This window comes from Canis aureus, chromosome X (genome assembly GCF_053574225.1).
Source record: "Canis aureus isolate CA01 chromosome X, VMU_Caureus_v.1.0, whole genome shotgun sequence".
NCBI lineage: Eukaryota > Metazoa > Chordata > Mammalia > Carnivora > Canidae > Canis > Canis aureus.
In genome coordinates, this window is record NC_135649.1 from 21,576,371 (window position 1) to 21,648,459 (window position 72,089).

The 72,089-nt window shown below is 42.7% G+C and overlaps 1 protein-coding gene across 4 annotated transcripts; it reads right to left on the minus strand.

The window, feature by feature from the left end:
* Positions 1 to 17,284: 17,284 nt before the first annotated feature.
* Positions 17,285 to 48,474, minus strand: ARHGAP36 (Rho GTPase activating protein 36). 4 transcript variants are annotated; one of them, XM_077887969.1, is made up of 12 exons: positions 48,288 to 48,474; positions 24,955 to 25,113; positions 23,693 to 23,758; positions 22,941 to 23,176; positions 22,495 to 22,687; positions 22,226 to 22,281; positions 21,924 to 22,074; positions 21,320 to 21,468; positions 20,924 to 21,100; positions 20,569 to 20,666; positions 20,335 to 20,441; positions 17,285 to 18,552 (listed from the first exon to the last, which is right to left on the minus strand). In XM_077887969.1, the coding sequence occupies exons 1-12, from the start codon at positions 48,343 to 48,345 to the stop codon at positions 18,395 to 18,397; spliced, it is 1,608 nt and encodes a 535-aa protein (XP_077744095.1). In that variant the 5' UTR covers positions 48,346 to 48,474; the 3' UTR covers positions 17,285 to 18,394. The 4 variants fall into 4 exon arrangements, with proteins under 4 accessions (XP_077744095.1, XP_077744096.1, XP_077744094.1 ...); XM_077887970.1 differs by lacking the exon at positions 48,288 to 48,474 and adding an exon at positions 27,806 to 27,990; XM_077887968.1 differs by lacking the exon at positions 48,288 to 48,474 and having other exon boundaries at positions 24,955 to 25,267.
* Between the last annotated feature and the right edge of the window lie 23,615 nt (positions 48,475 to 72,089).

Here is a 72,089-nt window from a genome sequence, read left to right on the forward strand (position 1 = left end):
TACCCCATTATTTTCTTATACTTTCTTTTTCTGGTTTTGGTATCAAGGTAATATTGGTCTCAAATAATTAGTTGGGAGTGTCCTCTTCTATTTTTTGAAAGAGTTTATAAAGGATAATATTTAAAATGTCCAGTTTTCAATAAAAAATTCCAAGACATATAAAGAAACAAGAAATTACAGCTTACTTAAAAGAAAAAATTAAGAGAAGCTGTCCTTGAGAAAGCACAGACATGAAACTTCCTAGACAAATATTTTAAATCAAATGTATTAAATGTCACATTTTTTAAAATTTTTATTTATTTGTGATAGTCACAGAGAGAGAGAGAGAATGAGGCAGAGACACAGGCAGAGGGAGAAGCAGGCTCCATGCACCGGGAGTCCGATGTGGGATTCGATCCCGGGTCTCCAGGATCGCGCCCTGGGCCAAAGGCAGGCGCCAAACCACTGCGCCACCCAGGGATCCCTAAATGTCACATTTAAAAATGGATAAACACTTAGAAAGAAGATCAATAAGGAAGTAGTGTATTTGCACAACATTATAAACTAACTAGATACGTATAGAACACTGCATCCATCAAAAACAGAAAACACATTCTTTTCAAGTGCACGCAGAACATTTTATATGATAGGTCATATGTTAGGCCATAAAACCAGGCTCAAAAATTTTTGAAGTTTGAAATCTTACAATGTGTCTTCTCTGGAAACAAGTTAATAAAGCTAGAAATCAATAACAGATGAATGACTAGAAAATTCACAAATTCATGGAAATGAAATAAAACACTCTTAGCCAGTTGGTCAAAGGACTAATCAAAACAGGAATTAGAAAACATTTTGAGATAAATGAATATAGCATACCATATACCGTACAAAACATACCAAAACTTCTAGTAAGCAATCTTAGAAGAGAATGTTTAACTGCAAATGCCTACATTTAAAAGAAGTAGCTTATCGAAAGATAAATGGATAAAGAAGATGTGGTCTATGTATACAATGGAATATTACTCAGCCATTAGAAACGACAAATATCCACCATTTGCTTCGACGTGGATGGAACTGGAGGGTATCATGCTGAGTGAAATAAGTCAATCAGAGAAGGACAAACATTATATGGTCTTGTTCATTTGGGGAATATAAAAAATAGTGAAAGGGAATAAAAGGGAAAGGAGAGAAAATGAGTGGGAAATATCAGAGAAGGAGACAGAACATGAGAGACTCCTAACTCTGGGAAACGAACAAGGGGTGGTGGAAAGGGAGGTAGGCGGGGGGTGAGGGTGACTGGGTGATGGGCACTGAGGGGGGCACTTGATGGGATGGCACTGGGTGTTATGCTATATGTTGGAAAATTGAACTCCAATAAAAAAAATAAAAAATAAATAAAAGAAGTAGCTTAAATAATTTAACTTTTCACTTTAAGGGACTAGAAAAATAAGTGAAAATTAAAAAGTTGGTAGGAGATAATAAACATTAAAGAAGAGATAAGTTAAATATAGAATATAAAAAGCAATATGTAACTCAACCAACACCTGGTATTTTGAAAAGATCAACAAAATTAACAAAACTTTAGCTTGACTGAGAAAAAAAGATACAGATGCAATCAGAAATGAAAGTGGGACATTATTAATCATATTATAGAAATAAAAGATTATAAGAAAATATTATGAACAACAGTAAACTAACAAATTAAATAACCTAGATAAAATGAGAAAATTTCTAGAAACACACAAACTACCAAGAGTGATTCAAGAAGTATAGAAAATCTGACCAAAGGAAACAATCAACAAAACTAAAAGGCAACCTTCGGAATGGGAAGAAGATATTTGCAAATTATATGCCTGGTAAAGTATCCAAAGTCTATAAAGAACTTATCAAACTCAACACCCAAAAAAACAAATAATCCAGTTAATAAATGGGCAGAAGACTTAAATAGACATTTTCCAAAGATATCCAGAGGACTAACAGACCATGAAAGGATGCTCAGCATTACTCATCATCAGGGAAATACAAATCAAATATCAAATCAAACGTGTGAGGTATCACCTCACATCTTTCAGAATGGCTAAATTTAACAACACAAGAAATAGGTATTGGTGAGGATGTAGAGAAAGAGGAACATTCTGGCAGTATTGGTGGGAATGCAAACTCATGCAGCCAATGTGGAAAGCAGTATGAAGTTTCCTAGAAAAGTTAAAAATAGAACTACCCTACAATACAGCAATTGCACTACTGGTATTTATCCAAAGGATACAAAAATACAGATTCAAAGGGCTGCATGAACCCTGATGTCTACAGCAGAATTATCAACAATAGCCAAAATATGAAGAGAGCCCAAATGTCCATTGACTGATGAATAGATAAAGAAGATGTTATATATGTTATTGATGTTAACGGAATATTATTTGGCCAACAAAAGAATGAAATCTTGCCATTTGCAATGACATGGGTGGAGCTAGGGTGTATTATGTTGAGCAAACTAAGTCAGATAGAAAAAGACAATTGCCATGTGATTTCAGTCATATGTGGTATTTAACAAACAAAATAGATGAACAGAAGGAAGGGGAATGGGGAAAAGAGAGAGGAAAACAAACCATAAGAGACTCTTAAAGATAGAGAACAAACTGAGGGTTGATAGAAGGAGGTGGGTAGGTGATGGGCTAGATGAATGATGGGTATAAAGGAGGGCACTTGTTGTGATGAGCACTGGGTCCTGTATGTAAGTGATGAATCACTGAATTCTACCCCAGAAACCAATATTGCTTTGTATGTTAACTAACTAGAATTTAAAGAAAACTTTAAAAAGAAAAAAAGTGGGGCACCTGGGTGGCCCAATTGATTAAATGTCTGCCTTCTTTTTTTTTTAAATTTTTATTTATTTATGATAGTCACACAGAGAGAGAGAGAGAGAGGCAGAGACACAGGCAGAGGGAGAAGCAGGCTCCATGCACTGGAAGCTTGACGTGGGATTCCATCCCGGATCTCCAGGATCGCGCCCTGGGCCAAAGGCAGGCACTAAACCGCTGTGCCACCCAGGGATCCCAAATGTCTGCCTTCTGTTCAAGCAATGATCCCAGGGTCCTGGGATCAGACTCCCTCATCGTGCACCCTGCTCAGTGGGGAGTCTGTTTCTCCCTCTGCCTTTCTCCCCACTCATGCACTTTCTCTCTCTCTCCCTCTCTCTCTCCCTCTCTCACTTTCTCTCTCACAAATAAATAAAACCTTTTTGAAAAAGGAAATCTGAACAGACCTACAACAAGTAAAGAGATTGAGTCAATAATCAAATATTTCTCTAAAAAAAGAAAACCCAGGACCAGATGGCTTTACTGATGAACAGTATGGGGGTTCTGCAAATAAAAATAAAAAAAATAAAAATATCACCCAGTAATTCCACTACTGAATATTTACCCAAAGGAAACAAAAACACCAATTCAAAAAGACATATGAACCCTTATGTTTATTGCAGCATTATTTATAATAGCCAAGATACAGAAGGAACGTAAGTGTTCACTGATAGATGAATGATTTTAAAAATATGATATATACACACAATGAGATATTACAAAGTTATATTATTTTTATTTATATTTTATTTATATTATAAAAATGCGATCTTGCCATTTGCAACAACATAGATGGATCTAGAGGGCATTATGCTAAGAAAATAAATCAGGCAAAGACAAACACTATATGATTTCACTTATATGTGGAATCTAAAAAACAAACCAAGTGAACAAACAAACTAATAGAGACAGAATCATAAATACAGAGAACAAACTGGTGGTTGCCAGAGGGGAAGGGACTGGGGAATGATCAAAACAGGTGAAGAGGATTAAGAGGTACCAATGTCCAGTTATAAGATAAATAAGTCACGGGGATTAAAAGTACAGCATAGAGAATATGGTCAATGATATTGTAATAACATTGTATGATGATAGATGGTAACAACACTTACTGTGATGAGCACAGCGTAATGTATAAGATTGTCAAATCACTGTGTCACACACCTGAAACTAATATAACATTGTACATCAAGTACATTTCAATTAGAAAATAATTCATTTGAAAAAATAAAGGAGAATCATTACCAATTTTTCTCAAACTATTCCAAAATATAGAATAATAAGACACCCTCCTAACTTATTTTGTAAGACCAGCATTAGCCTGCTACCAAATGCAGACAAAGACATCACAATAAAATAAAACCACACACCAATACTCCTGATGAATAAATTTAGATGTAAAACTCCCTCAACAAAACACTGGTAAATTGAATCAGCCACATATTACAAAGATTAACACCATGACAAAGCGGGATATATCTGTAATGCAAGGGTGGTTTAACATATGAAAAACAGCCAATGTAATACACTACATTAATAGAATAAAGGAAGAAAATATATTATTTCAATTGATGCAGAAAAGCAGTTGGCAAAATCCAACATAAAGGTCAGTAGACCCTACACTTAGGATTACAATGTAAAAAAATCACAAAAGACCATTGCTCCCACTCTAAGAATGAGACCAAGCTACATGACATTAAAAAGTATGGTGTTTTCTCAATACCATCAGAAAGTTGAGGCTACAAAATAACAAAAATGAACTATTTTCCAGAAAAAGATAAGCCATTCCTGAGAGACCCATGGCTATTTCATCCCTAGAAGAATGTCGTGGATAGAAGTAAGATGAAATCTGCTGAACTTCTTAAGGAAACATTAAATATCTTATATTGATTGATGTGACGTTTCAGATTCCCAAGGAGTTTCATTCAATAAGTTAATTTGTACCCATTCACCAACTACTTCCCAAAGTCTTCCTAAGTGCATGGAGGTAATAGAACAAAATCTGATAACAGGGTTAAAGCTGACAGATATCCCACCCCAAGTTGTGTTGTGCAGGAGAACTGAGCAAAACTGTTACGAGAACTGCAGGTCTTCTATGAGTACAAGTCAGAGGCTGATGAACGCTAATAATAGTTGAAAGACAACTCTCCACAACACTCCAAATCTTGAGCTAGTTAGTACAAGATAGCAGCTAAAGTAGTCCTCTAAAGACTGGGGGCAGAGCATTAATGTGATGTAACATCTTTTGAAGCACAAAGAACTAGAGGCAGGACTGGAGAGCTAAGAAGACATATCAAAGAACTGAGACGTTCTCCAAGCTCTGAAATAAAAAGAAATTCTCCATAGTTTTTAAAGTGGGCAGCACGTTGTAATGCACATAAAAAATATCTTCACAGTTCCATCTGTGCTCAGATCCTCTGCTCTGATATAGGGAAAGCCTGCACACAAATGTTTATAGCAGCTTTGTTCTTAATTGTCAAAACTTGAAAGCAACCAAAATGCCCTTCATGAGGCAAATGAATAAACACACTGTAGTATATCCTTACTATGGAATAATGTTAAACAGTGCTAAAAAGAAATGAGCTGTCAAGCCACAAAAAGACATGGAGGAAACTTAAATGCACATAACTAAGTGAAAGAAGCCAATCTAAAAAAGCTATATACGGTATGATTCCAAGTATGTGATATTCTGAAAGGCAAATTTATGGAGACAATGAAAAGACCAATAGTTGACAGGAGTTCTGTAGGAGGTAGGAAGGGATGAATAAGTGAAGCATTATAATGGGATTTTTAGGGCAATAAAACAATTATGTATGATACTATAATGATGAATACATGTCATTATATATTTGTCAAAATGCACATAATTTATAACAAAGAATAAACTATCATGAATTATGGACTTTATTTAATAATAATGTATCAATATTGGATCATCAATTGTAACAAATGTATCACAGTAATGCAAAATATTAAATATAGGGGAGTGGTGCCTGGGTGGCCCAGTCATTTGGGCCTCCCATTCTTGGTTTCAGCTGGGGTCATGATCTCGAGGTGGTGAGTTCAAGCCCTGAGTCAGGCTCCAAACTCAGCATGGAATTTGCTGAGGTTTCTCTCTCTCTCTCCCTCTGCCCCCCTACCTCATCCTGTGCTCTCTCTCTCTCTCTCTCTCTCTCTCTCATCTATCTCTATCTCTATCTCTATCTCCATCTCTCTCTCTTTCACGAATAAATAAATCTTAAAAAAAACAAATATAGAGGAAATGGGGAGTGGTTTGTGAGGTAAATGGAATGTCTATTTTTTCCTATTTTTTTTTCTTGTAAACTTAAACTGCTAAAAAGAAGTCATAAAGACTATCAATTAAAAACATTTAAAATGCACTGAAAGTAGTTCTTAGAGGGAAAATTGAGAGGTATTAAATGTACAACGAAAAGAAGAAAAATATCAAATGAACAACCTAAGCTTCCACCTTCAGACACTGAAAAAAGAGGCAAATAAAAGGAAAAGATAAAGATTGGGGCAGAAAGTAATTATTAATAGAAAAACAAAACCAAAGTGTTATATTTTTTGTAAAGATCAACAAAATTGACACACATTTAGGTAGAATGACCAAGATAAAAAGCTAGAAGACTCAAATTACTAAAGAATAAGAGATGGGATTTACTACCTACCTTACAGAAATAAAAGGGTTTATAAGAGAATACCATGAACAGTGGTATGCTAACAAACTAGATAAATAAGATGAACAAATATCTGGAAAAATACAAACTATTGAAAATGACACAATAAGAAATAGAAAATATATATAGACACATAAGAGAAAAGAGATTGAATTAGTGATCAATAACTTCTTATAAATAAAAGCCCAAGACCAAATGGTATCACTGGTGAATGCCATCCAACTACTTTAAAGTTAAAAAATATATATATTTTTAAAGAGTCAACAGCAGTCCTTTTCAAACTCTTCCAAAAAATTGAGAAGCATTTCTTTACAACTAATATTAAGACCAGTAGTATTATCATACCAAAATGATAAAAACAGAGCATAAGAAAAGAAACTACAGACCAATATCCTCTATGAATATGGGTAAAAATTCTTCAACAAAGTGCTAGCAAACTGAATCCAGAAACACATAAAAAAAACACACAACATTCGGTATAAGTTGGATTTATCCTAGAAATGCAAGCTTAGTTCAGATTCCAAAATTGAATCTCTGCAATATACCATATTTACAGAATAAAAGACAAAAACCACACAGTCACCTCAATAGATGAGCAAAAAGCATTTGACAAAATTCCACATTCACTCAATGCTAACAGCATTAAGAAAAAACTAGGAACAGAAAGGAACTTCCTCAGCCTGATAAAGGACATCAACGAAAAACGCCAACTAAAACCTCACTTAATGGTAAAAGACTCTAAGTTTCATCCTAAGATCAGGAACAACACAGAATGTCCATTCTTACACATCTATACAACATTGTACTGAGATACAATCTAGGACAATTAGATAAGGAAATGAAATCAAACTCATCCAGATTAGAAAGTAAGAAGTAAAGCTATATATACTTGTAGATGACATAATATTATACAGATGAAGTCCTACAAAATACACAAAAAAACTCTTGAAATGAATAAATTAGTTGTCAGATCACAAGCAAAAGATAAAAAAACTATTTCAATTGCATTTCAATTACAATTTTCAATTGTATTGCACACAAATAATGAAAAATCTAATAATTAAATTAAGAAATAAGTTCCATCCACAGTAGTGCCAAAAGTAAGAAAATATATAGGAATAAATTTTAACAAAATACATGCAAGACATAAGCTTTTTAAACTAGAAAACATTGCTGAAAAAAAGTAAAAGAAATCTAAATAAATGGAAAGATGCTCCATGTTCACAGATATGAATGCATAATTGTTATCAATATACAAATTCAACACAATCCCCATCAAAATTCAACTGGCTACTTTTTACAATTTTACAATCTCATCATAAAATTTAAATAGAAATGCAAGGAGTCCAATACAGCCAAAACAATTTTGACAGAATAGAATTAAGTTGGACAACCCACAATTCCCACTTTCAAAGCATACTACAAAATTACACTAATTAAAAGAATATGGTTCTTATATAAAGATAGACATATAGATCAATGGAAAAAATTAAAAGTCCAGAAATAAACTCTACACATATGGTCAATTGATTTTGATGAGGATTCCAAGACAAAGTAACAGACCTAGATAGTCTCTTCAACAAATGCTACTGAAACAACCAAATATCCATGTGTAAAAGAATGAAATTAGGGGATCCCTGGGTGGCTCAGCGGTTTAGCGCCTGCCTTCAGCCCAGGGCATGATCCTGGAGTCCCAGGATTGAGTCCCACATCAGGCTCCCTGAGCGGAGCCTACTTCTCCCTCTGACTGGGTCTCTGCCTCTCTCTCTCTCTCTCTCTCTCTCTCTGTATCTAATGAATAAATAAATAAAATATTTAGAAAAAAAGAATGAAATTAGACCACTACCTTACACCATACACAAAAATTAACTCAAATAGATCACATACATAAACATAAGTTAAAACTATGAAATTATTAGAAGAAAATTTAAGATTTAATTTTTATGGTTTTGGTGTTGACAAATGGGTTTTTTTCCTGCTCTCTCATTTTATTATTTTTTCATTTTCATTCCAGTACAATTAACATACAGTGTTATATTAGTTTCAGGTGTACAATATAGTGGTTCAACAATTCTATACATTACTCAGTGCTCATCATGATAAATGTACTCTTAATCCCCATCAACAAGTGGTTTCTTTAATATGAAAATAAAGTGCAAGTGACAGAAGATAAAACAGACTTCATCAAAAACTAAAACCTTTTGTAGTGTGAAGTACATTATCATAGAAGTGAGAAGATAATTCACAGGTTGGGAAAAGCATATGAAAATTATATTTTTGATAAATTACCTACATCTAGTATTTATAAAGAATAGTTATATGTCAATAATAAAAAGAGAAATAAAATATAAAAATATTCCATTGTATACATACAACATCTTCTTTATCCATTTACGAGTCAATGAACATTTGGGCTCTTTCTATAATTTAGTTATTGTAGATAATGCCATTATAAACATAGGGGTGCATGTATCCTTTTGAATCTCTATTTTTGTATCCTTTGGGTAAATATCTAGTAGTGCAATTGCTGGATTGTAGTGTAGTTCTAGTTTTAACTTTATGAGGAACCTTCATACTGTTTTCCACAGTGGCTGCATCAGCTTGCATTCCCACTAATAGTGCAAGAGGGTTCCCCTTTCTCTGCATCTTAGCCAACATCTGTTGTTTCTTGTGTTGTTAAATTTAGCCATTCTGACAGGTGTGAGGTAACTTACTGTAGTTTTGATTTGTATTTCCCTGATGATAGCTATGTTGAGCATCTTTTCATGGTCTGTTAGCCACATGGATGTCTTCTTTGGATTAATGTCTATTATGTCTTCTGCCCATTTCTTAACTGAACAATTGATTTTTTGAGTGTTTGGTAAGTTTTTTTAATAGATTTTGGATACTAACCCTTTATCAGGCATGTCATTTGCAAATATCTTCTCCCATTCTGAAGGTTGCTTTTTAGTTTTGTTGATTGTTTCTTTTTCTGTGCAAAAGCTTTTTACTATAACGAGGTCTCAATTGTTCATTTTTACTTTTGTTTCCCTTGCCTCTGGCAATTTGTTTAGTAAGAAGTTGCTATAGCCCCATCAAAGAGGTTGCTGCCTGTGTTCTCTAGGATTTCGACATTTTCCTGTCTCATATTTAGGTTTTTCATCCACTTTGTATTCATTTTTGTGTATGGTGGAAGGTGGTCCAGCTTCATTCTTCTACATGTAACTGTCCAGTTTTCCAACACCATTTGAAAGAAACCTTACTATTTGCAACAATGTGGATGGAGCTAGATTGTATATTACGCTAAATGAAATAAGTCAATCAAAGAAAGACAAATATCATATGATTTCACTCATTTGTGGAATTTAAGAAACAAAACAGATGAACATAGGGAAAAGGGGAAAGAAGAAAGACAAACCGTAAAATAGACTCTTAGCTATAGAGAACAAACTCAGGGTTGCCAGGGAGATAGAGAAGAAGTTGGATGGGAAGGTGGACTAAATGGGTGATGGGAATTAAAGAGGGACTTGTGATGAGCACTGGGTATTGTATGTGATGAATCCATAAATTCTACTCTTGAAACTAATATTGCACTGTATGTTGACTGGTTAGAATTTAAATAAAAACTTGAAATAAAAAATATATTTATATATAAATAGGCAGACTTTAAATAGACATTTCTTTAAAGATTATACATAAATAGCAAATGAACACATGAAAAGATGCTCAGTATTGTGAGTCATTAAGGAATCATAAGTCAAAAGCACAATCAAATGTCATTTTGTACCTACCACGATGGTTGTAATTTAAAAAGACGAAAAACTAACAATATTGGCAAAAATATGAAGAAATTGGAAACTTCATACATTGCAGGTGGAATGGGAAAATGATGCAGCTACTTTGGAAAACAGTGTGACATTTCCTCAAAGGATTAAACATAGAGTTTCTATTTGTTTTTTGTTTTTTGTTTTTTTTTGGTTTTTTTTTTTAGATTTTCTATTTGAATCCCAAATTCCTCTCCTATGTATTTATCCCAGAGAAATAAAAACATATGTGCACGCAAAAATTTGTACTTAAATGTTCATAGTATCATTATTCATAGCAGTCAAAAGTGGAAACAACCCAAATACCTGTTGAAGGGATAGATAAAGTGTGGTATGTTCATGATATAGAATACTTTACTGCCAATAAAAATGAATCTAGTACTTACATATAATCCAATATGGGTCAACCTTGAAAACATTATGTGAAGTAAAAGAATACAGTCACCAAACGACACATATTATGTGGTTCCCTTTATAGAAAATGTTTGCAATATGTAACTTTATAGAGACAGACCTTAAGTTAGTAATTAATTGCCAAGAGCTGAAGGCTAAAGAGAATGGGGAGTGACTGCAAATGTGTATAAGTTTTCTTTGAGCAGGGAGATAAATGTTGCAAATGTGAAGTGCTTACAGATAACTCTGACAGAAAGGCAAGACTATTGAAAACTAAAAATATATCTATAATACATATAAAACTAAAAATATATATAATGCACATAAAACTATAAAATATATTATATGTATATATATATACATAATTCAGCCATAAAAAAGAAGGAAATCCTGCCATTTGCAACAACACGGTTGCACCTTGAAGGCATTAAGCTAAGTGAAATAACTCAGACAGAGAAAGACAAAATACTGTATGATCTCACTTAGACATGGAATCTAAAAACATCAAACTCATAGAAACAGAGTAGAATTGTGGTTGCCAGAGCTGAGGGGTGGGAAATAGAGAAGTATTGGTCAAAGGATACAAACTTTCAATTATAAAATGAGTAATTTCCAGGGATCTAATTCACAGCATGATGATGACAGTTTATAATACTGTATTATGTACTTGAAAGTTGCTATGAGAGTAGAGCTTTAATGTTCTCACCACCACCGCCACATAACAATAAAATGGTAAGTATGTGACATACAGGATATGTGAACTAACCTTATTGCAGTAAACACTTTGCACTATATATGTATCAAATTATCACATTGTAAACCTTAAACTTACACAATGTTATATGTCAATTATATCTCAATAAAGCTGGAGGGAAAATTACAGCAATCAAGAGAGATAGTACTGGGACACCTGGGTGGCTCAGCGGTTAAGCATCTGCCTTCGGTTCAGGGCGATCCTGGAATCCAGGGATCAGATGGAGTCCCTCATCCGGCTCCCTGCATGGAGCCTGCTAATCTCTCTGTCTCTCTGTCTCTGTCTCTGTCTCTCTCTCTCCCTCATGATTAAATAAATAAATCTAAAGAGAGAGAGAGAGAGAGAGAGATGGTACTGACATAAAAGTAAACAAATAGAGCATCAGAAAGAGTAAAAAATGCAGAAATATACACAAAATGAATGATCAATTGATTTTGGACAAAGTCGTATAGGCAATTAAACAGCAAATTATAGTCTTTTCAATAAATGTTGCTAGAAAATGTGGATACATGTGGAAGAAAAAAATGAACTTCAATTCATACTTCACACTATATACAAAATCAACTCAAAATACATTGTAAACAGAAAAAGAAAAACTAAAAATATAACTTTTATTTTTATTTTCTTAATATGTATCACATTGATTAGCATCACTAGACTTTGGAGAAATGCGAATCTAAACCAGAATGAGAAACGATTCATACCACTAGCAAAGCCGTAATCAAAAAGATGTAATAAAAATGGCTGGCAAGGATGTAAAGAAATGGGAACTTTCATGCATCACTGGTAAGAATGTAAAATAGTACACTCACTTAAAAAAAAAAAAAACCTGGCACTTTCTCAAAAATGTTAAAAGTGGAGTTGCCATATGACCCAGAAACTCCATTCCTAGGTACAGTACCTAAGAAATAAAACTGTATCTTCACACAAAAACTTGTACATAAGTTTTATAGCAGCATTATTTATGATAAGAAAAAGGGGAAACAACTCACGTGGCTTTCAACTGATGATTGGATGAATAAAACTAGAAAACTTCTGGAATAAACATACCAGAAAACAGTAGGGGGCCTGGGATGCAAAATTGAAGGACCTCTTTGCTCTCAGGGACCTGCACAACTTTGCAAGTGAGATCCTCCTTAAGTTTTGTGCCCAAGGCTCCTCACCTTCTCACTGTAATGTAGACTTTGGGAGAAATGCTTAGTGATTTGGGGACAGTCAAAAATTCTTACAAAGGACACTAAAAGTAAGATCCTAAGATTTTTTGACATTATGATCAGAACTTTGTTAAAAAAAAAAAAACTTCTGCTCTTTGAAAGATTCTGTTAAGAGAATGAAAGACAAGTCACAGACTGGAAAAAATAATAATCCAGAATGTATAAAGAACTTTCAGCTGTCTTAAAAATCTGAGCTAAAGCGAGGCAGAAGATTTGGACAGATACATAACCAAAGGATGAGGTAAAGTATGAAAAATGCTCAGTATAATTATTGAGTAAGTACATGCAAGTTAAATATGGTACATCCATATAATAAAATGTTATTTGGTATTAAAAAGGAATGAAGTACTGATGCATGTTATCATATAGATGAAACTTGAAAATGATATGCTACATGAAAGAAGCCACTCACAATATATCACACATTCTATGACTCCATTTCCATGAAATGTCTAGAATAGAAAAACCTGCAGAGATAGAAAGTAATTTAGTGGTTGCCTAAGCTTGGGGAAGGGAAGGATAGTGACTGTTAATTGGTATATGGTTGCTTTTTGGAGTGGTGAATATAGGATTAAATTAGGCTATGGCAATGGTTGCACAACTCTGTGAATACAATTAAAAATATTGAATTGTAAACTCTAAATTATGAATTCTATAATATGGAAATTATATCTAAATAATTTTTTTAAATATCCAGGAGACTTGTACTCAGGATAAGATCACATAGATCTTTTTTGCTCAAGCTCCTCCCTACTAAATACAACTATAAACCCTGGAAATAACTGCAGAGCAAACCAAAAGAGAATTCTGAAAGATGAAAGAGGAAGATGCACTGGCTTGAAATCCCAGGACTGGAGAAACAGCACAATATCAAGACATCCTATGACCTCTCACCCAACAGAAAAAAGTGACCCAGGCCTGCCATTCCCTGAATTCCAGCTTCATTTTAGCAACACAAGGTGGTCCAGGTAGGCTCATTGTTCCTCTAGATCTAGGTGCTCAAGTCCCACCTACAACAGGTGAGCCAGACAGCAGTACAAATCAACAGCAGAAAGATAACAGAAAACTTTCAAAACTTGGAAATGAAACTAACCTTCTAAATAATCCATGGGTCAAAGAGGAAGTCTCAAGGGAAATAAAAATATATTGAGCAGAATGAAAATACAACATATCAACACTTGTGGTACCCTGTGAAAGTACTGAGGCTTACATTAGAAAAGAGAAGACAGTCATGTAAGTTCCTACCTAAAGACTCAAGAGAAGAAGAGAAAATAAAACCAGAATAAAGCAGAAGAAAGGATGTATTTGAGGTGAGTTAGACTCAAAGGGCTGTTATTTGATGGGAATGAGGTAGAAATGGAATATAAATGAGCGGAGAATTAGAGAAGGAGATGACCTAGGGCATGTGAAAGGATTGCTGAGTGGCCTGAGGAACCATCTCAGGTTGGAAATTCTACCTACTAGATACATCAATGTGTGGAGTGCTACTCCTTTCTCTCACATGAGCCATTATTTGATTGCAGAGATCAGATTTACAGAGGATCTCAAACCTGAAAATAACTAGCACAGATGTGGTATTTGGAGGGAAATAGGTTGAAGATGTGGTCAGTTCAAAATCAATATTCCTTGGCATCTGGCTGGATAAGGACAGAAATAAAGAGGAAAGGAAGGGCTTGAGCTACTGGCTATCTCAATGAAGCTAAATAGTAGATCATGTATGTCCTAGCCACTGTTAGGAGATTCCAGTCACAGTGGAGTTGAGTCTTCAGAAGTCCAGTCATTCCCAGTGGTGCCAAGTAGCTTGAAGTACTAAGAATTGAAAGGACAGGGTGGTGAAGTAAGGGTGTGTGGGATGGGTCTTCCATGCAGATATTGTTGAGGTCCACCTAGGGTAAGGAAAGCATTTGGAGTATTGGGGAAGAGTGAGGCTAATGCCCACATCTACTCACCACCTTCAGCTCAAACTTCCTGGTTAGCAGTCAGCATTGAGGAGGAACATAAGGAAAACAATAATTTGGGGGAGGGGGACCTGGTTTCAGGGAAGGCCAGGAAGTAAAAGGATTGTTTTGAAACAATCTACTTTCCTGCTTATTATCTGGCTTGTGTGTGGTTTTTTAAACTGAGTGGGGAAAGCACAGGCAAACTCTTCTGGGGACACATTTTACTATTTTGGTCCTGTAAAGTTTTGGGAATGGCAGTCAGAAGGTTTGTCTGAGTATTAATCCAGATCTCTGACCTCAAACATGTTGTTTCCCAATAGAAGCCCTTGTGTGACCACTTATATAAGGTAAGAGTTGGAATGGATGACCTCTACATTTCCCACTGGCTTTAATATCTATGGGCCCTAGATGCAACCTCTAGGGTCCACCTGAGATAGCAGGTGTCTAACACATTGTCCTATCTACACAGAAAGGACCTATGAGGAAGGAACATGAAACCCTCTTGTTGAAAGTGCAAATCCCATCCAAAAAACTTCCCAAAGATATCACCATGCATCTTCTTGTCTAGAGGAAGAATTCTAAAATGGATGGTCTAGCACGATCTAGTGGTTAAACCTCCAGCTTTGGAGACTGGCTGTTTTCCACTTACCAGATATGTCATTTGGGCAGATTATTTGACCTCTCTGTATTTCATTTTTTTCAAGGAAAAAAAATGAGGATTACAGTAACATGTATCTCATAGAGTTGTGAATATTAAAAAAAATAATGCATGTAAAGCTTCAAATCCAGTGGCAGACACTTTGGAAAAACTCAATATGTGTCAACTATCATTATAATAATGATTATAATTTTAAAAAATAAAAAATAATGATTATAATTATTATAAGAGGGACCCGATATTACATTTCTGCTCTCTGTAAAACTCGATGTGAGGAAATACCCTAAAGCAAAGTGTGCAAAAATAAATAATACACAACATTTCACCTTCTGAGGCCCTGTCCTCGATACGGGAAATTTCCAAGCATGTCATGAAGTCTTAAGGTTGGAAGTGTCATCAATCAAACAGCTACATGTTATTCTCTTACCCCTAAAAATCATAGATTTTTCAGATGCTTTCAAGTTTTCATTTTTCACTAGTTTAAGTGGGGAATTGAGACCATCTAGCGATCTCTCCTTTTATTCCCCTCCTTTCCCCATTGGAGGCCCTCCTCTTAAGCTTCATTCTTTATTACTTCTCCTTTGTCCCTCCTCAACCATTTATTCTACTTTGTTCCATTCTCTTTATTCAATCACAGCCTTTTCCATCTTCCATTTTACTCCTTTTTACTCCCTCTTCCTCTTTATCCCATATCCCTCCTCTTTATTCCATGTCCCCAGCCCATAACCTCTGCCTCTTTATTCCCCATCAGTCTTGCTTTTTATACCCCATAAACCACCTTTTGTCCACATCACCTCCAACCTTTCATCTCACAACACTTTCCCCTTTATATTCCATCACTTTCTCTTCCTCATTCCCCACCAACCCTCCCTTTTATCCCATATCCATCCTCCCCTATATTCCCCATTATCCCTCCCTTTTATCTCATGTCCCCCATTTATTCCATGTCCCCCACATCTCTGTTTATTACCCATCACCACCTCTTTATTCCCCATCACCCCTTTTTATTCCCCATACCCCCTTTTGTCCCCATAACATTCACCCCATTATCCCACATCACCTCCTCCCCTTTATCCCACAACACCCTACCCCTCCATACTCCATCAGCTCTGCCCCCTTATTTCCCATTATCTCTCCTTTTTATCCCATTTATTCTAACTATTCCTTTCTCTGTATTTAATCAAGCCTCTTCCCTTGTCTTCCATTATACTCCTTTTAACTCATCACCCTCTTCCTCTTTATCTCATGCCCCCTCTTTATTGAATGTCAACCACCCTCCCCTTTATTCCCCATCACTGCCTTATTCCCCACCACCCCTGCTTTTTATTCACCATAAACCCCATTTTTCCCCATCACTTCCACCCCTTTATCACACATTACCCTTCCCCTTCATACCTCACCACCTCCTCTCCTTTATTTCCCACCACCCCTCCCTTTATGCCATTTATTCTACTTTAACTCTTCCATTCTCTTTATTCAACTACAGGTCTTCCCATCTTCCATTTTATTTTTACACCTCATCACCCTCTTCCTCTTTATTCCATGTCACCCACCCCTCCCACTTATTCATCCCCCCTGTTTTTTATCCCCCATAACTTCCCTTTTGTCCCCATCATATCCATCCCTTTATCCCATATCACCCTTCCACTTCCCCCATCACCTCTTCCTCTATTCCCCATCACTCCTCCCCTTTTGTCCCTATTACCTCCACTTCTTTATTCCACATCATTCTTCTCCTTTATTCATTATTCCCTCCCCTTTATTCATGTCATGTCTCCCCATTATTCCCCATAACCCCTCCTCTTTATTCCACATGTCCCCTCTGCTTTTCCCCCCTCTGCTTTATTCCATTCCTTTCCATCCCTTTAATCCATGTCACCCTCTCTCCTTTATTCCTCTTCCCTCTCTTTCCCCTTCAGCTCCAATCAGTTTCCCAACTCATCAGCACAATTTTCAAATTAAAACACACACACACACACACACACACACACACACACACACACACACGGTAAGCCATGAATATGCTGTCACAATACAGATGTTTATTAATGATTAAGTGCCAGAGAAGTTTTAACAATCACAAATCTTCGAGCTCTGTGGTTGTTACCCATTGTGTGATCAATTTCTATCCCTCAATACAATACATTCTTCATTCTGTGGACCTTAGCAGTTGTTACCCATCAATATCAGCTATAATTTTGGATGTCATACATAACCCATATCTGTGTGTTACCAGAGCATGTCCCGCAAATTTGTACCGTCCTGCATAGAGGAACTACAGAGACGATAGGTAAGAACATTTTAATCAGGTGACTTTAACTACTTGGAACTATGTGTTTCTACCTAACTAGCTGTTTTGCTGACAACAGGGTGTGAAATCCAGCTGTCTGTAAAACAGATCTAGGTAATAAAATCAAATTTTTCCTCTAACTTTTGATCCCAGAAGGCTAGTTAGGCTTATATTTGAGGTTTCCCTGTTAGCATGACCTGAGCAAAACTGCACAGAATTTTGGGAGTGGCTGTTGGATGAGCCATTGGTCTAAATAATTTGGAGGGGAGAAAATCCTGAGGTGGTGGAGTTGCTGCGGGGACACGGCTATGAGTTGGTGTGACATGGTTTAGCATTAATTGTTTGTCAGCTGTCAGTAGGCTGACCTAACGTCCTAGCATGCGTCTTGAGGGCCTTTCCAATTGAGCTCTCGGGAGGAAGGAAGGAAAGTCAGGAAAAACATGCAATTCCCTTTTGGGGTGAGGGAAAGCACCTCGAGATTTGTGAGCTTCTCTGGGACAAGGTGTTACCACAAATGTCACATCAATTAATTGAAGGGCTGCAGTGTGGGAAAGCCAAGATCAGGGGTAAAAGAGAAAGGCAAGGTAGCACCAGGGAGCCTGGGCATGACACAGAAACATCTCTGCTTTTACTAGCTAAAGGAACCAAACATCCCCAGTGAAGGGGCTGGCTGTGTGTTTGGAATTCTCAGCCTGACCCGAGCATCAGGTGGAAATCCTTCTTACCCTCAGATCTTTACCTTCAACAGTCTCCTCAATGTTTCCTGTGACATCCCAGGTCTACCCCCACCCTTTTCCCCTGTCCGGCACCTTATAGAAGGAAAAACATCTAAGGAAAGAAGTAGCCGATGCCAGTTTTGGCCTCCTTCTCCCGGGGCACACGGAGCAATGGGCGGTCTTGCTCCAGAATGGGAGGGTTACCCGCTCCTTCCTCATCGTCATGGGAACGGGCAGTGCCGGGAGGCACAGCTGGCTCCTCAGAGGAACCTGGAAAATAGCAACAATGTTAACTCCTTATATTTCTAGACTTCATACTTTGCATAGCACCCAAGGGACTAAGACCTAATTTTGCCCTTCAAATGCAATATGAGGCAAGAAGCTAGGATAGGAATGACTATCCCCATTTGACATGTTAAGAAGACTGCGGCCTAACAGTAGAACATAGATCTCTAAATCTAGGCCCACTGTGGAAGGTGGTGGGGATAGGGCTGAGTTAGAGAACAGAAAGAGTGAGACAGATACCCCGTGCTCAGAGCAAAAGGACAATACCACCAGGAAGGTGGGGAAGAGGGAGGCCTCCTAATAACCACCACCACCCTACAACCAGCCTGACTAATTTCACTAAGCAAATGAGTAACAAAGCTGGAGCTGGAAGCTTACAGCACTTCATGGAGGGGAGAAAGCAGGTGTCGGTCATCAATGACTCTGAGGAGGACTTATGGTCCATGACTTGGCCAGGCCAAGATTTGTTTTTAAGGAGGGTGGTATCTACAGGAAATGTAATATCTGCATCTTCTGTATGGAACTGGATTGCCTTGGGATGCCAAGCTTCTTTAGAGTCAAGATCCTTAGGCATTGGGACAACTTCCATATTCATGATTTCTTCAAGACTGACAGCCAGGTCTGGCTGAGGGTCTGGAATTGTGTTGAGAATGGAGACCTCTTCAGGCTCTGGAGCCAAATTGGTAACTTCATCCTCTTCAAAAGTGTTGGCTTGGTCTTTTTGAGAACTGGGAATTTCACTGTGGACTTTAGCATCTCCAGGCTCTGGAACCACATTAAAAACTGAGTTGTTTTCAAGACTGGGGTTTTCTTTAGAGTCTTGGATTCCACTGACATCAGAAGCTTCTTTGTGCCCTGGGATTTCTTCAGCATCTGAGGCTTCTTCATCGTTTGGGATTCCACTCATAGCTGAAGATTCTTCTTGGTCTTGAATTTCATCAATCTCAGTCACATCTTTAGGGCTTGTTACCACATAGAGAACTGGGACCTCCTCAGGGATGGAGTCTTCTTCAGAGCCAGCAATTCCATTGATTTCTGGAGTTTCTTCCTGATCTGGAATTGCATCAGCATTTAAGGATTCATCATCATTTGGGATTTCATCAAGAGCTGGGACCTCTTCAAGATTAGGATCTTCTTCAAAACCTGGGTTTTCATCATTACCTGAAGCATCTACATGGTCTGGGATTTCATGGGTGTCTGGGGCTTCTTCATTGGTTGGGATTACATGGAGATAGGAAATTTCTGCAAGGTCAAGATTTTGGTTGTCTTCACAGTCTGGTCCTTCTTTAGGGTCAGGATTTGGGTTTTCTCCAGGATTTGGGATTTCTTGCACATTGGGGGCTCCTTCAGGGTCTGGGACCATATCAAAATATGGTATTTCTTCAAAGTCTGGGATTTCAATGAGTTCAGGAACTTCATCATCAGGGTCTAGAATACCTTCAAGGGGAGGAAGATCATCAAAAATCAGGGTATCATCATTGTCGTCGTCATCATCTTCATCTTCTTCATCAAGCTCTGGGATGCCTTTGAAATGTGGGCCTTGAATCTCAAGGTCATTTGGGATCTCAAGACCTTGAACTTCCCCAAAGACTACTCCTTGATTGAGATACTCAAATACTAGCTCTTCGTGGACTGACACATCTTCCTCAGAGGACTCAACTTCCTCAAGGGACTCATCTTCAGCAAGGACCTGGCCTTCACCAAAGGATTGACCTTCAGCAAGGGCCTGATCTCCAGCAAGGGCCTGACCTCCAGCAGGGAACTGACCTTCATCAAAGGGCTTGCTCTGACCAAGGACAGCTGCCCGGGCTTCAGCAGAATTTTCCACTGGATCAGAAAGTAAAGCATCCTCTTCCATCTTTATGCGTGCACTCCTGGATGGGAATGAATTTGAAAAAGCGAGTCAGTTTTTATCCTTAGTTTGTCTAACATGATGGTGGTCTGGGATTAGAAGGAAATTCTGCACCAGGCTAAGCTTAAACAAACCAAGAAAACACTCACTGGATCTTCCTCAAATTCCTGCGTCTGATAAAGTCCAGGGCTTCAGGACTGGATTTCCACACACGCTTAGCAACCTGCTTCTGAATATGGGGAGGCACCTGAGAGTAAAATGAGCAATGTTAGCCTTTATTACATGACATTTTTATTTTTTTATTTTTTTGCATGGCATTTTTAAATTTACACTCATCCTTATCAGGACTGAAAGCACCATGACCAGCTAATGTAGGAGGAATTTCTGGGAGATTTGGTGGCTACCTTCTTTGGCTACCCTCAGGGATATATGTACAACTCTCCCTTGCCTTGAGAGTAGGAGAGAGATAGCTGTGAAATAAATTTGCCCAGAAGTTCCATTTACCTGGAAGAGGATATCCCAGTTATCAATCATGGCACGGACCACATTGACAGAAGCAACATAATGGTCAATCCCCAGTCTTGTCTTCCTGGACTCCCTCTTGGCAAATCTCCCTTTCTTCAGGAGAGCAGATCCAAACACCAGAGCCAAATTGGTGGAAGTCATACGGTTGCCTGAAACCTATGAAAAGGAAAGCAGAAAGTGATTGCCTCTGAGGTGCTGATGGAAATAACACCAATATAAATGTTTCATTTTGTTCTTGTTTCCCTCTCCCACTGTGTGTCTCTGTCTCTGTCTCTCTCTCTCTCTCTCATATATTCCCACAATGTCCCCTACTACTCTCTCATTGCCCTTTTCCAGAGTTGGGGTTTTTGTTGTTGTTGTTGTTGTTGTTATTACCAACTGTCCATCAATGCCAATGGAATCCTCGCAATTCTCAGTAATTTTATGCAGGGCCTTCAGCAGACGCTCCAGGGTGTCACTATGGCAGGGTGGCATCAGGTAAACCAGCAGTTGCAGTGCAGAAAGCTGATCCTGCGGCTTTAGAGCTAGAAGAAGGAAAATAGGGGCTGGCTCAGGGGGCTAGCCTTGGCAGCAGCCAGATACCAAGAGAGATGTGATTATGCTAGAAAACTGAGGAAATCTATGGAGAAAGTACCCAGGCATCTTGTCTTTGCCTATTCCCAAAGCATTTGAACTCAGGAACTCTAAAAGTAAGAAAGTGCTCCCATCAAAACCAGACCCCTTCTATAGAACCTAGGTTCTTCTTTGCCCTAAGAGGACACGCACAGCTTCAAGAAACTCTAGAGAAATTGCCAAACAATAGATTTATGATGGAATATTAAGAGATACAGAGAAAGTAATCTGGATATGTGTTTTCATCTTCTGATGTTTCTTCTGTTTTAGTTCCTTGGGGTCCTGCAGCCAGAGCTCTGTCCTGATACCCCTATATCCCCCCTACTACTTCCTTTCCTTGCCTAAGAAGGGAGAGCAGAACACTCACTTGCTGTCAAAAGGAAGGACATGTACAGATCATCTGGCAGCAGCGAGTCCTTCATGTCACGGAAAAACTCCTTGAGGAGTGCAGCCACATCATGCACATTCTGAGTGTCATCCAGCACTACATCCAGACCTTGATCAAATTCTTCACGGAGCTAGAAAGAAGAGAGAGAATACATGGACCCTCTGCCCTGCCCACCTCAGGCCCCCACCAGACATGAACACACCCCCACCCCCACCCCACACACACCCACACACCTGCTTTTCCTCACTCAAGGAACAGAAGTATAAACATAACCAATTTACCTCCCGCACTCTCTCCTCCGAGTATTCCAGAGTGAAAATCCCCACTGTGCTTAAGCCTGAAAGAAAAAAACAGGGGATGCTAAGTATATCTGGTCCCCCTCTCCCTGGCATTTCCCTTCTCCCCAGCTGAATCCCAACCCCAACTGGTGGCAGGGGAAGGTTCCCATCCTCAAACCCATTTCTCTCCCCATTTCTAGAACACCATTCTTCACCTTTAATTGCCTCCTACCTTGATTTAACCATCATTTTTTTTTTTTCGGTCCCCTTACCATGTTTTTCAATGAAGCTGCAGCAAGCCTCAACAACCTGGGGTATTTGTTTAGCAATTGGATTGAGGCTCATTTTCCTTTTGGATCCCAGAAGTCGCTGGCCAATTGGAAAGGAAATCTTGGAAAGTTGCAGGGTCTGCAGCAGCAGGGCCCCATCCTCCAGTTCAGCCAGGCTGTCCACAGATACTGCACCCTGTAGAGAAACCCAGAGTGTCTTAAAAATGGGCGCGGGGGCTGGAGTGTCCCTTTGGACCTTCCTGAGGATTCGGTCACATTAATAATAGGAGACATTCTCTCTGTGGCAAGCCAGTTACACCCCTCCAATATGTTCTGTTCAGCTCCCCCTCCCTCTGAGGACACAGGCCTTGACCCTCCCATCCCATTCACCCACATTCCTGGATGCCTCAGGAAGGGTCACTGCCTGAACCCTGGAGTGTTTAACTCACTCGACGTCCACGGCGAGTAAACTCCCGGGGCAAGGCGGGCTCATCCCGTCTACGACTGAAAAAGCGCCTGATGCGGCCAAACATCCTTTGCACCACGTTTCCCCGACGACGGCCTGCAGCCTGACCGGTGGATTCTTCAATCTCCATCGCGGCTATTAGTTCAAGATGCTTGCGGCGGGTAAGCTCATTCACCAGCACCTCTTCCAGACGAATGCCAAATGTCTTGAGTGATACAGCTGGGGAGCCAGGGAGAGAAAGAATGAGAAGCGTCAACGCTCCGCAGCGCTTAAATCAGGAGGAACTGCAGGGGCTGTGGCACACCTCTCAGCAGCCGCTGGCAGCCAACCCCACCCCTCCAGACCCGCAGCGCCCCTTCCCGGGGAGTGAGCCAAAAAAGACCCTGCAGTGGTTTGGCGAAAAGACTCCACTCCACTCAAACTACCCCGATGGAGCTCAAGGTCCCTGCCTTAAGTCCTGCCAGGGGATGACAGCCTTGAAGCAGTGAGGGCAGTTTCTTCTGGGCGATCCATCTGAGGTGGATGCACTGGGAAGGCTTAGGCAGATCAGTTGGGACCGCCCTGTGCCTGTAGCCAGTGGGCCATTTCCTGAAATCATCCCCTACGGTGTTGGGAGGGGGAGTGACCCCAAAATCAGTGGGCATCGCCCAGCCTCCAGTAACCAGGGACACAATGGCGGGGGGGGGGTGGGCAGCGTTCCATTTATTTCCTACCAAAAGTAATAGAGCCCCTCACCCCTCTGCTGTCCTCTCAGAATCAGGAACCACTTCTCAAAGGTGTTTGGACGGTCAATATGTAGAGCTATGGGAAGAGAAAAAAAGACACGCGCACTCACACAAATTGGATTTAATCAATGTCGAAAACATCTCAACGTATTGATCCACAGGGAGGGGTATAGCAAACAACTCAGTCCAGGATGCTGAAAGTGTTGTGTTTGCTCCCAGCTTCAGTTTCCCCGTTTGACAACGGGACCAAGCCTATCTACCACACCTGAGACTCGAAGAATTTAACCAGATCAGATGATCGGAGGCGCGGCGTGAGCACCGCACACCGTGTCAAGCAGGGTAGTAATTCCACTCAAGGCTTCAAGCATCAATTGCTGGCTCCATGGCTCCCGGACAGTGCAACAGGCTAGGGGAGGGGCTCCGCCTGTGGCGGCAAGTAGGGGTCGCCAAGTTCCTATGGATGCGCTCGCGCCTGGGCTGCCGTCCGCTCCCAGCGCCGCAGTCCGAGAAGCGGCGACTCGTACTGTCCTGGCGCTCAGACCCCCGGCAGCCAGGTCTCCACGACCCTCGCGTGGCTACCTCAGGCCACGCCCTCTGAATGCGCCCGGCGAGCCCGCCGCCCCCACACTTCTCACTGCCGCAGGGGGGCCCCTCGGCCCGCGCGCCCCCTCCTTCCCACCTCCCCCTGGGCGGCCGAGTCCGCTCGCACTCCCGGTCCCCGCACTCTCAGACCCCATCCAGGGTTCCGTACAGCCCGCTCACCCGCAGCTGGCTGAGGTGGGCAGCGCTCGCAGCGCACCTCCCGCCAACGCTCCCGCTCCCGCTCCAGAGCCCGCACCGCCCTCCCGCTCTGTGCCGGGATTGGCGTGTGTCTCTCCCAACTGTCTCGCTATCTCCCTGGACTCGCCATCTCTTGAGCATGCCGTCTCTGTGCGTCCCGGTCCTTTCTCGGAGTGTCCCTCTCGCACTGACTTGTTCGCGCACCGCACCTGGTGCGTCTGTCTCTTCACCTGCCCTCTGTCCACCTGTCTGTCCCTGCCATTCGCCTGTCTGTCTGACCGCCCCTCCAGCCCCCAGGTTTTGACCCAACTCAACTAATCTCGACCTCCCCCACATTCAGCAAATACCCTTCAACTCCCGCTTCCTCAGTTGTCCCGGCACCAAGGGACCTGAGAGGGAGCCTCTCCTACCCTCCTGGACCCCCGACTCGGCCCGTCCTGCCCGGGGTCCGCTCGCCCGAAGGAGGGGACGCCACGTTCCGGGCCAGCTCACCTCTGTTAGGTTTGAATTCAGAGAGGAAATGTCTGGCCACGAGTTCGTGGTAAGCAGTCTCTTGCAGCTTCAGACGCTCCAGCTCCGACAGACTGTGTATCGATATCATCTTCGTCCTGCGGTCCGGATTGTGTCCTGGGGCTCCTCCCAGGACGTTTACTAAAAAAATAAAGGCGGACAATAACAGCAAAGGGGGCATGATTCTGGGGCACAGTGTCCTTGCTGCCTTCAGAAAAGGAATGCAGCCACCCATTCTGGAATCGATGATTATCAAGGCTGCATCATCCAATTGTCACTGGACCTGGTGGAAGGAGCTATGGGGGGGAGGGTGGCAAAGGGGGAGGGAAAACTGGGAGGCGGCTTCACCCTCAAGCAGAGCTGCCTCTGGTTGCTTATTTAAAAAAAAAAAAAAAGAACTTAAAAAAATCAGCCCTGAACCGACAGTCCAGAAAACAGAAAGCCCAATTAGGCAAAAGGAAAAAAGGGGAATAAAAAAAAAAAAAGAAAAAAGAAGGAAAAAGGATTAAAAGAAAACCAACCAACCTTACTCATAATTTTGAAATGTACACTGAGACAAGAATAAGGTAATATTGTCCATCAATTAACTAGGACATTGATGGAGTTCATTTTTATTTTTTAATGATACTACTCTATGCTGTCCAGGTTGGATGAAATGGGCACATCCATCTAGGTTAGGAGCACTGAAAATTTGTACAGCTCTTCCAGAAAGCAAACTGGACACATAAGTATGGAGCCAAATATCATCCCCAGGCCCTTTGACCCAGTAATTCCCTTCTAGGAATCTATCCTAATGAAATCTTCCTTCAGACAGGAAAAACTATATGTACATGAGCCATAACAGGAAAGCATTTAAGGAAAAAAGCTAGCCCAGCAACAAGACTAGTTATATAAATTATGGAATGACCACAGTCTGGAAAATTATGTAATCATTAAACTGATGTTTACAAAGAGCTTTTAAATAGCAAATACAAAATATAGAATTGTATTAATCATGATTACAACCATGTGAAGGAAAATATGCACAAAAATAAAAGAAATGCACCCCAATACAAACAGCATCTGTATTAAGTGGTGGGATTTTATTTGCCTTATGCCTTTTCTCTATTTATCAAAAATTGTACAACTTGATTATATTTTTTTCATGAACAGAACATCAATTTGTACCAAAACAAACAAACATCATGTCCAGGCCATTTCTAATGAGACTCCCTACACAGGATTGGTGATCAGAGTGAAGTCTTAGTGTATTGGCAAACCTGTTCTATATGTCCCTTCTCCATGGTACCTATCTCAGGCTCCTCTGGGGCTTCATAGGATCCCCCAGTGGGGATCTCTCTGGACCCCATGCAGTATTCTTTCCTGCACATCCTGGCCTCTGTTACTCATTTGCTCTTTCATTCATTTTTTAAAAAATCGATACGAACTGCCTACTTTGTGCCAGATACTAAAGATTCAAATATGAGCAAGATAATGCTACTCTTTTCATAAAGGATCTAACAGCGAAGTGAAGGAAATACGCAAGGCAGCAACAATTTACAAAACCTTGTGATAAGTCAATGGCCAAGACATAAACAAAGTACTGTGAGAGCAGAACATCTAAGTCAGCCCTGGGGGCAAGGGGTGTGGAGAAATGGATGTCCAGAGAGAGAACAGCTTGTGCAAAGGCAGAGAGATGGGAAAGAGGTTGTTATATTCTTAAAACTGTCCAAAGGGGATGGAAGGAGATAAATCTGCATAGGCAGGGATGAGCTCAGGGATGGCCCTGTAAGCCATGTTATGGAGCTGGACCTTCTCCTGAAGGCAGTAGACAACTACTGCAGGGTTTTCAATAGAGAGTGACAGAGTCAGAGCTGCAGTTGGAAAAAGCACAGGAAGCAGTGAAAACCCGGGTTTGGGTAGAGTCTGAAGCAGGTAGATGAGCCAAGAGGCAACGAGATGCTGATACTAGCCATTGTCACTGGGGCTGGGGCAGGAAATGGATTTTATGGGTAGAACTGATGGAACTCAGAGGAATTGTGATAAAAAGGAAAGAATTTAGGACAGCTCCAAAGGTTATGGTTTGGAGTGAGTGAGTGGATGCTGGTTCTTGACAGAGAAGATAATTTGGGGAACTAAACCTTTTGATAAGAAGGGAAATGGTCACATGTCATTTTTTTTCTGAGCTCCCCTTTTCCATGGAGTTTTATGGTAACATTCTATATATTATAGTTGAGTGGGGGGAGGGAGCTTAAATCCCAAAGATCAGGTACATATATGGCTTTGACAAAGGAAAAGTAAGTAGGAGTTTATTATTCAATAATCTAATACATGAGCTCTGTCCAAAAACAAACACAAGCAAACCCACAGACCCACAAAAATCCCACCCCTCTTTTGTTTCCAAAATTTTCTTTGCCTACTTTCCTTGATGGCCAAAGTCATGCATATCAGTAATAAATTCTTGCCAGATAACTAAGGTGCAGTATGAGAAAAGACCAGGAGTCTTTCTATGGCTTCAGAACTGAGCTAGCAGGAAAATCCTTAACATGGATTTTTTTAAAGCTATTTTGACTGCAAAGCACCATCCCCTGGACCCAAGGTGAATGCCTAAGCCCAACTACTAAACTGCATCCACAAGACTGATCATTTTAACCAAAGATTATGCACAGCACCCACCTCAGTCCTAGACTAAGTCTCTAGCAAGCCCCCATTCACAATAGCAGGTCCATAACCTATTAGTCCAGGGTCTCATCCTGACACACACAGCCTAGTTCTGGCTGAATTTTTCTGACATTACTCTCCCTTTCCCCCTTTCCTCCCCTTTCCCCTTGCCCCGATCCAGACATTTATGTACCTGTTTTGGAGTTGCAGCTACTTCTTCTTCCAAGGCTTCCCAGATCTGGTCATCCAAAGAGTAGGCTGGTTCTTTTACCCAAAATCAAGATGAAAATCGATCCCTCTCTTCCCCCAAAATAAGGTAAGAACAAACAAGAAAACCTCAAAACAACACCAGCCAAAAGAGAGAGAGAGAGAGAGAGAAAGAGAGAGAGAAGCCTTTGAGAGATGAGTCAGCCTCGATGCTTACAATTACGAAGGAAATCAAAGGCCTTAGAATAAACCGTTTGTCATTGCCTCCTGCTCAAAGATAGAGGGCTAAACTTAAGAGCAATCATATGCTGCAGTTGTACCAGTAAAACTGACACTGTCTTGCTTGCCTTCAAGTCTCCCACGGCACCAGGAGAATACAGGACAGAGCAGAGTTAGGGAGGCCAGTGTGCCCAAACAGGAAGCAGATGGAAAAGGTGTGTAGGGGGGCAAGTAAGCCAACTTCTATGCCACCACGAGACAGAGAGGCAGGTATCAGGTTTGTAAGATCTGAATACTTGTCTTTAGGCCTGGTTTTCCAAGCTCCTCATAGGGAACAAGGTGCCAAGAGACCTCTGGCTCCAAAGTGTCTTCCCCTTCCCCCTTCAGCATGGGGCTGGCCTGAAGTGACCACAACACCAAAAAATACACAAGCAGGAAGGGGAAAAGCAGGACCTATCAAGCAGTACCTATCAGTTTCAGCCTAGAATTGAAGACATTTGCAAAAATAATATCCTAAGACAAATATCTCTGGAGTTACAGCTAGGTAGAACCAAGTGCAAAGCCAAGCTTTACCATTTGTTACCTGTGTGACCTCAGGAAAATCAGTTGAATTCCCTGAGCCTCAGTGACTTCCTCCATAAAATGGGGAATTGATGCAATACCCACTTCAGCAGTTGTGTGAGAATTAAATGAATAATGTATGTGTTATATTTAGCATTGGTTTTTAATAAACACATTGATCTTGAAGGTTCTTTGCAAAGGGTCTGAGTTTACCAGAAAATATCATGTTTCAAAAGTAATTATATAAAATTAGAATTTGTATCAATGCATACAACATCTTACTCTGTTCAAGCTCTGCTAAATTTGAATTAAATTAAAACAGGTAAAGAGGGCAGCCCCCGTGGCTCAGCAGTTTAGCGCCTGCCTTCGGCCCAGGGCGTGGTCCTGGAGACCTGGGATTGAGTCCCACATCGTCGGGCTCCCTGCATGGAGCCTGCTTCTCCCTCTGCCTGTGTCTGTCTGTCTCTCTCTCTCTCTCTCTCTGTGTGTGTGTCTCTCATGAATAGATAAATAAAATCTTAAAAATAAATAAATAAATAAATAAATAAATAAATAAATAAATAAATCAGGTAAAGAGATCTTGGGAGACTGTTGGGAATAGATCTTTCTTCTTCAATCTCCAATGGCATCAGGTCAAGTCTTTTTTTTTTTTAATTTTTTTTTTTTATTTATTTATGATAGTCACAGAGAGAGAGAGAGAGAGAGAGGCAGAGACACAGGCAGAGGGAGAAGCAGGCTCCATGCACCGGGAGCCCGACATGGGATTCGATCCCGGGTCTCCAGGATCACGCCCTGGGCCAAAGGCAGGCGCTAAACCGCTGCGCCACCCAGGGATCCCATCAGGTCAAGTCTTTAAAAAAATCTTACAAATTTAGGAAAACTAACTATATAGCTTAATTTTTCAAATGCTAGTATTCATGTTAGTAAAATGCCTATATGTCTCAAAATTTGTTTTTTTTTCTTTTGAACCATCCAATTTTACATTGTCACTGGCAAAAGAAAGCATAGTTATATCTAGATCAGTCAAGGGGCTAGGATATTAGCAGATGTCGAAAGAGAGAGCTTGAACAATGAGCAGAGGGACACCCAAACCAAGTCTCCAGCAATACAAAAAGGGGAAATACACATAAGTGGCGTCAAGCTTGTTCCTCACGTCCTCCCGAAATGCATGGCACAGATGGAAAAACAAATTAACCAAATTAACGTCAGAAAGGTCACCCGCTTCAACATTGTGAGGACAGAAATGCTTTCATCTGGGCATAAATTCACAGTCTTCACAATTTGGAGGACTCCATTGCTCCCATCAAATAGTTTGGGATAGCAGAGTGCTTACTAGTAACCACCTATGAGAATAAAAGTAGGGGCTGCACTGATTCCATCATTTGAATCCTTATAAACTAGGCACTTTATGGCACCATCAGAATTTTGCTCCAAGCCTCTGATAGCTCCTTGGAGTTTGAGACATTGATAGTGGATGAGGGTGAGTGGCCAGCAAGCATTGTGTCTAGGTTATTCAAATGTCTACAGGCAGCGACAATGGATAAAGACATCCCCAATAATATATCACAACATGGGAAAAAGACACAGGTCTCTAGATGAAAACATTTCGACACTAGTTTGGTCTGCTGGCACAATACCTCACCTATCCCTGAGCATTACTGAGTTAGCCTCTAAGTTTTTATCCTGTAACCGGCATTTAGGCAAAGGCTGCAGTCATGTTGAACAAAATGGCTCATTTTATCCTATGCAGTAATTGTACCCCAAGATAATTAAATTTGGGGACAGTGTTCTTCGATATGTAGAGTCAGCTTATCACACCATAGCCAAAACTCACAAACTGGAGGTAGTGTTGTTAAAATATATTGAGAAAAGTTCTGGCTTCAGGAAAAAAGAATGTTTCAGGAACTGCCTAGTATATTAGAAAAGATCAGAGAGAGAAGAGACCTTAGCCATCACCTAGTCCAAAGCTTCCCTGTTCCACAGTTCAGAAAATTGAGGCTCAGAGAAGGACAGAAGTTTGACCAAAGGCACACAGCAACTTAACAGCAGAATCTAGAAAAGAACCCAGTTCTTCTCAGTCCTAGGGCTCTTTCCACTGCCCCATACACCTTTACTCTTAATAGCTGCCAAATAACACATAGCTAACTACTAAAATCAAAAGAATGGACACATAATCAAAGTTTGATTCCATAAGCCAGAAGAGGTCATATCTGAAGGTAGACAACCACCACAAATTACAATCTCTTTGTAAAATAAGAACAATCCTCATCCTATAGAATGTAGGATGCCCTTTTTAAATGTTATTGACTAAAGAAACAACTGGAGCCCAGGATGGTGAAAGGCAATCTTTATGCTACAAACATCCCAAAGGATAGTGCAAACGAGGTGATGTGACACCTAATACAATGAGCTATAGATATTCTCACTATTATCTGCAGGATGTGTCAGAGCGCACAGTAGTGTTGGCATCAGCAAGCTGTGTAACAGTTTATCTGTTTTCCCCCTTAGGTTGTTGCTTTTATTATGCCATGGCAGAAAAAGTAAAAACTAAGATGTTCCATCAATAGGAGGGAACGTGTTTTTAAATGTCTACTTTGTCTCATACATCTCATTTTTCTCAAAAGCTTTCAATATGCTCATTATGTCTGGGTCCTAGCACACAATAGGTGTGCAATAAGTGTTCCTTAAGTGAATCATAGGATTATAAACTTTGAAGGTTTTGAAAGAACATAAATGTCTTGTAATTAAAACAGAAACAGCTATTCATGATTCATGGATAAATGAATCATGCTATTTTATTCTCACAACAACGCCTGGGAAGGAGGGAGGTTGGGTATTATGTTTCCCCGTTTTACAGAAAACAACAAACTAGGGCTAGGGAGAGGTTGTGACTTACCTGTAGTTGCACAAAAAAGGCCATGGAGGAATCTGATCTGGGAACCAGCTGTCCCTATCTATCCTCAGGCCAGGCCTTTGCCTTTCCCACCAAATCATGGTATGTCTTGGTTGTTCACCTGCTGTCTGGAACTGGAACAGTCTGAATTGTGACTATCTTCTTTCCTAAGAAGGCAGCTGGATTTCTGAAGTCTTATTTATACACACTATTCTTTAGAAATGGGAATAGAGGTAGATTAGATAGATTTATCAATTGATAGATATGATAGGTAAATAAGATGATAATAAGAGAGAGAGCTGGCTCAGAAAAATAAGACTATTATGAAAGATAGAAGACAGGAGGAGATAGAGGAAAAAGGCATCAAAAGGCCTGTGTGTTCCTCCCACCACATCCCTCACCCTGGCCTGCCCCAAGCTGACAGTGTGCCATCCTGAAAAAGTCCTGACATACGGACTGGAACTTGGGTTCAAATCTCAGCCCTGCCACATGTAAGCTCACACACTCACCAACCAAGTGACCTGTAGCAAATTATCTCACACTTCTGAGCCTCAAGTTCCATCACCTTACAAAATAAGAATCATGATACCTATTAGGTGTGATTGTGGTAAAGATTAAATACAAGGCAGGGCAGAATGAAATAATCCCCCAAAGGGCACAGTGCTGTACCAAAATATCAGAAAGTGAAATCTGAGAGAAAGACTGAACAGAAGTGTTACTATCTGGAATGAGGCAGATAGTGTCTCTCTCTGGAGAGGGCCCTTGCACCGTTCTTTGAAAGCAAAAATGGGTACTCACCCCCAGTCAGCTGGAAGCATACTTTTTAGAGGGGATGCATTAAACTGTTTCTTCACTGGGTCTTTCAGTGCGTCTTACCTTGAGATGCAAGGTAACTAACTGTGGGGAGGGGGGCAGGAATGGGCTTTTAACCTAGGCTGTGAAATGTAGACAAAAGGGAACTGGCTCACAAAAGGGACTTAGTCTCTCCCTTTGGCTTCCACAGCACAGTGTGCAAGCCATCCATGTTAGAGATGGGGGAAGAAAGTAGGGAGACATATGGAGTGGAAAGCCCCAGTTTCTGCCCTTGGGCTCTTGCAGCCTAGTTGGAGGTCACACAAATGTCACAAGCCAGAAGGCCTGTCAAGAAAGGCCCATGGGCCTAATATCATTCTTCTCTGCACTAATTTAAATACATCTCCTCTACTTTTTTTCCTTTAAGGAATACTAAGAACCGACTATTTTCTCAGGTCTGCTAGCACTAGGAAGACCCTTACTCAGCTGTAGGTTTTCAGTAAACTCTGATTCATTGTTCCTATCTTCTCAACAACCCTGTCACCTTAAGCACCCCCCTTTAAGACACACTCCCTTTCAGACACATGCATTGGCCCTCACAGACATCCATGCACACACACACATTCTCAAGCTCTCTCACATATGTATTTTTAGACATACAGAGAGAGAGAGAGAGAGAGAGAGAAAATGAATTCGCTACAACAGAGAAGGAGGGAAATGAGACTCTGCCATCAAGCATTTGTACCTGCAGACCACAGCTGGGGCTTCTACAGAGAGGACATGAGACAGAAAAGACCAATGGAGACACTCCCCCAAACTATTTGGACAGACCCCTAGGAAGGAAACCTTTAGAATAAAGTTGTTCTCAGAAACTGTGGTAAGAGCTTCCTCTTTTCCCTTCTTTGTTTCCCCACCCCCACCTGCTTTTCTTCTCCTTTGATTGTCTCTTCCCCCCAACAGGCATCCAATTTGCTGCCAGTTTTCTTTTTCAAAATCCTGTCTGAGTGGCTGTCATAGAGAATTGGGGCTGTGGGAGATGTTTTCCCAGTCGATGTCATGCTAAGAATGGTATTTTAGAACTACATTAAAATAACCACATTTTTAAAAAAATATCAATGTCTGCCTAACTACCTATCTATCCCCTCTTCAAAATTAGACCACCACCTTGGCTATGATGCAGGGGGAAAAACCCACCAAAAACAAAAACAAAAGAAACCTAGACCAAGAATCAGGAGCCAAGTTACTTAGCAGCTGAGTGGCCTTGGGGAAGTCGGTGAGCATCTCCAAGCCAAAACACAACTGGGGTGTTTTATTATCAGCTTGTTTATCTAAGAGCAGGGCAGAAACACAGCTCTCAAGTCTGCAGAGTCTTTGATACTTCCACAGGACTTTGTCAACTCCATGACATGGGGTCACACTGCCTATGTCCGCATTTGGGACAGAAAGGCGCCCCTCATCCCTCCGCGGGCCTAAGGGCGCCAGAGAGCCAAGGGTCTAAGCACATCTCCCTGTCTCTCGCTCCTGGAGCCCCAGCTCAGGCTGGCTGCCCTTGACCACAGCTAGGTGACAGCGGAAGAGGCGGCAGGGATGAGAACCCTCGTGGCGCGGACATTGCGCCCTCTGCCTGGGATGCTGGTCCAGGGCCTCCGGCTGCCACCAAGCTGCGAGCACGGACTTCGGGCTGGGGTGTGCCACAGGCGTCCCGCCCCTGTGTGGCTCGAGAGAGCGCAGAAACTGCAAAGTTCAACAAAGCCCCGCGGCGCGCAAAGACCCCTCTCAGCTCCCACTCCCTGCCGGGAACTCAAAAAATGAAAATTTGCTTGCGAGAGCTAGGGGTTAGAGCATTGAACGCGGAAATCTGGAACTTGTGTAGCACTCGCCGGCTTCCTCTCCCTCCCTCACGTGGGTCCTCCACTTGGAGGGACCCTCACCTCCCACTCTAGCCCCTCAGTGGGCTGCACTCAGGCCCCAGGAGCCCTGCCCCTGCACTACCTCTTGGCGACTCTCCTGGTCCGGCCAGGGAATCAGTGGCTGCGTGACCCGTTGGTCAGTCGTGCGGTTTGGCCGCGGCCTGTCCTGGGACTAGCTGCAGGCTCCGCTAGCGCTTGGCTCTGCCGCTCAGATTCCCCCACTCTGTATAAAGCTTTCCGCGGTGGGGCAGGGGCTGATTCATAGCAATTTTCAACGCAGCAGCCAGCTCAGTGCCTTACGCATACCTGTTTGCTAAATTCCCTGGGCTACTCCCACTGTTTCTCGCTGTACCCCACAATCTTCTCTCCCTTTATTCAAAGCTGATCTCTCCTTGGAGATTCAGCTCAGGAGTCCCTTCCTCTGAGTGCTCCAAATTTCACCTCCCCTGGTCATGCCACACAATCTCACATTACAAGCAAAGGAAAGGCAGAAGTGGAGGTTTAAATGGCTAAGAAACTTACCAAAGGGCACAGAGCTAATTAGTGGCAGAGTTGAGAGGAAGACCCAAAACTCCTGGATAGAAGCTCAGCGCACTTTGCTACCCTTCATTGCTTCCCTTCTTCCCTGATTGGTATGGCATTGGAGGGCAGGGAACATCTCTTGTTGGCCCTTTGCACACAGGGACTGCACCAGCTATAACCTCCTCCCCTCCTTGCCTCACTCTTTCTGCTCCTTGTTTCCTGTTTTGTCCAGGGCCTCTGCTCTTGCAAACTCAGAGACAAAAAGGTCATTTTGTTCAAAGTCCCGTGCAAGAGCAAACAGAAGCTGACTTTGCAAAGTCCTCTACCCACCTGGATGAGGATGGTCTCAGTAACCTCCCTCCTGCAACACACACACACACACACACACACACACACACAACTATAGCCTTCATCATTCTTTTTGTAGCTTCTTGGCACCTTGTGAAATCAGAAGGCATCCACACCTGCCCAAACCATCTTACCTTCTAATACCTCTTCCCAAAACTGCTGCCCTTCCAATCTGCAGCCCAGCACTGGTATGTACAAATCACTGTTCAGTCAAGCAAAAATATATTATTCACAAGTACTAAATATTCTCATCTGATGCGATGAGGGTAACACGGGGTTATAAATGCAAGCTCTCAAATGGGGAGATTTCAAATATGCAATTACACCCCCTCCCAACTGGATTTTTCTCCTCTCCTGGACAAAGTAAATGGACAAAAGGAGGAGAGTATTGTTGACACAGAGGGACAGGAATAGAAAAGAAAGAAGAGAGTCAAGAATGTCACAGAGACTATGGGTGATCCTGGCAAGAGGGAAAGAGTAGGAGGCAGAGCCTGGGCAAAGTAGAGAAGGAATGAAAGGGAGGGGAGAGGAACGTGGGCTGCTGCTGACTTGAGGTGTACACAGATACTGGGGCAGCTCAGGGAGACATGGACTGCCTCCCCAAAAGCTCAGGGAAGTGGCTCTCAGATCTCCTGGATTGGAAAATGAGATCCAGGAACCCCGTGGCAAGTCCCTTTTAACTACCCTAGCAAAAGGAGAGTTTCTGGCTCCAGCAGCCACAGGGGTGGCGCTCTTTGCACTTGAAGTACCACCTCGCCACCATCAGGACCAGGAAGATGCCCTCTTTTCCTCCTCCTTCCTCCCACCCCTCCCCCCACAGTAATTCAATAAATCTTACCCAACACAGGAATGTAATTTGAATGCTCAGGGCAGTTTTCCTTTCCATTGAAGAAGAGGATCTCTCCCTCTCCTCCTGCTGCAAATGGGCTGGGTGCTGCCCCTTTATACATTCTAGAGCACCGGATCAGGAGAGGGGGAGAAAGGGAGGGAGCAGCAGTTTGAGGCTGGTCCAAATTGTCCCTGGCATCTCTCTCTCTCTCTCTCTCTTTCTCTCTCCTGTTGGATTTTTTTCTGTAGCCCCTCCTTCTGGCCCTAGCAGCTCTGCTCCCCTTCCTCACTGCAGCATCCTGCAGCCAATTTCCCCACCTTTGTGATAATGGGACTGATATTGGGGAGCATCCTTCTGGTGATGTTTGCTTTATAATGTAGGATCTTAGACTGATATACCAGGGAAGGATTTTAGTTGGGAGTGGGTGGGTGTCAAGAAGATGAAACAAGAAACCCATTCAGGTAGCCAACTGCCTTGTCAGGAAAGTAACACAAGTTGGTGTTAGGGGCAGTTGGGAGACATGATTTGAACCCCAGTGCACAGAGAGTCAATTTAGGCAGAAGAATGGCAGGTTGTCGGCTTGAGTTATAGTGATCGCCTTGGTAACATAAATACTGCACAATATAATAGTGAAAAGGTAGATCACTGAATATCACTCAGCCTCAGTTTTCTCAACTGCAAAATAGGGGAATAAATGCTCACCCCATAGCACCATGGGGAAGAACATGTGAAATAGCATCAATATGGTACATATGGCCTGGCACAGAGGCCTTGACCCCTGGACTACCTTCTGGTGTTGGGCACAGGAGGGAAAAGGGCTTCCCCAAGGTCACATAGCAAGTAGCAGAATCAGGATTGGAATCTAGGTACCCCAAACACCCCCCCAAGAAGGGTGCTTTCCACCTCACTTCCTACTCTAAGAAGGCTGCCAGCGCTATCCTTGGGGACCTGGCTGGAGTGGAAGGGGGTGGGTGGGTTAAGAGCTGATTCTCTGAAGTTGTATACAGAGACTCTACCACTTAGCCCCAGCCCAAGGGCTCAGGTTTATGCTTCATCCCCCTGCTCATCATCACTCAGGTAATCTCCCCATGCCATCTTGGACTGATTCACTGCCACTGTAGTGCCACCTCTGCTGCTCAACTCTGAGACAGTGAGTGACTCACCCTCTAGCTGGCCAGGGCCTCTGCCCTCCAGGAAAGAGGCTTTCTTCTTAATTGACTGCAGAAGCCTCAGCCGCAGTGGAACAACGCCCTTCCAGACAGGCTTCAGGATGGAGGGCTTTGAGGAGGAAAGGAATAGCTCCCTACCCCAAAGCTACCACCTGTCTTCCCCACAGCATCTGGGGTGGCACTACTGGAGTCCTCTCTCTAGATTCCTTATGATAACTCCTTAAGTGTCCTCAAGTCTCAGCATTTCCAAAAGATTTTATTCAGGACATCTCTTGGTTGCATGTAATCCAGCCACAGTGTTGGACACAGTGTGTGGCACTGTGCTGGACACCCACAAGACATAAAGTAAGAGGAGATGTCCCTGGTCCCCAATGAGTGTTCATTACAAATTTTAAAAAAATTAACCTGGCAATTTGGTTAGGACACAGGGAGAAATAAATAAATAAATTAGTAAGTACCTGTGAGTAATGGAGGTGATGGACAGAGGGGCCTCACTGGAGTCCCAAGGACTGGGGCTGTAACCTGGAATGTCTTGTAACTATCAAGTGGCATCACTAAAATCACTGGTGCAAGCATTTCCCTTAAACACAGAACATCGCTTAAGGAATTGAATGCTAACTTTTTTCTGGCATTGCTTAGGGGCATCGTCTGGTGGCCATTTATCCCTCCCCCTGATTCTCCAATTCCCCAAACTTTCAAATCTTTATATCTGATTAGGGTTGGAGAGAGGAGGAAAGGCTAGAAAGGAAGGGAGTTCTTCCAGATCTTAACTGGGATAAACACTTTGCATGTGTTTCCTCCTTCCAACTTCACAACCACCCCGCCAACATACCTCAGTGACTTGCTAAGCTAGTCACCTACAAAGCCACAGAACAGGGATTCGAAGTAGAACGACTCTGAAGCCTTCAGTACGGCGCTTTACACAATGCGCCGCAGGAGACAGATGTCCTCTTCCTCCACCTCTCCTACCCCCGCTGTCCTGTATATTGTCCAGGGAGGAAAGCAGGCGACCGGAGCCAGATAGTCATCTGGATGCAGAGCCTTCTGGAATAACCCCTGTAGCAGGTAGCCTGTACCTCAGAGTTTCCTGCGGGGGCTACCTCGCAGTGCAAAGCACCTTTGGCAACTCTACCGCCCCCTGCCGCCAGTGGCTCCACAGCCTTGGCCGCAGTTCTCCGGAGAGCTTGTGTGCTAAGAAAACAAAAAAACAAAAAACTCACCGGTTGCCCAAGAGCTGTCACAGGCTGGTGCGGGCTGCAGATAGCTCTACCAGATTTGGTGACATAAGCGGGAGGGAGGAACATATATGACGCCCTACTATGTGTCCAGCGCGGGGTCAGTGATTTTTATGCAGAAAATTAGTTGCTTTGCAAAATAGTGAGTTCTCCATGAAGAGAAGTCTTCAAGCTAGGTTAGGACAGGTTTCGCAAAAAGCTTCTCTGCAGATCTAAACTCCTTACTTCTTGAAACCAATAATGCCCTCCACCCTTAAGAGTTGTCCACTCTCCCAAAGATAGGAGGAAAAACACCCCCTGGGGGGCAAAGGTCAAGGCGCTGAAGGATCTGGGGGAGGGTACGGTAGGAGGAGCCTCCCGGGGGGTCGATTATACGAGGAAGCAGGGTCCCCGCGGAGCCCTAGCGCTAGCCACCCGCCGGCGGATTCCCCCAACCTTCCAGCTTTCCTAGGTTGCAACTGGCCCCCCGCCTGGACCCAATTCAATCCCTTTACTTGGGACTGGAGAACAGGCGTTAAGGGGGCAACACCTCAGGTCAAAGGGAAGATAGCGTCTGTGCCTTCACCGCCTCGCCGGCCCATCCCCCTTCCTTCTTTCCCCTCCTCCCCTCCTCGCCCCCTTCTCTTCCGCCCAGAGGGAAGGAGGGGGCGGGCTGTGTGTGTGTGTATGTATGTATGCATGTACGCGTGTGTGCGCGCGCGCGGATGCGGTTCGTCTGTGTGTGCGTTCGGTGTGTGGCTGGGTGTGGGGTGTGGAGTATATTTGGTTTGCGCTCGGACGTGGAGCGTGTGTTTTGCGCAGTGTTTGTGTGTGCATGCTTGTAAGTTGTACATTTCTGCCCGATTATAGTGTGACTATGTGGGTGTGTTCGATGTATGATTTCTGCCGGGTTCGTGGTCGTGTTGTGGTGAGTGTGTATATGTGTGCAGTGTGTATATGTTATGCTCATTGAACCTTGTGTGCATAGGTGTGTTTGATGTGTGTTTACCATTGGATGTGCTATGCCAGTGTGAGTTTATGGGTGGTGTTTGTTGGGGTGTATTGTGTGTGAGTGAGTTCATGAGCAAAATGTCTTTATGTGAGCCTACTTAAGCTGTGTGTGTTAAAAGGTTCATGTGCATGAAGGTATGGAGTGTGTGTGTGTGTGTATTTGGGTGTGATGTGTTCATGTGTGGGGGGAGATGCATGTGGCCAGTGTATGGGCTCAGATGGAGGGCTGGAGACCATGTGTATTTTGGAGTGGAGTGCTGCCTGAGCGGACTGGTATAGTGTGTGAGAGAACTGGGTTGTTAAGAGAATCCAAGTGACTGCGCTTGATGGGTGTTTTTTTTTTTTTTATTGGGGGAGGGGCGTTGCCCAAGGACTGGGACGAGAAAGGAGGTAGGGACCAGAGACTCTGGCAGGGTCGCCGCTGGCTTGACCTGCTGTGTCTGGGTCCGCCTGCCCTTGGCTGGTGCGTCATCGCAAGGCCTGCTGGGGCAGGGTGTGAGCTTACCTGGCTGCTTAGAGGAAAGAAGAGGAGGGCGCTGCACGTGATTGGCCAGGTAGGGCACCTAGGGGCGCGGTGCAGGGGCTGGTGGGAGTAAACTGGAGAGATTCTTGGTCACTCGCCCAACACCCCTCCCCCCTGGAGATCCCAGTCCTTGCCTAGCTGAGCCCAACTATTTGCTCAGGGCCTTGCTGTTTCACATCTCCTTGGCTTTGTGTGGGCAGATCCAGTTGCCTGGAATCTCTTTTCCCCTGGGCCTCGTGACAAACTCCTACTTATTTTTCTAAGACCTAACTTAAGAGTCACAAAACTTTCTCTGATTTTCTCCCTCCCAGTTGAAGGCTCCCTCCTTTGAGCCACCATAATTACACTCTTCATACTTCTCATGACATGATCATACATAACTGGATACATAACTACAATTATTGGTCTCTCCTTTTAAACTCTGAGCTCCTGTAGAGAACGTCTGGGATATAGTAAGAGTAATGGTAGTGATCATCATAATAACGTTACCATTTATTAAGTACTTGCTGTGCACCAGGCACCAGGCTAAGTGCTCTTACAATCATTACCTCTTCGAGTCCTCACAATGACCCAATGAGATAGGTGGAGCTATGATTATCGCTATTTTATACATCACACATCAAGCTCAGAGTAGTAAAGTAACTACTCCAAGATCACACAGCCAGAGGGAGGTGGAGCTAGTATTTAAATACAGGTTTGCTATGTTCCCTAAACCTTTTTTCTATACCAGGCAGCCTCACCCAGTCTCCTGATTCCTGCTAGGCATTGAAGTCTCTATCAAACAGTATCATTTCTCAACAAATCTTTCTTTTGAGTTTACTGACAGCACCAAGAGTGCTCAGCATAATTACTTTCTTTGTCTCTCAGATAGCTGATACCTTCTCCACCTAATTACCTGCTTTGTTGACACCTCAAAATCTTTAATTACTCTAGGTTCATAAGCACCTCACCAGCTCCTGTTCTGGGAGCTCTCCTTAGGCTGGTGCTGAAAGATCAGAGAATGAGCATTGTCTAGCCATAGGGTCAGGGGAATTGGGTATGGAGAATGATGGAGGCGAGGGGTCAGAATGGAGTGAGGGAATGATTTCACAGTTCCCCCAGGCCTGTTTTTACAGCATTACCACCAGAAGTTGGTATGCAGTAAATTTCAAGCAGGACAGTCATCTCCATATCAAGCTGCACATTGAAAAACAAGCAGATTCCCCCCCCCCCCAGAAAAAATTCCTGAATGGCCCTATTTTGTATTATTCATGTTTGGTGGGGGAAAGAGGGAGCACTGTGCTTGCCTAATGGGGCTCATGCTGCTCTAATGCCTTCCAAGCAGCCTCATATGAGAAATCCAAATTAAAACAATACATGGGGGGAACACATTTATGGCGGGGTGTCAGGCCAGTCACAGCTTCCAGCTCAGCCCCTAGGGAACCAGCCTAGACTGCTGCAAAGAGGTCAGGGGGTGGAGAGAGAGGGACAATTCAACTGTGGTGAGTCACTTCACCACTTTTCAGGGGGGAAAGCGAGAAGCATGATTTAAATTGCTACAGTTATTATTGTGCCCTCTCAACTGGCACAAATGAGCCTGGTGTGTGGCCGAAAAGCAGCTGGAACATCCATAAAACTTCCCTGAAGCTGGGCCTGGGTCAGCACCTCATCCTGGGTGGGCAGGAAAACCATTGCCTAAACTAATATGTAGCCAGAAAGTCTCCTTTTGAAAAAAAAAATGGTGCGGGGTGATAGAGAGGCCAGTCTCAGTCACTCAGGGCACAGACTAGCTGAAGCCCTTGGTAAGTCCATATGAGGAGTTCATCAGACTTTCATTTCTCCCAGCATCTAGTCTCAGGCATTTGGCTTTCCTGCAGCTGTGGATCAGTCTGACACCTCTTCTGAATATACCAGCTTCTCTTCCACTTCCTCAAAGTCACTCTTGTGAGCCCTCTCCCTCTTCTAAGTTTCTCTTCCTGCCTCCCATCCCAACACACACACACACACACACACACACACACACACACACACACTACTTGGAGCTTAAAATCTGCACTATGCCTTTTTCTCTTTGGAGTTTATAACATGAGGATTATAAATTATATGGAGAATTGTAAAGGTGGAAAAATGCTTTAATAACTCCCATTACTCTCAACTGTAAACAGAAATTTGCTTGTTTTCATATTAAAAACAACCTGTTAGGGCCAAGGTACAGATGTGAATTTTTTTATTGAGGAGAGAGATCTTGGTTTCGCCATGAGAGTAAAGCCCTTTAAAGATGAGAATCTTTGACTTTTCCGTAGGGGCAGAGGAGTTTTGGAGTGAGAAAGCATTGAGTTATATCCCCGGCTCCATCGCTTCCTTGCTGTGTGATCTTGGGAAGGTTACTTCATCTCTCTGAATCTCACTTTTTTTTCTTATGTATATTGGAGATATTAACACCTGCTTTAGAAATGCTCAGAGGACTGAAAGGGGTAGAATATGGAAAGCACCAGCCAAATGCCTAACGTGCATAGAAAACATTCAAGAAAAGGTTAATTCCCTCCCTCACTGTACTCCCCTCCACCTTTACCGTATACCCCAGTGTCTCAACCACTTTGTTCAGCGACTGAAGCCGACTGACTGAGCTGCCAATTTTCCTCATTACTAATGTGTCTGACACTCTTGAAATAACCCCTCTTCTTTTAGGACAATGTTTTGATCAGCCTAATGCAGCCCGGGAAGAACTGGACCCTTAGTCCAATTCTCACTCTGCAGTTTCTCCTGGCAGTGTTAATGAGACCAAGGTTTCAGTGGTAATACTCCATGCAGGAAAGTTTCAAACTACCTGCCCAGTATCTAGACTCCCCCCGCCCAGTTATGAAATGAACTCCCCAACCCTCACTGCAGGCCCATTCCGGACCCTGTCTCCTATATATACATGCTGTGCCATGGTACTCAAGGGAATGACAGCATGACTATTTCCTGGCGAAACTGCCCCCCCCACTCCTGCTTGGTCTTCCTTATTCACTGCCACCCTAAAAATTAAAAAGGATTTCAAAGGCCACTTCTTCTAGCAGCCACCAAGGTTGGGAGGCAGATAGGGTGACGAGAGAGATGGTGGGTATTTTTCTGATATCTATTTTACAGCACTTAAAATACAGCTCCAGTTAGTTGTTTATCTGTTTGCAGTTAAAGGAAAGTAAAATCTACCCTTAGCCTAAAATCTAAAATGGTCAAGTGAGAGAAGACCCCTCTCTATGCCCTTCCCTCCCTGATGCTGTTGCCTCCCTCTAGAGACAAAAGTAAGTCACTACAAACAAAAGCTGCATTTAAGAAGGAAGTGGTAGGAGGTTAAAAAGTTGAGCATTGGGGTTCTGTAGAATCCCCTAAATTGAGATTTGAGGTCGGAAAAAGCTCTGAGAGGCTGGTATCCAGGTGTTCCAAGTCTTTGGAAGATGCCTTCACCTTCTCCTTTTCCCTCACCCCTCTTATTAATCTTGCATGCTACCCCTCACTGACCCCAGACTCCAGCATGCAACATTATCTCTTCGGGAGTCCTTCTGAGGATTTTGGAATTTAGAAAAACTTCTCCAGCGCCTACCCATCTCTGCTTCTGAGGAGGCCCATAGCCTCTGCTTTGAGGAGGGAAGAAGGAGGGTTAGCAATGAAGGGTCAGCGTACCACACCTCTGGTGAAGCAGGGGTTTAGAATAGGCTCTGGCCATTTAATAAGCTTCCCTGAGTGCAGGGACCTACTAGTGGCTGGGTATTGGGTGCTCATCCTGAGGAAGCTGTGCGGTTTCTCAAGAGGTGTATCTGAGATATAACAGTAGCTGCCAAGGCTCATCAAACATGCCATCTACCTACTTCTGCTGATACATGTGAGAACAAATGATACTGCCAGAAAGAAACAGAAAGCATCTCCTAGTGACTCAGAGGGCCAGCAATGAAGACACAGGTGGTATTTGCACTGCATCTTCCAGTTGAAATGTGCATTTTTTCTCAGAAAGGAATCTACAAGTAATCAAATAGATCAAAGATCAGAATTTGGACTCTGGGCAAGGGAACAGCACTAACATCATATTGACTACCTAGCAACTGTTTGTTGTATATCAGCATAGGGCTAGGAGCTTTGCAAATGTGATCTCTTTTAATATCATTCAAGCTTTGAAATCACACCAAGGCAGGTCAGAATCCTTGCTCAGCCACTGTGTGGCAGTGGACAAGTTACTTAACTTCTCTGAGCTTTTGTGTTTTTGTTTTTGTTTTTGAGCTTTAGTCTTTAAAATAAAGATAAGAATACTTACCTCGGAGACAGTTGTCATGAATGTTAAATGAAATCATTTATGTAAAGTGACTGGTTCATAGTAAATCTTTGGAGAAGGAAAAAAACACATCTTTTGATACCTGAGCCATAGAGTATTTAATGTAATTGATATACCATATGAATATGATTATTCTTATTTATAACCTGGAAATGTAGGCATTATTATATCATTTGAAGAGAGGTTAAATAACTTGCTCCCCGCAACACAGGGCAAAAACAGGCCTAGATCTCAAACCAGTTCTGCCTCTTCCCACCCAGTTTTAGAGGACATTTTATGGTCATTGAGAAGAGGCTGACTTGATCTAGTCATTACATTTAAGCTACAATTTGAAGGGGAAAAAAAGCCCTTAGATTAAACACAGTATAGTGGGATTCTAGATAATCATCTGATTTATTTGCATATAACAGGCCCTGTATTATCCTTTTTAAAACATTTTTAAATTATAAGAGTAATATAAAAACAAACGTGATAAAGGTTTTAATAAACAGAAATAACAATTATGGCACCCACTTAATAGAATCTCTTACTTTACTTTGTTGCTGAATTTTCTTCCAGTCTTTCAAAAATGCATACTTGACACAATTATAATCATACCGTTTCCCACATTGCTACATATTCTTCATGAACACCATCTTTATGGCTGTAGACTAGTCTAACAAGTGGTACATCGTAGAGTCTGTTTAACCATTCCACTAGTGTTGGACGTTTAGGTTGTCCTAGTAGATGAGCATGAATAAAAGAATGATGTTGCTTACAGCATTGCCATAATCACCCTCAGGGACCTGGTGTCCTGTTCTATCAATGCCCAATATGCTTTTCATCATTCGATATTTAAGTTTGATGAATGTCAGCAATACCACTGGAGCCTGAGGTACGTTCTGCAAGAGTATTATTTTCTGCCAGTTTTCATCGCACAGATTCTGTCTTTAAGCCTCATGGTGGGTAAAGTGGCTAATCTGAGAGCGTCACATTTTTTTTCCTATGGGAAAATGTCTTTTGAGGTGCAAACAAATGATTTACAAAGGAATTTGGGGAAGTCCTACCATTGGTGAATGGGGGTGCTCATCTGATAGCATGACAGGGGGAGTGGGATGTCGCACTGGCAAACTTGCCCCAGCTCTGAAAAAATAATCCTGTTACAGCTGAATTGGGCCTGGTCTCAGCAAATTGATTGGGTCCCATCTCCAAGGAAAGATCAAATTTGTATGTAAAGTGGGCTCCATGGTCCCTTCAGCTTTAGAGTTTTGGCTGCTTTACAGAAGTTCAACTGTCTGAGGCTAAATCCAATGCCAAGAGCAAACTGGAAGAGAGAATTTCAAGTGGGTCAATCGTGCTGTCCCTTTCCCTGGGAAAAAAGACCTTTCTGGGCCACTATTCTTCCCAAATCTCCATGATGCCTTGTCCAGATGTCTTCATATGGTTGTCCATTGTCCACTACCACCATCAAAAGATTACTCTGACATACCAACTATCTTCTGGGAAAATTGGAGGTGGGTGGGTGAGAGACATTTAAAATACTTCCCCCTACTCTATCCAGCCAGTGGCCAGCTACTTCCCTCCACCTCTGACTCCAGAGGATTTCAGGAATATATCTGAAGGGAGGCACCCATGGCAAATTATAGCCCTACAGAATATTAATAGTTATGTTGTACAATCACATGAATAGTTATTATTCATATTGCACAGCATTGGTCAGGGAAGAGAGTAATGAACAGGTTCTTACCTGGTCAAAAAAAAAAAACTGTACCCAAAGACTAATTATTGCAGAGTGCTGTCCTGTGACTTAAATGAGATTATACATGTAAAGGAGTGAGCCCAGGGCCCAGCACCTGGGAAGGGCTTCACATATATTGGCTGCTATTATGAGTAATGGAGCTGGTGTGGGCAGTGGCATGCTACCAGCATATGTGGGGGAACAGGTCTCACTAGAGTAGACATTCAGTAGCAAATCTAAGATCTCACACTTGGGTTCAAACACCAACTAAATAAAAAAAAAAAAAAAACCACCAACTAAATACAGAATGCAGACACTGAAAAGAACTTGGCTTGACTGTAAAAAAAAAAAAAAAGTAGCTTCAATTGAAAGTACTTCCAGTATGAATAAACTATTTGTGTGAACTGTGTGGTATGTACGTGAGATTTATGTGTAGGATGTGCACATGTGATATTGGTATATTGTACTGTGTGTGAAAAGCACACGATGAGAGTGAAGCATGTGTGTTTGTGCATCCGTGATTTGAATGTGGGCATGTGTGGGTGTGGGAATGTGTACGTATGTGCTTATTTATGACTAAGTATCTGTGTACCATGAGTGTCATGTAGGCTTCCAAAAGAGGGAAAGTCAGCCATCCAGGACTATATTTACAGGGGCACAGCTGGAAATCCTCTTTTGGCCAGGTCATTAGGCATTCACAACTTGGAACATGTTCAAAGAAGAGCAGCTAGATGCGGGTAGGAGACTTGCAGCCATGTCACATGTCCAACAGATGAAGAAACTGGGGAGGTTTGGCCTGCATAAGAATAGGGGTGAGTGGGGGTGGGGAAATGGGGAGGGCTGGCACTCTTCCATTGTGAAAGGATCATGAAGGTCAGTGCCAGGGCCAGAAGGACATAGATTTGGGTTCCATTTAAGGAAAAGTCTTCAAATGTAAATAGACATGGATGTCTTTAGATAGGGATGGGCTTTCTTGTGTGATATTAACCCAGTTCTAATGGGGTTATTCCTAAAGGAAACTTCCTATTCGTGATCTCATTAGAGTCACAGACAACCTTGTAGGCCAGGTGGGGGTGGAACAGTTCCCCTCCCTCCTTTTCTCCAACAGGGTGCCTGGGCCATTAAGGCCTTAAAAGGCATTCATAAAACTCCCTCCCCCCTTTTTTCCAATTTACTAAGCTCACATAAACTTGAACAAATGTACAGAACAAAAAATTAAACTCTCTGTGTGTATGCAGATATCTTTCCTTCTCGGAGATCTTGTGGCTTGCCAGAGACTATACTTGAATTTGCTAACCACGCTGCAATCCCTGAGCAGTAGTCAGACTCCTGGGATGGTTCTCAGCAGGGTGCTGAGGCTGACAAGAACTGAAAACAAGTTTTTGCTGAAATAAGTTGTTGAGGCCCACCCTCTCCCTGCCTCTCCTCCCCGCCTGTGAGGGGGCAGAGGAAAGAGGAGACAGCCCCAGGTTTTGTCTATGGCTGGTGACCAATGACGCACTCTCACCAATATAGATTTTGGAGGTGGAGACTATGGAAAAACAGGTGGCAGTGGGGGCAGGTGGCAGCCTGGAAGGGGTGGGGCCTCCCAAGGGGGAGTGAAGGACAGTGTGGGTAGGGGTCCTGGGAAATCTCAAAAAGAAACAAACAGTCTTCTGAAACTTTAAGAAGGAAAAAAAATCGGTTTTCAAAAATGTGCTTTATAGAAGCAGTTCCAGGAAAGGGGTGAAATGCCACCCACATTTTTTGATCCGTGCTGTGATCTTTGCACATCTATGGCCTCAACTCCACAGGGAAAGGGGAACAAAGCATTGATTTCAAGCACCCAAGTAAAGACCCAGGCTAAAGACCCCAAGCCTCCGCCCCTGGGCAGTTTGGGGCAGTGGGCAGTTGGCAGGGCAACAGAACCAGATTTGCTGCCGACTCCTTGTATGACCTTGAGCAGGCCTTTTGCCATCTCTGGGCTTCAGTGTCGCCATGTCTTAAATGAAGGGGTTGAATTCGACGACTCTAAGAGGCCCACGGTGATATTCCGTAGTTAAGGTTGGGATGCTAGGGACAAGATTCGGCCAAAAGGACCTCCCTCCCCCCTCATCTTCATCGTCCCTGGGCCCTGCCCGCGCAGCCTGGAACATTCCCCCTCGGGGCTTTAGGGCCCTTGGGTTGCGGGGTGGCGCGTCGGGCCCCAAGGCTCCGCCGTCTCCCCGCGCGGTGAGCCAGCGGCTCCGCCCCCGCGCTCACCCCGCGTCCTGCCCGGCCATTAGCGCGATTGCTCGCGGTTCCCGGCAAAGCTGGTGATTTATGCGGGGCCTCGACGGGGCAGTCCCTGGAGCCAGGAACAATTAGCTAAAAGCCAGCGGGAAGGGAGACGAGGGGGCGGCGAGCCAAGCCCCAGGGCGCCCAACCGGGGCTGTGGCCCGCCGGCTGCCCCGGGCCCGAGCGCCCCAGCCCCCAGACTCGGTGGGCCCAACTCACCACGGCGGGGGCGGGGCTCAAAGGCCGAGGCGAAAAGGCAGTCCAGGATCCACGCCATGACCCGCGCCGAGTGCCGGCCGCCTTGCAGCTGGCTTCCGCGCCGTCCCCGCACAGGGCCGCCCTAAGTAGCCCCCGGTGACCACGCCCTGAGCCGCACCCTGCACCCAGCTCGGAGTGTCTTGGTCACCGGACACCTCGGGCTTGTCACGAAGGGGGCAGGGCCTCAGGGGAGCGCCCCCCCCTCCCTCCGGAGGAGAGGCCGCTGGTCCGGTAGCCCCTTCCCCCACCCGGAGGGAGACCAAGATGCAGCTCCTGTCCCCGGGAGCTCACTCTGAAGGCGAGACCCTGCCCCTACCCCGGGGAGCCCCGAGTCTGAGGGGAGACGCCACCCCAGCCCCGGTGAGCCCCGAATCTGAGTGGGAGGGGAGGTCTCTGCCTCCAGGAGCTTTTGATCAGGTGCGTAAAAGCGGGCCTGTCCCCAGGAGCTGGAATTTGTAGGCGAGTTGGTGCACCTGTCCCAGGGAGCCTCAGATCTGAGAGGGAGGCTGTATACCAGCCCTACAAATCCCCGCGATTGCGAGGACACATCATCTCAGCCCTGGGGAGACCCAGTCTACTGGGGAAGCGGTGTCTGCCCCAGGAGCCCTGAATCAGAAGGGAAGGAACCGTCTCAGCCCTTGAGAACCTTCTGTCCTAGGAGAGGCATCACCTCAGTCCTGAGTAGCTCCAAATCTGATTTTAAATCACTGTTCCATTCTACAGAACCAAGAATGTGAGTAGGAGAAAAGAGCTTTGCCCCCTTGCCCACCCAAGGAGCCCCAAAGCTGAGACTAATTTTACTGCCCTTGCCTTTGCGGCTCCCTCAGAGAAGAGGGAGATGCTATGCTTCCTGAGAACCTTCGTTTTTAGGGGATTAAACTCCAAGTGAGATGAAAGAACGCAGTGTCAAGTATATGTAAGTATGGAGTGCCCCCCAGGTGCCACTGACTTACAGATTCCGCCGCCTATACTTTTTGCTCAGGGCCCTGGCATAGGAGGGGCACCAACATTTATTTTTAGAAAGAATTTGATATCTGATATTTCAATGGGGGTGGTGGTACTATGTTGGATTTTATTATACTTCTTCTATGACTTTGTATTTTTAAATTTTAAATACATATGGGGGCACGTACCATAATGGGTTCAGTGTTTAGGGGCATCTGGTAGTAGTAAACCAGCCCTGAGCTGCTTAAGTCCAGAGGCCCAAAATAATTTCTCCCCCAATCCTCCATTGGCAGTCGTGGAGACGTGACTCTGTGCCTTGTTTTTCTCCACTGGGAGAAGGCGCTCTGTAGATCAAAATTCTAGTGAGGAAGTAGCAAGAAATATGAAAAATCCTCTTCCAACAGCTCGATTGCAGGCCTAAGGAGAGGAAACTGCAATCACAAGTCCTTTGGGGAGAGCAGTTCTTACATTTGCTTTGTTAACCACTGATATTAGCATTAATGCAGCAGAAGGGGTGCATAAAGTGGAAGAATCACCTGTACTTTGTCATGCAATTCTTAGCAAAGTTGAGGTCTAGTCAGAGTTTAAAGGGTTTCCTTCCACTCATTTTCCTTCCTTTCTGGGAAACATGGTACCTCCCTGCCTTTGCACCAATTTTAAAATCATTTCCAATTTTCTCTGTATTCTAAAAGCAATCAAAGACAACAAACATTCACCATACCTGCTCTTTTACCAATTTCTGCTGTACAAATACCCAGTCATCCAAGCCAAACAAGTCTGACATCTAGAAATGTCCAGTTTCAGGCCTTGGATATTGAAATCTCAGCCTTACCTCTTCCCATGAGCTTATCCACCACCAGCTTTTGTCATGGCATCAATGGGTTTCTTGTTTTTTTTTTTCCAAGATGAAGGAGGTGTTTTTTTTTTATTGTTGTTGTTGTTTTGTTTTGTTTTGTTTTGTGTTTTTTTTTTGTCTCCCTCCTGGGGCGGCTGCCTGCCCAGTCCAATCCAATGGGCCTCAATAATTAAAGTTTCTCTGCTTCCAGGATAGCTCTACTAGAGGTACAAACTCCTGACAGCTGGCCTTTGTTGCCTTTTTCTGAAAGATATGATGTGGTAAAGGAACAAAGCTAAGGATCCTTACAAACCTAGATTGAAAGCCCAATTCTGCTATGTACTAGCTATGTAATTGCAGGAAAACTATTTAGAAAGCCTCTCTGAGGCTTGGTTTTCGTCATCTGTCAAATGGGGATATTAATGGCTGTGAACAGGTTCCAGCCAAACTAAGGCTAACTCTTTGGGGAAAAAAAGAGGGAGAAATATAAGTTCAGAATTCTCAAGAAAATGTACTTAACCATTCGAGTTAGCAATTTCTCCTCTCCATTTTTTTTGACCCACCTCCTCTGCCACTTAATTACTTAGTGTTCAGTTTCCTTTGAAAATCTTTACCCTTAACTAAATGTCACATAAAAGGGGAATGCATTCATCTATCAATCCATTCACTCATCTGACAAATATTTATCAAATGTTCTTTGTATGCAAGATATTGAACTATGTATATAATGTTGGTTCACTGAGTGAATGATTGCACAACTGTTTTTAAGTGTATAATTTGAAAACCTATACAATAACCTGAAAATATACTTATGATTATTTTAAATGAAAAATAATCAACATGCAAAATGTATGCACATTATTATATAAACAGTACTAATAAGCTTATACATAGGGGGAAAAAGGCTAACAGGAAATTCACCAGAATCTTAATATTGATCATATTTAAGCAATGCAATTATGGGTAATTTTTAACTGTTTTATTATTTCCATATTTTAGTATTTTCCAAACTTTCTTTAATAAACATATATCATTTCTGGAGTTAAAATACACTACTTATAGAAAAACAAATCTGTAACCTTGTCTGCGCTGAAGAAAGGCTAGGGGAGTGACTGGTGCCTTGAGGCTGGGGTCGTGCAGAGCACTGGGGCTGACTTTGGAGACCCAGAAAAAGCTGAAAGTTGCTCCGTGAGTAAAATGCAGGACTTCTTTCCTGTGCAGAGGCACATAACCAGTTATTACTGCTTCTTCCCAAGAATGCAGAGCCTCTTAGCACCCTCCTCCACCAGTCAGAAGCCTGCTAGCCTGAACCTGCAACCTCTTACCTAAGGTATGTACTCACAAGGGGCCTGTTGGGTATATCTGCCCTCACCCTAACAGTGCAAGGCATAGAGCTTGACAGCTTGTGGCCTCTGCAGGGTCTTTCATTGCAATTCCAATTAAAAGCCAAGCACCATGCTCCTTACTTCTACTTAGGTCATTGTCTACCATGAGGTCTTTCACAGAAAGAAAATATATTTTAACTGGGATATTTTAACGATGATGAAATCAAGCTGGGGGCTTGTTGACTGTGAGAAGGAAGACTTCAAACCTTCCTATTTTTTTTTCCTGAAGCTCAAAAGCACTTGTCACCCAGGCGAACAGTTGTTAATTAAATGAGATTTCAAGAATGAAAGCTGGTCATAAGTTGGAGTTTCACAAAATATGGCCCATTGGACCAGATGTAGCAGAATCACTTTGGATGTGCTGTAAGGATGCAGATTCCCTGCCCTCATTCGAGACCTAGTGAATGAGAATTTCTGGGCATGGGGATCAGAAAACTGCATTTTTAGCAAGCTCCCCACAGGGGCTCTTATATCCAATAAAATTAAAGAAACTCTGGTACAGTGGAAAGACATCTTTCCCTGAGAACCCTTGAACATGGTGTCTCCTCATTGCACTCCAGCGACAAGGAGCACTGGGGCAGCCTTCTGGGGAATGTGATCCCTTTCACCCTACTCTACTTCCCTTTGGTGTGTGGGTAAATATATAACAGCAGAAATTGAGCAAACCTTAAAACTCAGTGGGGACTAGTGGCAAAAAAAGCATACTCCATAAAAGTTATCCATTTGGATTTTCTGAGAACCCTGGTATATGCCTATATAGCATTTTTCAGTCTGGCTACCTCATTTGGACTCCCTACTTGTTGGGTTCCTTGTGTCACACAAAGACAGCTGAAGTACAGTGGAAAGAGCGTGGCATTTAAAGTTCAAATATCATGGGAAGGGAGAGGCTGGGCATCCTGACCTACTGGCTGGATGAGCCCAAGTAGGTCAGCTACCCAACCTGAGCACCAGGCTCCTCTTTATCTAATGGAGATCCCCAACCCCTGCTCACCTCCCTCAACAGATTGTTATGAAGGGCTCCGCAATTTCAGGAGGGAGATGACAAGGGACTCTGCCTCCAGGCCTGTGGATGGAATTAGCAGATTGGCAACCCTGTCTCCCAGCACCTCCTTTAGAGGAGTCCCATTAGAAGGTTTACGTGGTGTACATAGGGATCATATGTGCTCTTGCAAAGGGGCTATTAACCTTAGGACCTCAGGACTTTGCCTCTCTGCTTTTCTGTTTGGGAAAGATTTATCTGGGTTCTTGGTAAACATAGCGAAATTCTGGCACGGGGGGTTGGGGGGTAGAGCTTCCTCATTTTTCAAATGAGATTATACAAAGAAAACTGGAAGTTCCTTTCTAGCTACTTAGCACTCCTAGAATACATTGCTTCCATAGCACATCTTTTCCTGCCAGAACTCGATTGCTTCCAAACTTTTCATATAACCAAAGCCTGACAAGGTCCTGGCACTATTGTCATGAGGTAGAAATAGGAGAGAATTCTTCCCACTTTTAGTTAGAAAAGCTGAGGCAAAAAACAGTAAGTGACTAGCCCAAAGCACCGAGAGGATGAGAGATGAGCCAGGACCAGCTTCCAGATCTTGTTCCCCACCCCCATCACCACCCCGTTCTTTTCCAGTACCCCTCACTAGATCCCAGGAGCTGTCTGTCACAGTGTGCTGACACCACTCAGGGAAATGCAAGTTTCATCTTGACACCAGAAAGACGGAGCTACGATTACGCTTCAGTCCCCAGGGAGGCAGAGAAATTGCTTTTAGTTGACAAGTGCATCTCCCACACACATACCCCCTCTGGTTGAATAAAAAGATAAAATCAAGTTTAAAATCCCAAATGCTCACTTAATTTTGTAAAGCATTTTGCTCTTTGAGCTAGGGGTGGGCAGGATGAGACAATTTTCCAACTCGAGAAGTTTTAACAAGGTTGGGAAGAATAGTAGAAAATAAGGGGGAGCACAGAAACACCAGGAAGAAGAAAAAAGTATAAAAGTGATCTTTCACTTTTGTGCCATAATCAATATGAGAAAATGGAATTGTCTGAAAAAACAACCAGAAAAACTGGGGTGTGTGTTTATGTCTTTTAAAAACAGCAAGAGATGTGAGCCACTGAGATTTCCATTAGAGATGAAAATTCTGGGGCTTCCAGTAACAAGAGATTGGGGGCTGAACAGGAGGACTGTCCACTTCCATGTTAACAGAGATTTCCAACCTGAGCTTCACTTGCTCAGAAGGTCATCTCTGCAAATCACTTGCCTTTACGTGTTTAAGTGTGGCAGCTACCAGTGTGCTCTCATAATCTATTTTCACATCTAAACCTCATACAGCTTGGAAGGTTGGCAGGACAGAGACTAGCACAATTCCCATTTTATAGATGAAGGGACCGAAGCTCAAGGAAAGGTAGTGACTCACCCATGATCATTCTTTTTCTTTCTTCTTTCTTTCTTTCTTTCTTTCTTTCTTTCTTTCTTTCTTTCTCTCTCTCTCTCTCTCTCTCTCTCTCTCTCTCTTTAGATTTGGATACTGTACTTGAACCATTGTCTGTGCCTCCTTTTTTGTGCTTGGCTATTTCTTGCACTACCCATATCCATACTGAAATCTGGTCTTTAGACCTCATTTGCTTTCTGTCCCCCTTTGCACATCAGAGACTAGAGACATCCTCCTAGCTGAGAATTACAGAGCCCTTAAAAAAGCTTCCCGGTTAAAAACGTCCTTATTCTTAGGAGATATATGCTGAAGTGTTAAAGAAAGAAGTATTATGGTATTTGCAATATACTTTCAGAGGGAGACCATGAGCAAGAGCAAGGGGAGGGAGAGGAAGCGGGGGTGGGGGAGAACATGGCAAATTGTTAATGAGGATATGTACAAGTATTTATGTGCCATTCTTTCAATTTTACTATCTGTTAAAAAGTTTGAAAATGTAAACGGGGGGGGGGCAATCTCTCCATCTAGGTAGCCACTCTATCTGCTTATGCTAAAATCTGGGTGTCAAAAATAAATAAATAAAATAATAAAAAATAAAATCTGGGTGTCAATGGCACATCCCCTCCTACAGGATCCCACCTCAAGAATGCATTAAAAGGGCCCAGCATCAAGCACAGAACTAGCTCAGCAAGAGAGATAGGCAGGACCCATGAGTGGTCTTGATGTCTTAGATGGAGCTTGGGTGCTGGGAAATGGCCATGTGTGCTGAGTGGGAGTTTAGGGTGATGCATTTCGTGGCAAAGCAGCTGAATGGATGCCCTAGAAAAGGAATCCCCCAAAAATTTGAGATGGAATTTTTCCAAAAATAGATTTAAAAAAAAATTCAGGGTTTGCTTATCAGGGCTGGAAGTGTCATTAGAAATAATCTGGTCCAACCTCCTCAGATTGGGGCAGGGGTCACTGAGATTCAGGGAAGGAGAGTGACTTACCCAACATTCATTGCCCAGCAAGTTAGTAGCTGAAATGGGACTAGAAACCAAGTGTCCAGCCTTCTAGTCCAGGGCTCTGTCCATTATATCACTCTGTCATCCCACCTTGGGTTCGTGGGCTCTTGAAATGTCATCTGCTCATCCTAGGGCTTGCTCTCTTCAGACCAGCATGGCACTCGGGGGATTTGCAGTCAGTGCCAGTCCCTGCCGCTGGGAGCAGAGCCAGACGCCTGAAGATGGCACCTGTCACATCCTATTGGAATGAATGACCTCCCTCTGAAATTGAGATGAGCCGGATGGAATCCGGGAGTGGTACCTTGAAAGCAGAGTCAGTCCAGGCCTGTGTGGCTCATGCACCATGAACATTTGAGGCTGAGGAGTTTCCCATCTTTCTTGGACCCCAAGTGATTTATTGATCATTCGCAGGGCAGCCACTCTGGTTCATTGGCTTAGCTGCCATTACCCCTTAAGGGGCGGGGTAGGGGGTCTGCCTGCCACTTCCCCTAGTCTGTCTGCTCACAGGATTGGTTCATGGGACAGCTTAGCGGACCCTCGTGAGCCTGTCGGGATTAATGGCACTTGACTGTAGATCATGAGAAATCACATCAGTAGCTGTGGGTGGGGGTGGATGGAGCAAGCAGGAGGAGGGCAGAGGAGAGGAAGGGAGAAGAGCAAAAGGGGAAAGAGAAAAAGAAGAGGGAGAAGGGGAGAGGAAAATGCAAGAAGGAATTGTCTGACATTTCTCAGCCTGTAGCTGCTCTCACTTTTAATCATCTCCTTTGTTAATTGCCATTTGTCAATCCGATAAGTCTTTCTCACTATAACTCAATCCTAAACAACTCAAGTCTTAAAAAGGGACTCAGCTTTAGACCCAGAGCCCCAGTTTACCCTGTCTAGTGATTGTCTTTCTCCCCTGCATTCCTACCTCCTGGGCACTGTGGATGCATATCTGAGCACTAGAACTGGCCCCAGGACAGAAGGTGCTGAGGGCTGGCTATATTTGCAAAGCTGCTTTGGGTCTGGCACCAGCCCAAGGCTCCCCTCTCCTGCCTTCTGGGGCCCAGAACCCTCTTCTACTTTCAACCACCCACGGCTTGTAACTGCCCTGCTGTTCCACTCTCCAAATCCCAAGACAGTTGTCAGACTATAAGCTAAGGGGCAAGGCAAGAAGTCACAAGAACCGTATCTGCCTAAGACCAGGGAGCAGCCATGCCTGAGAAGAAGGGCCGTAGCTGAGGCCAGATTAAATGGCAGTAAAGCCAATATGACACATTCAACAGGCTGTGTGTGCATGTCTGAAAGCTGAAGACCAGGCTATACTCAGAAAGTGCTTTTCTTGTCCTCAAAGAAAGAAACATCTGGCTGGTATTAGGGGTCTTAGAGTTTACAAACATTCCCTGTATATTTACCTGGCTTCCTCCTTATAATAGCCCAGTAAGGGTGATTCTTTATTATTCCCATTTTTATAGAAAAGAGCAGGGGAATGGAGCTAACGTTATTTTTCTACCTGTTTTGTACAAACGCCTTATACACATTTTCATTTAATTTCCACGACAACCCTGTGAAGTAGCTGTTCTTAGCCACATTTTACAGATGGGAAAACTGAAGCTCAGAGAGATGCCTAAGATCTCAAGGAGTGCATAATTTACCTCCTCTGCTATTTCATTGTTCTGTAAATTTGATCATATCAAATTTAGTGAGCAATACTGGGGAGGCATATAAAAGGTATCACAGCGATATCATAATTATTGTTTACATATAAGTTTTTTTGAGTTTGCATTCCTATGAAACGTAATGTCAGGCATATAAAGAGCTGAAAAGGAAAATAAAACCCTTCTGTTTCCAAACATTCCCTGCCTTTCCCCCTGCATATTGTAATAATAGGAACTGATTATTCTGTGATTACCATGTGCCAGGCATTATGCTCAGTGCTTTCCATGTGTGCCTTCAATTAGTACTCACTACCACTCTGTGTGGTAGGAACTACTTTATACCCCAATTTATACATAAGGGAGTCGTGTCCCATGGGAGTAAAGTAACTGGCTTAAGGGCCCCTAGTTAGTTTGTAAAGTAATTGAAATTTTAAGTCAGATTGGTCTGATTCCAAAGTTAATGTTCTTTCAATGCCAGTAGGCTGCCTTTCCAAGAGGATAGGGAAACTAAGGCTCCAAGGAATTAAGTGATGTCAAGTCTCCTGACTCTGGATCCTATATTTTTTCACTTCACTCCAGATGCTTGTATCTCTTTGTTAAAGGGATGGCTCTGTATTGTCAGTCAACAATCTTTATATGTCTGTGGTCTATCTCCTCAACCACATAGTCAGCTCTGCCAAACCTCTTTAGATCCCCCACACACGGTTCTCACTAAATACTTGTCAATTGATAAGCACGGGGCTCTCTTCGGTTGAGAGAATTATTAATAAACCAACAACAGGCTTTGACAAAGCCCTTCTCATCTCCCAAGGAATTGAGCCCTTGGTGCTTAGGAGATGTATCAATTCCTCACCTTCCCGCAGCTTGAAGTCGGAAGCCCACACTCCCCGCCCCCACATAGCATCCATTCTCCAGGGAGCCTCACTAGCGTCAGAGTCATTCCACTGAATGCTGAATTATGTGTGTGACTCTGGGAGGATGAGGCCTCGGTAAAGCGGGAGAAGAATGCAGGCTGTGATTCTGTGTGCAGGTGGCCCCTGGGGATGTTTCTCACCATCTGAGATGATGTGTCAACCTCTAGCAGCCACACTCCATAGAATAAGCTCTAAAGATTGATTGTTACTGTTATTATTGAGAATATTAATAATCATTCTTACATTTATTCGTACAGAGAACTTCCATTTCTGCAAAAGGCTTCTGTGCAAGATTTCATTAGTTTTAGTTTGTGCTGGCCTTCTGCAAAATCTTTTTGGCTTCAGTACTCCCCAGACAAGGAAAAAAGTCCTCTGTCCAGCTTTTGAGGAAGGGAATCACCCCAAGGAAACTGACAGCTGAGACCAGAGAAGGGAAACACTGGTTGGGGGAATTGAAGGCCAGCAACAGATTCTGCTGAGCTACATGATGCTGAGACAGGTCTAGGGCCTGAACACAGATCCCCAACCTTCTTCCCTTTTTTTTTTTTTTTTTTTGGCCTGCTCCCAGTATCCCAGAACCGGCACAATCCTCCTAGCCCAAGCAGATCCCTTAGCTCCTTCTCCCATTTGAATTCCCCCTTCCAGGTCCCTTCCCCCATCAGTGGCCTCAGGGACACCTCTGTGGAAGCTGGCTCATCAATTATCTATTCCCCTCCCCCAGACCAATTTTCTCATGCATTTGTATGAGTATGCTCAGCATCCTACAAAGAGACAGGCAGTAGTAATTATCATAGCTAACACTCATGGAGCTTTTACTATGAGCCAGGCACTATATTAAGCAGTTTACATGCATAATCTCTCTTCATTTTTATAACAGTCCTATGGGAAAGCCTTATTAGGATTCCCATTTTATAGAGGAGGAAATTGAGGTTGTAAGTGAGTAAGCAACCTGCCCAAGGCCACAAAGCTGGCTAATGCATAACCAGAATTCAAGCTCAGGATTCAAATTCTCTGACAACAAACCTCTTCAGTAGACTGTCTCTCAGTATTGGCTTCCACTTTCCAGATAAGAACAGTGAGACTCAGAGATCAGCTAGCATTCAGAGGAAATAGTCGCAGGAAGCCAGAAAAAATAGTTTCCTTCCCATTTCTGCCAGTAACAGGCTAGATGACTCTGGGTGAGTCACTGAAAAGCCCCTACTTCTGAATTTGCAAGCAGGGTCCACAGTGTGTGGGATTCAAAAGTGATGAGCCAAGGAAGGTTAATCTCCTCCAAATTTATAAGGTTTAAAAGCACCATACAAATGCAAAGTGTTCCTGATCATAATCCTTAACATTATTATTCCAACCTATTCATCTACCAATGAACCTGGGATAGAGTTCTGGCTCTGCCCCTGGATTCTGATGCCATTTCAGTGCCAAGACAAATGGTCTCAGGGCATCGGGGTGATCCATTATCCGGATATGGATTATTTCTCAGGAGTAAATCGTTAGCCCTGTAGAGCGGCTGATGAATTCTCCCACCACACCTGGGGGCTCATTGCTCTGCATGGGACGTGCAGGGAATGCAAGCAGCGGCTGGAGTCACAGTGTGACTCTGCAGACAGGGGCGGGGGCCAGGGAACAATGATGTTTGGTTTAGATTGCAGGGAGCAGCCATGACCACACTCACCCATAAGTGAGAAGACAGATAATGAACCTCACCCACCCACAGTCCAGCCCAGGGCAGAAAAGGACAACTTCTCTCTCCTGAGGCTTTCAGCCTCCTTGGGAAAAAGAAAGCACAAAAGATGAACAGAGAAAAAAGGAAAAGTTTTTTTTTTAAAGGAAAATATATGGGGAAGGGTAAAACTAGAGAGAAAACAAACAGAAACAGAAGAGAAAGGAGAGAAATGAAATAGAGAAATCAGAAAGGACTCTAAAGAAATAGAAAAATGAAACAGTAAGATTAAGAGAGTGAAAGAAAAAGTAAAAAAAAAAGAGAAAGGCAAATGGCGGCATGGGGGGGATAGGTGAAGAAAGTAGAGAAACATGAAAAATGAGACTGAGGTCTTTAGGGCACCAGAAATGTTTTTTTGTTTTGTTTTGTTTTGTTTTGTTTTTCTTTTTCCTATTTGCGTCTTTTTGCTTTTGCTGTGTGGTAAACACGATTTCAATGTGATGCCTCAGGGCTGGTCTTAAAAATGATCAGAGTCACCGGGCTTTCCTCCTCACTCCGAAAGCTCCCTTCCTTCACTTGTGCTGTTCACCATTCTTGTGGGGTAAAGCACTGAAGGCAGAACCAGAGACGCCAAGACAATTATCCACTGAAATAAAAGCCACAGATACAGAGTGCTTAGCACATAGAAGAACACATGCCTACATGCACGCACACACGTGCATGCATGCATGCAGGCAAAATCAGACAGAGAGAGACACATTCTGAGGAGACAAATAGGCATGCAGTTGCTAAAAGATTTGTAACACAGGCAGGTATCGGCAGAGCCAACCTGAACATGAGGATGGGTATAGGCAGAAATTGATAAGGAACAAGATAACTCTCTGCAGAAGATGACACAGAGACAAAGGAAAAGATGGACGCAGGACCAGACAGGTGCAAAAGCAGACAATAGCCAGGGTGGGAGGAGGAGGTTCCACCTTTACTCCACTCTTCCTCTCACTCCTCTTTGCCTTCCTGAAGTACCTAATAAGGGAATTTACCTCCCTGTGTCTCCTGCCCTCAGGATTTCCCTCTGGGCTTTGTGACAGTTGGTAGCAATGTGTTTTATTTAAATAAAATCACTTCTGCTAAGGAGTCTGTTAGTTACTGTGTCATCCTTCCCAGGGAACAGATGTCCCTAACCATTTTAAATGGCCATATCCGAAAGGCCCCTTCAGGCATGAGTTTCGATGGTAGATTATCAAGTCCTGTGGCTAGTACATACTTGAGGCCTGCCTTAATTCTTTCCCCGAGACTAGGATGTCTCCCCGCCCCCAAGTATTCCATGATCATTTGTAACTTTATTAGACTTTCCTTTTCTTCTCTGCAGTATGAACCAGGTGAGAGGTGGAGGCCAGGCAGGAGGATCTAATACCTGCATCCCCCATTTTATTTATTTATTTATTTATTTATTTATTTATTTATTTATTTATGATAGTCACACAGAGAGAGAGAGAGAGGCAGAGACACAGGCAGAGGGAGAAGCAGGCTCCATGCACCAGGAGCCCGACGTGGGATTCGATCCTGGGTCTTCAGGATCGCGCCCTGGGCCAAAGGCAGGCGCTAAACCACTGCGCCACCCAGGGATTGCATCCCCCATTGAATGAGAAGAGCACCATAAGATTTCACTGGATAAAGGTGTTTCTTGCAAAAGAAAAGTTTGAAAGCCTCAGAGTTACACAGGGCCAGATGAGATCTAAGGGTCCTTCCAACTCTGACATTCTAGGATTCTATGACTAAGAGCTAATTCGTTCAAATCTAAACCCTCAGTAATTGGACAAACCTTGATTGAATTTGCCGAGCAAACATGGCATCACTGTCTGCCCCAATAAATATTTAGCTGTGGCCCCAGGTTATTGATTTTATGCAGTATCAATATTTCTTGGCACAGTTTCTGACACTGACTTGTAGTCCCATGATGATGTGAAACACACAGGCTCAAGATGCTCTCCTGGGAAAGCCACAGATGGTTGTTGGTGTGTTCATCTGGCTTGGGCTAACACACAGACTGCATCCACCCCCTAGCCTGTGCTGGATACATGGATGGGTCATATAGCTGCCTTTGAAAGGGGCATAATGCTTGGGTGGGTGGGTGAGGTTGGCTTAGAAGCTCAGGGATTGGGAAGCGCCAGCCTGGCTCAGTTGGTGGAGCATGGAACTTAATCTTGGGGTTGTGCGTTCTAGCCCCACATGGGGTGTAGACTACTTTAAAAAAAATATTTAAAGAAAGGCGTTCAGGGATACTGTTGCCAACTGATCACAAAGATAACCTAAGTGAATGGGGCTTGCTTTGTGCAGCTCTACTTTGGTGATGTGAACATCTCTTAAAGTTTCTGTCTCGCTTTACTATTCATTCATTCTACAGTGAGTGCTTTCTCTTTGTTAATCTCTGTGCTACACCTAGGGATACAGAAGTGAATAAGGTACGGTCAAATATCTCTCAAATACAGACATACCTCATTTTACTGCACTTTAATTGTGCTTCAGAGATATTATATTCTTTTACAAAGTGAAGGTTTGTGTCAACTCTGTTGAGCTAGTTCATCAAAACCATTGCTTTTTCAAACAACAGCGTTTCCTCACTTTATGGCTCTGTGTCATATTTTGGTAATTCTCACAATATTTCAAATTTTTCATTATTATTTTATTTGTTATGGTGGTCTGTGATCGGTGATCTTTGATATTACTGCTGTAATTATTTTGGCTAGCAGTTTTTAGCAATAAAGTATTTTTAAATTAAGATATGTACATTGTTTTTTAGGCATGATGCTATTGCAGACTTAATAGACTACAGTATAGTGTAAATATAACTTTTATATGCACTGGGAAACTCAAAACTCCATTTGACTTGTTTTACTGTGATATTCGCCTTATTGCTGAAACCCACTGTATCTCTGAGGTATGCCTGCATGTGAGCTGTAGTTGAAAAATATTGATGCTGCTCGACATCGACAAACTTATTTATTCATGAGAGACACAGAGAGAGAGAGAGGCAGAGACATAGGCAGGGAGAGAAGCAGGTTCCATGCCGGGAGCCCCAGGTGGAACTTGATCCCAGGACTCCAGGATCACGCCCTGAGCCAAAGGCGGACTCTCAACCGCTAAGCTACTCAGGCATCCCGACATCAGCAAACTTAAACTATAGATAAATATTTATGAAAAGAAATAATTTGGTAAGAATATTAGAGTATATGCATGCTTTTAATTATTCCCACTGGCAAAACTGATGAATCAGAAACCTTTTTTGTGTGTTGTATTCAAGATACACAAAAGTCTTGTAGTTCAGGTAAAATAACTTGGCTGTCTTCTAAGCACAACTTCAAAAAGTACAAATTAACTTAATGCTTTTTGTTAATCTTTTAATTACACGTTCTTGGTGATGGGATTTCATTTGTTGGTGATTGTTGAGAGCATTGTTTTTTTTGGAGAGAATTGAGGTATTTACTAGAAAGAAAGATTTATACATCTCTTTGATGATGTCATAACACTAACCCTATAATTCCCAAACAGAAATACATTTGGGTTTGTATCTTTGGTCATTCATTTCTTTATTTGGTCTTTCATCCATACATCAACAACACACCAAGCACCTTGCCTGAAGCTTGTACTGGGTAAGTGTGGGGTCACTGACGAGATTCAGATATAGCCCCTTTCCTTTAGGGACATACATTTGAGGAGGGAAACTAACAAATAACTTGAGGACTTTATAATAAGTGCTGTATAGTTGAAATGTGGACAAAAGGAAGCTGTGAAGAACAAGGATTAAGAGATGATGGTAGTTGGAGAAGCTTTAAGAGATGAGGTGACCCATGAGTGGAGAGAGATCTGAAAGTCATCCCTATTTATTACTATGGGGTTACATGGAGCCCTCTTTGTTTCCCAAGCTCTTTTTTTTTAAATCAGTAGCATGTATTTGGGGTTTTTTTTGAGATTTTATTTATTTATTCATGAGAGACACACAGAGACAGAGGCAGAGACACAGGCAGAGGGAGAAGCAGGCTTCATGCAGGGAGCCCAGGGACTCGATCCCGGAACTCGATCCCGAGACTCCAGAATCATGCCCTGGGCTGAAGGCAGGCGCCAAACCGCTGAGCTACGCAAGGATCCCCCAGGAGCATGTATTTGTAAGAGCCACAGAGCTACACAGCAAGATCAGTCTGTGGTTAGGGTTATCCCAATAGCTGCATCAGTTTAAGTGCTTCAATTTAAGATAAAATATATCCATTTCTTTTGAAAAAAAAAAAAAAACAATACAATGTACGGGTTGGTCAGAGACTGTCTCCCATCCCCTAACTCCAGCTTCTTAAAATCAGACTTTCCTTGCCTACCCTACACCCCTTTCTAGCAGAATTCTCCCATGGAGCAAAGGGGTTTAGGAGTACTGGGTACCATGGTGGCTTGCAAATTATTCACATTCCAAAGGAGCCCTAATGATTTCCAAGATAATTGGTTGTAGAAATAAGTCCTTCTAAAAACCCAGCAATAGAATATTCGTGATGCCACAGGATGATTCAGAGCATTTGGCCTTAATTACTTTGATTGTCCGCCAGGATTTAATATATGAATATTACATTGCGATCTTCAATTTAATTTCTTGTGTAAATGGATTGTGGCAGAATCCTGTAGTCCTGGAACTGGCACATAATTCAGCGTGGGAGACACTATCTTAACTCATCTCATTACTCAAGCCATTTGTTGTCCTTCAGGCTTTGACAGCCAGGAGATGGGAAAGTAGCAGAGGTGATGTGATCTCTCAACCTGGGTCCAGACAGACATGAGCCATAGTCTCTACTGATTACGTTGTTACACAGACAGCATTTATTTTCAGAAGAAAAAAAACATTCTTGTCAATTTGCAGCTGTGTGCCCTGGTCTTTCTTAGCATAGTGGAGTGGAAAAGGCTGGGACATGGATAAAAGAGACCTGGGTTCTAGTTCTAATTTGCAGTATGACCTTGGGCAATCCCTTAATTTCTCACCTTGGGAAAGTCTTCAAATTTCTCTGAGATTTCAATTCCTCATTATTAAAGAGAGGACTACATGATCTCCAAGTGTTTTCTAGAGTGAAGATTTTCTGGCCTATGAGTACCACATGGCAAATCTGGCAGTCTTGGTACCATGACTGATATAAGGTTGCTTCTATTCATCTTGTAAATAAAAAGCAAACCCCTAAGAATGGGCAAAGTCAGAGGGAAAGAAGGGAGAAAGACATAGGGAAGATCAGTGGGAGAGAGAGAGGAAGAAATGTAGGGAATATGAAGAAGCAGCTCTGCAGCATTAGTGAGGTATCCCCCAGGGCCTGGGTGAGCTTTTTAAGATCTTAGCAAAATGGAGGTCATGTGGGCCTGGGGAGCCTGTTAGAAATTAGAGGGAAAAATGAGGCTTGAGAAGTATTGAATGGAAATCCATGGTGCTGGATAATTTATTTGTAGCTCATTTAACAGACAAAGAGCTTGCAGCTAGAATGTATAAAGGACCCCCACAAATGGAAAACAAAAAGAACCCCTAGAAAAGGCAGAGGAAAAGTAGACAACATACTTCAGTGGAAATTGTATGAAAGAGTATATCCAGAAGGCCAATAGAACATATGATAAGTTCTCAACCATATTAGTCACCAGAAAAACGCAAATTAAACCACAATGAGATATCATTGCACACCCATCAGAATGATTACAGTTTTAAAGGTTAATAATAATAAGTGTTGGTAATCATTTGGAGCAATAGAAGAATGTGAATTGGTGTATAATAATTTGTTTTGTATCTTTAAAAAAGATTTTACTTATTTTGAGAGAGAGAGTGTGTGCATGCACGTGCACATGAGGGAGAGGGGCAGAAGGAGAGGGAGAAGCAGACTCCCCTCTGAACAGGGAACTGGATGCAAGAGTTCCATCCCAGGACTCAGAGATCATGACCTGAGTCAAAGGCAGATGCTTAACCAACTGAGCCACCCAGGCACCCCACTATAACTCTTTGGAAAGCTATTTAGGATCATTTACCAAAGTAGAATATACACAGCCCCTATGACTCAGCAATTCCACTGCTAATGCATGCACATGTGCACCAAAGTCAAACAAAAAAATATCCTCAGTAATATTAGTAACAATAATTCCAACAGAAAATGGTCCATATGCCCATTAACAGTAGAATAGATATATAAGTTATGGCATATTCACAAAAGGGAATATTATACAACAATCAGAAGGAACAAAATAAGCTTCATGTAACAGCATGGATGAAACTCACAAACATAATATTGAATGAAAGAAACCAGACATAAGGGTACATATATATATATAAGTATCTAAAATTTAATAACTCATAAAACTATAGTGTTTAGAGATGCATGCCAAAAAGCACAAGAATAAATAAAAACATAGAGTTATTATGTAAAAGTCAGAGTAGTTGTAACCTTTGGGAGAGAGGATAGGGGTTGCGATTGTGATTATGTTATGGAACAGGCACAAATCAGTCATTGGAATGCTGATAATATTCTATTTGTTGACTGGGTGATAAGTAACAGGGGCATTTCATTGACTAAACTGTACACTTAGGATTTGTGCACTTTTCTTTATGTGTGATTTATTTCACAAACACAAGAAAAAACTTTAAAAATACAAAGGTAGGAAAAAGCCAAAGACTAATCTTTATCTCAGACTCTGATCCCAAGTTGTATGTATCCTTTCAGTGTCTTGCTTCCAGCAATAGGATCCTATATTTTAGACGACAGATGATAGAAATTGTGGCTCATTCTTCTCTGTATCCATCTACTACAACTCTCCATCTTTATACCTAGCCTGACCCACGCTTGAACCTAAACAGCTGTCAACCAATTGGACTCAGAGATACTATCCCTGTTGCTATCTAGGCTCCTTCTCATTCCTCCCACTTTTAAACTATTCTTGTTCCATTTCAATTCTTTCTCCTGAGTTTCTATTTTGTCTTTTATTTCCAGCCTTGTTCATGTTCTTTGGGCCAATGACTGAGTGACCCAACTGGATTTCCTTGGCTTAAACTTGAGCAAACCCTGCTTCTTCAAATACTTGAATATCTACTTCCTTCACTGTACAGCTTCCTCTGCTCTTGGATGAGTCAGGTAGGGTATCCAGCCCCATTCTGCCCCCAGAGCTTACAGGGCTAAAGTGCCTTATCCAAAATTGTTGGGGCCAGATGTCTTTTAGAATTCAGAATTTGGGACATTTATCAAGGTAATCCTGTGTCTTTGCCTATATTGCATAATACCTCTAGCATTTTGTAGCATAGCTCCCCATGATCAAATTAATATTTCTGTCATGAAATACATGAATATTCATACTAAGTGGGACAAATAAAGACTATCAATATCTTAATGTAAGTTAAAATGAATTTTAGCATTAAACTTGTGAGAAAGTTTTTAGTTTTCAGTTATGTCATTTTAGAAGTACAAATAAGGATTGATGATCTATAGTAGGAAACCAATGTTTATTTGGTGACGGATAGAAGCATGGTTGGAGGGATGCAATACATTACATATGTTTATCCTCTCAAGTAAGTGACAAATGTGCATATGACAATAGTCTTCATAACTTTAACCAAGAGTGCCCAATTTGGGGCAATTTAGATTCCACTGCTGGCAAGAGGAACACTATTAGAAAAATCTACCACATAGGCCTGCTACCACATCATGAGTGGCCTGCCTTGAGTCAAGTGGTCCTATGCATAAGACAGCAAGCCTTTTTCTGGACTTTGAGGCTATGGGCAAAGTAAGCCTAACTAGAAAGGAAAAATGGGCAAGGCAAGTACCCAGGGCTATTCTGTTGGGTCTGATATGAAAGGAAAAAATGGCCTATGTGTATCTTGAGGTGATCCTCCTTAAATAGTATGGCTCCCAACCACACATTGAAACTTATTGGGTGGCAGTGAGTTTGAAGTCACCCTCCCTAGCAAGTACTCAGAGTGCAGTTAATTTAGATTGCTACTTAAAGGTAGAGCTTGGTGTTTTTATTTCCAGTCATCTGGGGGCAGGGTTGCTATATCCTGTTGTGTTGGGGTGCTCCAGAAATAAGGCAGGGAGTTCTAGAAAAGGCTAGCAAAGGATTAGAGTATGAATTAAAGTCAAACCTTCAGGTTCCCCTACCCAGGAGATGCCATGGAATCATGAGAAAATTCAGCAGGAGAAAACCACACAGCCACTTCTGGGACCAATGCCTAGAGGGAAAAACCTAATGGAGAAGAGGGATTGAGGAAAGGTAAGAAGGCTCAGCCTCAGAGCTCCAAGGCACTGGGCTATTTACTTCTAGAAAGTGGAGACTATGAGTGACTATCTCACTGTTGCCCATAGAAATGCCTCCAGTCTTTCAACCTTAAAACAAGGAGATGGAACTTACATGATCTTTAAGATCTCTCCCTGCTATACTTTTCAGCACCCACAAATCTATAATTTTCTTCTAAAAAATGTTTATTGTTTCTCATGAGGGTAATACAACGTCCTTATTGAAAATTTTGAAAATTAGGTAAATGCATGAAAGTTTACATTCTCTTGTCATCACACCTCACACATATGAATGTATTTCCTTTTGCTTGCTTGCTTTTATTTTCCATCTATTTGTAAAGTTGTGATCATAGAATTTTGTATTTTGAGTAATACACTTAACTATATTGTGAGCATTTCTAAGTCATCACAAAAACTATGATTCTAGTCTAATTTTCATGTCCACTGGACATTGTGGGGCACACTAAAAAGTATAAGATGTGTGCCGTGCCCTTATGGAACTTAAAATCTGGTTGAGAAGATGAGACTTATATAAATCAAATCAATAGTGAAAAGCAAAGAAAGATATATAATTAAATGTCATTTTTTGAGACAGACTGGAAAGACAGTATGAATCCAAAGGAGGGAAAAATTGATATGGACAACACTAGTAAAGGAAGGCTGCCAGAGAAAGCAGGACTTAAGCTGGTCTTTAAAGGATAAGAAAAGGAGAATGAAGAAAGCATAAGTATCAGGGAAACAGAAGCAATTGGGGGAGGCTGGACTGAGCAATAAAAATCCCTTTATGCTTTGTTGTTGATTCTGATACACAGCTACCCATGGCCAGGATTTCCAGACTCCAGGGGCTCACCTTACATATGAACAAATAAACCCAGGTTTCTAACCTAAAGGGGATTGGGAGGATAAATGCATGAAAAAATGAAGCACTCATATTAGTGTGGCAGTAGCTTAGGCTCAGACCTTTTTCATTTTAGTAATATACCTGTTTCTTTGCTGCGTCTTGAGCAGTGATGGCTCAAATGTCATGGTGCTAGTGGTTAGAGTCCCCAGTTGGGCAACTTCCTATGTAAAAGCTGATTACATGACTCCAGAGCCCTGGTAACAGTCGATTCACTACTACTGTGGGTTGGTAATCACAAGAAGAGAGAAATGAAAAAAATGCTTATGACACAAGCCTCCTTCTCCATCCACTGAAGACACAGCTAAAAAACTCATTGAGAAAGTCAATTAAGCCACATCTGGATCTGAAGGGCTCCCCAGTGGGACTAGAAGTTTCTTAGGGGCAGGAAACCTATGGTTTGAAAAACAATAGAAAGTTACCCTTACTTAAATACCACACTTCAAAATTCATTTGTAGTGCATCAGAAAGTACCCTTGCCTGTGGTCAAGAGACTTGCCACTAACTAGTTGTATGATTTTGACCAAATAATTGCATTACCTCTTTAAGTTCAAGTCAGTTTTCTTCCTCATATGTAAAATGGGAATTATTCCAAAGTTCCCTTTTGGCACATAGACTCTGAGTCTACGATTCCTTTGGACCATCATAGCTTTTCAAATTTCAGGAATCCCCTATGACAATGCAAATAACTCTGAGAAAAGACTACTTCTTACCCTTGTGTTGCCAGTCACCACCATACCTGGGGATCGAAGTCCTTTGGGGAATGGGACCAGGAGAGCAAGCAGGCCCAGCCTGCAGGGGGAGGCACAGAATGAAGTGGGTATGCCTCCAAGACGTCACCAGTTAAGCAGAAGGAGTATCTTGATACCTCCTCCTCTATCTGCCTTTCCCCTGAGTACTCAGCAGCAGGCTGTGCCTGACTGGGTGCCTACGTAGGTGCCTGCTCACCACAGGGTGCCCTGGATGCCAGCATGCTGTTCCAAGCCAATGGGAGAACCCAAAGGGGAAGTACCCTGGGGCCAATCATAGATGGCAGTATCTCTTTAATGGCCAGAGAGACTGCATCTTTGGCTCCTTTTCATTGGTTCAGGCCAAGTAAAGGCTATCTGGACTCTCAGCCAATGCTGAGCTATCAGCCAACAGGAGTGGGCTCGGCTTCTGGATCCTGTTTTCCTCTGAGGCTGATGGGTAGCCCTGCCTTAAGGGCTGCCCTGTCTCCCCACTGTCATTCCTCACTGAAAATTTTTATCATGAAGCACAGAAGGCATAAACAGTGGGACCTAATCGAGGCAGCCTGATCAAAGGTAGGCATCCTGGAGGCCAGGAGCCTTGCCCAGCCCAGCCCTTACAGGTGAGTGCAGGTGAATCAACACAGGGAAAGAACAAACAGGTTGAACTGGTGTGAGTGGGCACTGCAGGATTGAAGCTAAAGGCAGATATTGACAGGTAAAATTCTTATTACTTTCTTCCCATAAGCCATTAGTATCCAAATGGCTTGTCCACAACCCTATGGTGCCCTTTCTATTCTTCCTCTATAGTCCAGATCACAGCTAGGGAAGAGTTCCTCCCAAGAGAGTGAGAGAAGTTTGCTGGTGAAGGTGTTCTGGCTCCCTGGATTTCCTGATTTAGGATGCCCACAATGCCCACACAATGTCTTGGTAGCTCTAGACTCCAAGGACACATGGATCCTATGATCTATGTTTCTTACATCTGAGACTGCAGTCTTCCCAGTTGCTTGTATGCTTTAAGAAATGCTAAGTTTGTGGGTTAAGCCCTTACTAGTCTGGGTAGCTGTCTCTTTGCACCCTGACCACTGCCACTATTATTAGTGCCATCCAAGGGCAAAGCCCAAACCTGTGCAGCCACTTAAGCAATTTGTATACGGGAGGCAGAGTGAGACAGTATGGAAGGTTTAGAGCAAAGCCTACCCCATTTATGTAGATGTTCAGTCATTTATCAAACACTTACTGAAAGCCTTTTATGTGACAAGTCCTCTGCTAGGTGCTAAAGGGACAAAGAAAAATAAGACACGTGGGCTTTTGATGAATACCAACAGGTCAGGACCAAGGGAAGAATGTGTCTTGAACATTGGTTACAGACTATGATTTATGTCCTTTAGTGACTGACCTGATGTTATAGTTGGCTTTGGCATGCTTCAGAAATGGCTCTTGGTAAAACCAATCAGAAATGTCTATCTTCAATACCCTTAAGGTTCTCCCCTATTAAAACATTTTTTTTCAGAAAAGAATATGCTACAAAGATTACTGTAAGGCCTTAAGCAAGTCAATTCCATCCTCAAAATAAGAAGTTTGGGGTAGGGGCCCTGAAGTACTTTTCAAATCTGAGAGACCATGTAGGGGTCTATAGTAGCAGTCATTTACTCCTTAGTATAAATTAAGTATCTGTGTTCCTTCTCCCTGGGCTTAGCTACATTTTAAGCTAAAAATTTTAAGCTTATTTTCCCCTTCAATTATTGAATGAAAAACTTTGTCAGGTGGTAAAGAAATTTCAGAGATCTGCCTACAAAAGGAGAAGTATTTGGGGAAACAAAATGAGGAGGAAAGGGGATAAATAAGCATCCCTAATATCCTAACATCCTCTTTCATCAGGCTGTGGGGCCCAGTATTTTGTTGAAGCTAATCTTAAACCATAGTTGCTGATAAAAATAATCATTAAAAAAATAAAGCCCTCTTTGGGGCTTACAATGCTTTAACATCAAGGGGCTCTTGTAACAGTGAATATAGAGGGCTTGGTGGGAAGCTCTGAGTACATGTTCCACAGGTTAAGGATGCAGGGATCATCATAGTGTCTTTGCCCACTACTCTTCCCTCCTGCCTATTTCAGCTTCCTTTGGAGCCTACATCTCACTCCCACTGGCCATGAATATTTTGAATGATAAAAGGTCAGGAAAAAGGACAGTGATTCAGAAATGCACATCATTCCTTAAGTACATTTAATTGTAAAAGACATCTAATCGATCCAATCCTCTGTCTGAACATGGCAGCTAGAAGAGGCAAAGCAAAGTTTTTGCATTTTGCTCCAAACCAAAATAAGATGCCAAAGGGGGTGGGATCAATGAATCTAAATCAATGTTCTATATTTATGCTTCTTATATGGTAGTGCTGATTTGCAGCTCTCCAGGTGCCAAATGGCATCTGGGAAACATTACTCCATCCCCCAATTGATGTAATAATTAGATTGCATAAATGGCTCCTCTGCGCTCACTGCCAACCCAAGAGACAAATGCTATTGGTGAGCCAATCAATCTTTTCCCCTGTTAAAGTTTGAACCTGCGTCAGCAATTATGTTGTGGAGGTCGAAAGCCATCCAAATGAGTGAAAACTGGCAAAGATGAATTTTGGGAGTGGATTATACTGCATCATTTCCCAGCAGTGTGTACATTGTTGAGACCTGGGCAGGTACATGAACATCCATAAGTAGACATACCACCAGCGGTCAAAAAAGAGAAAGATAGCTAGTGACATCTTCTGCAAGATTTTACTTTTTTCTATTCCTGTTACCTGCTTCATACTTAGATAAACTGAGGGACTGGGAAAGTTATGTCAGGGGAAAGCACCAGTCATTTGATGTTAGTCTTTGTGGTAGGCTGAATATTGATCCTCTCCCACCAAATATATCCATATTCTGGTCCCTAGTACATGTGAATATTACTTCAAATGGGATTTTGCAGATGTGATCTAGATATAGATTATTTTGGATGATCTGGCAGATATCTTGAATATCTTGAATGCAAGCATGTGTTCTTGTAATAGTGAGTCA

Coding starts and splice junctions, on each gene's coding strand:
- ARHGAP36 (XM_077887968.1), bottom strand. CDS start 25,207: ATGGGTGGCTGCATTCCTTTTCTGAAGGCAGCAAGGACACTGTGCCCC. Junction 23,177..23,692: donor TCTGAGAGGACAGCAGAGGG/GTGAGGGGCTCT, acceptor CTGGCTCCCCAG/CTGTATCACTCAAGACATTT. Junction 20,442..20,568: donor AGGAATTTGAGGAAGATCCA/GTGAGTGTTTTC, acceptor ATTCCCATCCAG/GAGTGCACGCATAAAGATGG.